General features: G+C 42.1%; 1 protein-coding gene across 1 annotated transcript; it reads right to left on the bottom strand.

Annotated features, from left to right (window-relative positions):
- Positions 1 to 19,817: 19,817 nt before the first annotated feature.
- UGCG (UDP-glucose ceramide glucosyltransferase) lies at positions 19,818 to 47,934 on the bottom strand. The gene is made up of 9 exons (XM_072360336.1): positions 47,696 to 47,934; positions 31,471 to 31,612; positions 28,153 to 28,255; positions 27,108 to 27,209; positions 26,640 to 26,752; positions 24,742 to 24,920; positions 24,254 to 24,340; positions 23,636 to 23,825; positions 19,818 to 22,306 (listed from the first exon to the last, which is right to left on the bottom strand). Exons 1-9 carry the CDS (start codon positions 47,791 to 47,793, stop codon positions 22,136 to 22,138), a joined length of 1,185 nt encoding a protein of 394 aa, XP_072216437.1. The 5' UTR covers positions 47,794 to 47,934; the 3' UTR covers positions 19,818 to 22,135.
- Between the last annotated feature and the right edge of the window lie 24,155 nt (positions 47,935 to 72,089).

Genomic DNA, 72,089 nt, shown 5'->3' with positions numbered 1-72,089 from the left:
AACAAGGAGGAAAACCTGTGATAGTGGCAGTGTTTTTCTGAACAACTCCCACGAGGTTTCTCAAAATGTCACACAATCCCTCCCTGAATCTAAAGCATGGCTCACTGCCGACACCTGAGAAGGATGAGGATGCAGAGTTACTGTTTACAGGACTTCAGAATAGCAAAGCTTATTACTGAGCTCTCCTCCTTCCTCTGACTCTCCCTCCTGCCATTTTTCTCAATCTGCCAGAACCTGCCAGGTGAAAACAACCACAATCTGATGCATTGGTCACAGAGAAACTGATCAACACTTTTCAGAGTCCCCCTCACTGCTGCTGCAGTCACCACGTGGAAAGAAAACATCCTCAGAGACTTGTCCTGGGGTTGATGGAAGCTGTTAAAAGTGTGAAAATCAGAAGCCAGGCTGGGATAGTTCTCCTGGCCCAACAAATCTCCATTAAAACCGGTGAGCAAACTACTTGCATTTTTCTTTCTTTTTCCTTTTTAGTTTTCACTACACTTGGAATCAAACATGGGCTGTACCGTCCTGGACACATTTTTCTTCTTGTCTCATTTCGGGCTCCTGGGTTTGAAGGAACAGCATTCCCACAAAAAGGATAAAGATCCCAGTGTTTGTTTTTCTAAATGGTGACTGCTGAGACCTACTGTATTCTTGGCACCACCTGATGCGTAAAGTCAACAGTAAAGTTCCTGTTGGCTGAAGTCCCTGTCTCAGAGACTGCTCTTTGCCCATTTACACATCCAGCCTGAGACCAGGAGGAGCCTATCTGTGATGGATCCAAAAGGCACCCTCAGGCTGGGAAGCATTCAGGCAGTGTTTGGAGGAAGGCAAATGGAGGCAATAGGGTGAGCCTTGATACCCCACTGTTGTGAGAGGAGGCCTAGGGCAGTGGGACTAGAAGATGTGGGGCTTTCATCCTGTTGAAGTGTTGATTTTTCAGGCTCTTTGGAAGGAAGGGCACCTTGCTGTCAAATGTCTGCAAAACACCTGCTGACAGGGCGGAGAGTTACAAGATAAACACACTGCACTACCAGTGGTGGCTTTGCAGGAGAATCATCTGTGTCCTAACAAAGATGTGGTAAAAGAGCAATGTCAATCAAGCAGGTAAGAAGGTCGCTGAGGGAGGAGGACAGATGGGAAATCTCCTTGCTTGGACAAAAATACCAGTGTCATTGCTTTTTCTTATCCCAGCTGCAAAATTATCCCTTTTTCTTGCAGGAAAAGTGGCAGAAATCTTGCAGGCGCAGAGGGAGCCCTCACACTAGCAGAGCAAAGAAGGGTCCAGTGTTTTCATGCTCCAAAACACAGACCTTGTAAGGACAGTTGTTGAAGTGCTGGTAGGGGGAGAAGGTGATGATGTGTGACAAGGCCTGCTGCCATCTATCTTAAATACACTGCAGATGTTCCCTGATGGGACTGCTGCATAATGTCCTGCAGTTGACAACCAAACTGAGCTCCAAGAGTGGAAAAGGAGGTGGCCTGTGACTTCAGCACTGAAGATCAGTAATTCTCTTTGACCTCTGCTGCCAGCAACAGCCCTGGTTTCTTAGTGCTGCTGGTTCTGGAGAGACCCACAAGCTGTCAGCCTGACTTTGGCAACCCAGTGGCTGGAACAAAGTGCAGTGTTTCTTGAGCTGCAGCCATGTCATGGTCTGATTATGGGTAGTGATATCCCTCTGCACAGCCAAGGCTGCTCATATCAGAGGCGCTGAGCCAGCATGGGCACTGGCTGTCTCCTCTGGTGAGAACAGTGCCCAGAAGTACACATAGAATACTGAGGCTGAGAAAAACAGCACAGCAAGGAGGAAGGGATGCTGTTAAACTGTCACAGTTCCTGTTTCCATGAGGCCAGTTGCTCTGAGTCAGGTAAGCCTTTCTGCAGGCACACTCCTGCACTATGACAGGAGTAATTGTGTGTCTGCTGGTTTACATCAGTTCCAGCAGAGGGGCCATGGCCATCCACAAAAGACTCTACTATAGCAGCAAATGAAAGACAGTTATACTGGAGCTGTACTTGCATCTGTTGCCCCAAGGGAACTCAAACTCTGCTCTCTGCAGTGTTTCAAACAGTTTCAATTTGCTTACAGGGTTACCAAAAACCCTGCTTTCAGCTCTCAGGTGTGTGCTTTCTGTCCTGGGCTGGGAACCCTGTGCATGGATTTTGAACTGTTTCTGCACTACAAGCACTTTTTTTCTGCATCCAGGTAAGAGGCTGAGAGCCATCACAAAGAGGAGTTCTGACAGATTTCTTTTTTTCCTGCTTGTAAACAGTGCTGTTATTACTAGAATAGAATAAGGCTTTTCCTTCATTCCTATTTTCAGTGTTTCCTGCTGCAATCCCCAGCAGAGGCAGGCAGAGCCTGTGCCACAGCTCTCCTCAGAGCGTGGCTTGGTCTGGAGGCCAGGTGGAACACACAGCCATGCAGTAGCTGTGTGCACGAATTTAGCTGATGGAAAAGGGAGATAATGCATTATTAGCTTGGCTGACAATGAAAGAACATTAAACAATGTTGTTCTTATCACAGCCTGAGAGCGCATATTCTGACATTTACAACAGCTGGGCTTGTGCTCAGCGATTTCCCATAAATGCTGGTAATTAACAACTTCCATTCTTGCAGTCAGTCTCAGAGGCAGCAGGGGGTCCACTCTGTGTTGATGGCCCGAGCGGGTCCACGGTCATGCTTCCCACGCTCTCTGCACAGCCATTCTTAGTAGTAAAAGTATTACCTTGGTGATGAAAGAGCTGTTAAATGGGGAACAAAGTGCAATAACAAAGCTCTAGTGTACCTCAAAGTAAAGATCTATCCTGCCTCCAAGATGCATCAAGCTAATGGGATAATGTGAAAAAGGAGATAAGCAGAATGAAGTATGCTTTGGTTGGTCCCAAAGAGGAAAAGAGAGAAAAAAAAATAATGGGATCTGGGTGCTGGAGATGCAGAAGAGGAGAATGAAATGTCCAGAGGACTGCAAGGTCCCACCCAGAGTGTCCCTGAGGACCTGGGAACCCTGGTTCTTGGTTTGGTCTGTGTGTCCTCTCCCAGCTAGCCAAAGCTGATGGCCTGTGTGTATTTTGAGAACAGCTCACAACCGCAGCATTTTCTGTTCTGGTGATGCAAGTTCATCTTTTGAACAGTTCAGATCTGCCTGGCGGCTGAGAAGAAGAAGAAGAGTTAGGGGAAAAAGTGCTATCTGATACAGGAGAAATTCTGTTCTTGTGGGCTGGGTGTCACAACTAGCAAGGGAAAATTCTGGTGGTTCCGTCTGCCGATGGTCTCCTGTTATCTTTATCAATAATTTATTCTCAAGAGCTTTCTAAGGGTTCCTTCCTTTTGCCTTAACAACTCTTCAGATGGCTTTTCTCCTTCCAGCTTCTGGAAGGAGTCCAGAGTCTGGATTCATGACCCAAAGTATGAATGGGAATCCTTATTCAGGAAACACAAAGGTTTTTTGTTTTTTGGTATTTCGAGTTTTTGTTTTGTTTTATTTTGTTTTTTGTACATTTTGACTTCTACTAAAAAGCCCTTCCTGTGTAGACTTCAGCAAACCTGTCTGTGAGGTATTTACTTCTGCTTGTCGCTTCCAGCACGGTTTGCTCTTATGACTTTGCTTATTGATTATACGCAGACAGTTCTGTCCCTTTGCACGGACACCACCACCCAGGAGGTGCCCATGCACCTGAGATGCAGAGACCCTCACCTTTCTCACCTTTCTCAGGCCATTGCTAGATAAATAAGTGCAGGTGACTGCATCTGCATGGGATGAGGATCTCCTTACTGACAGCTTTCAAGGAAACCATGTCCTTTGTTCCCAGGCTCCACCAGCCCCTGGCCAGGGGGGCAGATGCCGGCAGCTGGGCACATATGGGCAGTGAGTCCCTGTCACCAAAGCTGACAACACCTCTGGGGAACCAGTCTCTCTGATGGATGTGACCCCCTGGCTGATGCCTCATGTGATGTTCCATCTCCTGCTTCTGATTCCACCTGCACTCCCCTCTCACATGCATCGTGTGGTGCAGAGGACTCTCTTCCAGAAGGCCAGGGGCTCAGGGTCCTCAGCAAACCATGTCAGCACTCTCAGGTTTCCATTTATTGCTAGTCATTCATCACTTGTTGCAGTGCTATTAATATGGGGCCATGACAAAGTTCAAAAGTCCATGAGTGGTAATGGAAAGGCTGAGACTGCTTGGTGGAAATTAGTCTCAGACCTTCCATTGGGCACCAGATGGAAAAAAAATACTTGCGATTTTCCTCTGCATTGCAGCAATGCCTGAATAGGAGACAAATTGCAGATAAGGCCAAAAACCTTTCACCTCAGTGTACTGAACTTTGCCAGCTGCATGGCAGAGCCACAGGCATGGTAGCAATCTAAGGGAGAGACGAAGAGTAAAAGATTTCTCACTGTGGCAATACTTTCCTCTTCATGGGACTCCTGAATCAAACACACATCTAAACGGACACAATTTCCAGTATTGTACAGACCGTATACAACATGGACTTTGGCTACATTACCCAACATAATTATCTAATTGCATGGGTAAATCACATCCTACATCCAAAGAGGAAGGGAGCCATATGGGACTCAGGCAGAGGCTGCAGCACACTCAGAATGCTCTGGGAGATGTGATCTTGTCCTAACAGGTGAGCAGAGCCAGGCACACCCAGAGGAAGACATTGTTCTGGTCCTGCCCTCTCTACTACAAACAGGGAAGATGTTTTCAAAAGGATGTTGAAGGAACTGATGGCGCTGCCACAGAGAAACCCCTTTCCAACCAGGAGTTACAACTGCCTGACATCCCAAGTGCCTGCTGTGGGCGAGAGAGAGACAAGAATACCAAGACTTGTTGTGAGGCGAGTGATGGAGATGAGCCTCAGAGAGCACAATGGAGACAAATACCTCTGCCATGCCAAACGCAAAGCCTGTGCTGATGTGAGCGTCCCCAGAGCTGGAAAAGCCTCTGGTGGCAGTCACTGCCAAGGTCACATCAGAGAGTAAAGGAAGTAGCACCAGGAGTAAAAGCTTCCAGAGGGCAACTGCTGACATTGCTCAACCACATCAGAGCACAGGATCTGAAAGGTAGAGATAAGGTTTAATTAAATTACAAAGTGCACAAATCTCGGTGTTGTGCAATAATAATAAGGAAAGCCTGTGCAAATATAATACAACTATTCTGTCATCTCTCCTGTCGCAAGCACATGATGATTCATAGAGCCATCAAGGTTGGAAAAGACCTCATCAACACACACTTCGAGTTTTAAGGCCATCAGCCAATGGATCTGAAGCAGTGAATTTTTTTTTCCCTTTTTCCTTCTTTATGAACCAACTTTCCTCCTTTCAAATCTTCTCTGCCAACCTGTTCAACTCACTGTCCAGTTCTAATTCCCTCTGGAGGGTAACAGACCCAGCTACCATGTTTCCCTGCTACTAGAGGACAGGGCATCTTGAAACTCTAAAACAGAAAAAATAAAGGAAAGCAAAGTACTGCTGAGATATAAACTCAACAGAAACACCACTCAGTAATCCAGAGTATTGGTGGACTGAACCCTAGCATCATAGGTGTTGTGTGCAGCTAGGCTAAGTCCAGTAATAGGAAAGTGTTGGAGAGATGAAGTAAATAAATTCAGTTTCCATTATGCTCTCATTAGCAAGTGCTTATTTTCCATCCCTTGAGCTACCTCCCACCTCATTTCCACCTTGCACGCTGAAGAAAGGAGATGGCTGACTGTTCTTTCCCTTCTCTGGCCAAGACATAAGTAAACCCTCAATTCAGAGACTCCAGCTGAGAGGAGGATCATGGAATCACAGAACAGCTTGGGCTCGAAGGGACCTCAAACACTGTCTAATTCCAACCACCCTATCCAGTGCCTGATTTAGTGTTTGGGTGTGTTTGTGTGCTCCCTGAACTAAAATTCAGGTATATATGGGCATGTATAAAGATGTGTGTATGTATGACTACGTGTCAATGCATGCCTAAGGCCTGATGATTACCTTTCAAGGTATTTGCTGTGACCCATCAAGTGACAAGTGAAGCTGTTCTTCTAAGCCTGGAGCTTCAGGGGTTGCAAGCATTAGCCTTGCCAAGGCACCCAGTGCCATGCAGGCAACCTGCCAACATCACAAGGACATGATCCCAAGCCAGAACATGTGTCCTACCTGCTCCTTGCCCTGTTGACTGCCACCCACAAGCCTCACCAGCCTTGGCTCTGCTGTTCCTGCCCTCGGTGGCCTCTAGCCAGCATGATGAGACATGCAAGATATGGCTCAGCAGGAAGACTACAATGACTTCAATATGAGTTTCATTTATTTTTTTCCCTGGTGCAAGCCCGTCCAGCATGAATGTGAGCAGCTGTGAAATAACACAGTGAAAATGAGGTCATTTTGCATGCATAAAATGGTTGGTTTTGAGTAGTTACTAATACCATTTTCTCTACAAACTGTAGATATATATCTGACCCTTTCAGGGCAATGCAAGGCTCTCAGGGCAAGCGTTCCCTCTAACAAGTCAAATGAAAACTGTGTGAAAAATATTAGCAAATTAACAGACATCCAGTGAATTCTGGGACTATGCTCAGAGGCAAAATTGCAAATTGAGGATGTTCTGGCACTGAAAGATGGAATGTCTTCAGGCTTCTCTCTCTGAGAGTGTTGCACTGTCCACAGTCTTTTGTGTCCCACTTGGCCAGATCTCAGCAGCAGTGTGAAATTCCTTTGGAGGGAGGACCCTTGGGATTAATATCACAGAGGATCCAAGCCCTGCTGCTATTCCAGGTTGATGTAGATTAAGAAAAGATGTAACTTAAAAATCCCTTAACCATATCTATGCAAATCTTCCAGACTGCAATAGTGAAACAGATGTAAAGCTTCCTTGAATCCGACTCAAAATGAGCACAAACCTTGGTTTACATTGAATTCAGGGCATTCAGCTTCTTATCTCCTCCCAAGCAGTATTAGAGACATCAGGAATAGACAAGGTCTAAACCTGATGGCATGGGTCCTGCTCTCCTAAGAACTTCCATTATGTATCTCAGGAGGGCTGGGACAGGTGATCTAGGGACAACCAGCACCATTGCCTTGGCGGCCCTGTCCCACATCCTGGGGACATCGTCCCACATCCTGGGGATGTGGGAGGATGCAAGAGGAATAATAGATGCCAGTAAAGTGAATTGAGACCAAGCTGGTAAATACAAAATTGTCTATGCCTCAAAAGGTGTGTCCTGTGATATCCTACACAGGTGGCCTACACCTGCTGGGGCTATCACTGCCACTGCTCATCATGAAAGTAGCAAGTCATTCAGCTGCAGAAGCTTGTCAAGAGCTAGAGACTGCATTGTAGGAGAACCTGCAAAGCATGCAGATGGAAGAAAGCCCCTCCTCCACCTCTCATGCATCTGCTGTTGCAGTTTGCCCTGTGCTGACTGCTGGAAAGGCCTGGCCCAGAAGTAGGACTCCCAGAACCACAGCGTCATCACCTGTGCTGGACTTTCATGTTCATCAAACCCAAACATCAGCCTGATCTACTGAGTCCCAGCACTCAACCACTCCCCATGGTGCCCTGTCTACACCTCTCTTGGGGAATTTATCACTCCCTGGGCAGCCCATTCCAATGCTTGATGACCCTCCCCATGACAAAACTCTTCCTGATACCCAGTCTAAACCTCTCCTGGCACAATTTCCTCATGTTCTGTCATTTGCCACCTGAGACAAGACTTTGACAGCTCATCACTGCAATTTCCTTTCAGGTAGCTGCAGAGAGCAATAAGTCTACTCTCAGCCTCCCATCAATCAAACTATTTCTCTTGTGTAATAGATCACAGCTTCCTCCAACCCTCATAACTTCTGCATTTCAGATGCATTTCAGGATGTCAGGCAAGCAAATACAACACACATTTGCATTTGTTCTTCAGACTTTCTCCAGCTGCTATAGAAGAAAGACCAAGACATTGCCCCTGTCCCAGTGGTGGGACAAGTGCTTCCCAGGAGAAAAAATGCTGCTCTTTCCTGTCATCTTCTGCCCAGGATGAACCTCCTCACACAGGACTTGCCTTGCCAAGTAAAGGTGTCTCTTTGTTCTGTACTTTGACCAGCACCTGCAGCAGGGAGCAAAGCAGAGCCTCTGTGCACAAGGCTGTATTAAAAGCCATCAGTTTTCATCTTTCCGAATTCTTTCCTTCACACTCTGCAGGAGGATGGAGTGTATGAGTCAGAAATGTAGAGACTAAGCTGGATGGAGCCCCATGGCAGGCGGGGGCATGGGTGGAAGTCCAGCAGTGCCCACCCCTCACCTGACCTAGTGGACATGGTGTGGTAGAGCAGCTGTAGTCCCACAACAGGGGTAACACAGGGGCACATGAGCAGAGGTCTCACACTCCTGTGGTGTTGTGCAGAGCCTTACGGGGAATAAATCATCCCTGAGCTGCTCCCTCCCTTACCCTGTAACAGGAAGCACCTCTATGAGAATCAAGGAGAGTGGAAAGAGGAAGAGGAAAGGGAATCGAGAGAGGTGGAAATCAGTGCTCAGTGTTGTGTCCAAATAGATGCACCACAGCTGTGTGAGGTGCTCTAAGAAAAACAAGGTCAGCTTTCAGCATTTCTTTCCTCCCCTCTCTCCCGTTGTTTTCCACTAACAGCGATGCAAATTACTGCAGAGGACATCCTCCTGCACCTCCAGTACAGAGAATTTCTCTTTTTCAAGTAGATGGGAGGATAATTTGTATAGTTCCAGTCTTGTTGGGCAGCATCTCCAGGGTGAGGCTGCTCCTCAAGTCCGTGCAAGGAAGAAGTCTGTCTGAAACCTGTGCTAACCTCCTAGCTGACACTTTGCACAGGGTCTTGCAAATATTTGCCTGCACAATGTCACAGACTCCTACACACACATATGTGTTGGTGCGGATGCTTGCAAGCATTAAGAAGAGATTAAGCTCTTCATAGAGTCACATTTTACATGAATAGTGCCTTACCTGTTCTTAGAGTCCCTTACATTACACACCTTCACAGGCATTTATAGAAAACACAGTTTGAGCCTTACACAGATACTATACTCCCTCCTGAATATTCTGCTGCTAAGTCTTGTCTGAAATGTTCTTACAGTTCAGAATAAACACTATGACATGGGAAGGAAAGATGGCCCTTGTGGCCAAGAAGGCCAATGGCATTATGGGGTGCACTAAAAAGTGTGGCCAGCAGGTCGAGGGAGGTGATCCTCCCCCTCTACTCTGCCCTGGTGAGGCCTCATCTGGAATACTGTGTCCAGTTCTGGGCTCCCCAGTACAAAAAAGACAGGGATCTCTTGGAAAGAGTCCAGCAGAGGGACACAAAGATGGTGAAGGGCCTGGACCATCTCCCCTATGAAGAAAGGCTGAGTGAACTGGGTCTGTTTAACCTTGAGAAAAGAAGACTGAGAGGGGATCTGATCCAGGTCTATAAATATCTGAGGTGTGGGGGGCAAAGTGGTGAGGCCAGACTCTTTTCAGCAGTGTGTGGAGACAGGACAGGGGGAAATGGACAGAAACTGGAGCATAGGAAGTTCCACATGAATGTGCACAAGAACTTCTTTACAGTGAGGGTGACGGAGCACTGGAACAGGCTGCCCAGGGGGGCTGTGGAGTCTCCTTCTCTGGAGATATTCAGGACGCCGACCTGTGTGACCTGGTGTAGGGAACATGATTTGACAGGGGGGTTGAACTTGATGATCTCTGGAGGTCCCTTCCAACCCCCACGATTCTGTGATTCTGTGATAACATGAAAAGCCAGAGAGAAGCACTCCATGCTCTGAGCAGCTCTTGGAGAACTCAGCTGCTGATCTGGACCCTGCTAACCAGCACGAGAGACAGCAGTCAGTGTTCTGAAACACTGGTGAGCTGCTGATCTCCCCACAGATCGTGCTGGACATGCAAGGACCAGACCAGATGACAACCAGATGATGCTGCTTGCAATTGCCAGGAAGAGAAAACCACAGAGAGGCGGAGGCATTTCCCCTCTCAGAAACCAGCAAAACCCCAGCAGTGCTTCGGCACACAGAAAAATCAGTAACACTGCACTGACAGTGAGCACCCTCCATGCAGTGGCACCTGTGACCGTACACAGCCCAGCAGGGACCACAGTAAGCACTGGGCACAGACTTTCCTGACAGCAAACACTGCACAAAATCTACAGCATATTGTTCACTGGGGGGCTCACTGAGGAGATACGGGTTTGAGCCACAGCTTTCCTGAGGATGTTTTTCCTGAATGCTCCTCTACAGCACAAAGCTGTGTCATTCCCCAGGCTTGTGACAGGTCAGACATCAGTATGCGAGGATTTCCTTTGGGCTGCAGGCCAAAATGTTTTGATGGATCTGATTTCAGGTAGTTCCAGGATTCTGCAGCGTTTTGTGTCTTTTCTGTGTGTTAGTAGAAGACCTTGTGCAAGGCATTCCATGATTCCAAGATAGGGCCTGACCTCAGCTGGAGCCCAAACGTACCTCCAGGGCTAGTTAGCAGCCTATTTCCCCTTAGACACCCAACACCCAAGCCAGCAGGAGCAGCTAAATTCTAAACGCTGAGCATAACTATTTCTGTGGTGGAGGTGAGTAATACATGCACAGAAAGGCATCTGTGCAGGGGATGTGGGATGTTCACACATTTCCCCAAAACAGCAGCAACATCAGGTCTGCAAATGTGGGCAGGCACTGCAGCCTCGACCCCAGACCAGTCTGCTTGCACCATTAGTAGTATCCAGATGTGTGTTGGTGTTGCTCCTCCTGTCTAGGAGACCTTCAAGAGCAAAGGCAGCCGGTAGCTGCTAGAAACTGACACAGCCCTTTTCAACTTCAGATAGAAAACATTGCTTTCACCGTTACCTGGTGCCTGCCTTACAGGACACAAAACCACAGAACACCTCAAGCTGGCAGAGTCCCACAGGGACTGTTGAGATCAACTCCACACACGACCACCCAAGATTCAAACCCTGAGAGTATTACCTACGAGTCCTCACTGTGGCTGGCTGGCAGCTCAGCAGGCTACCTCACAGCCCAGTGCTTCTGTCTGTGGCCAAGCCCAGAGGACCCATCTGACCTTACTGCCACTGTTCTTGGTAGAGGGACAGCCCCAAAATCCCCTACTCACACCCTGGCAGCCACCATGGCTTAGACTTAGGAGGAGCACACCTGAGGTACACACACCGTGCCCTAGATCTGGGGAACAGAGAGTCATGGGAAGTGCCAGTCTTACTATAGGCATTGATGAGAAATCAGCAATTATAGGGAAAAGAAAGAAAGAAAGAAAGAAAGAAAGAAAGAAAGAAAGAAAGAAAGAAAGAAAGAAAGAAAGAAAGAAAGAAAGAAAGAAAGAAAGAAAGAAAGAAAGAAAGAAAGAAGGGAGGGAGGGAGGGAGGGAGGGAGGGAGGGAGGGAGGGAGGGAGGGAGGGAGGGAGGGAGGGAGGGAGGGAGGGAGGGAGGAAGGGAGGAAGGGAGGAAGGGAGGAAGGGAGGAAGGGAGGAAGGAAGGAAGGAAGGAAGGAAGGAAGGAAGGAAGGAAGGAAGGAAGGAAGGAAGGAAGGAAGGAAGGAAGGAAGGAAGGAAGGAAGGAAGGAAGGAAGGAAGGAAGGAAGGAAGGAAGGAAGGAAGGAAGGAAGGAAGGAAGGAAGGAAGGAAGGAAGGAAGGAAGGAAGGAAGGAAGGAAGGAAGGAAGGAAGGAAGGAAGGAAGGAAGGAAGGAAGGAAGGAAGGAAAGGGAAAGGGAAGGGAAAGAAAAAGGAAAGGAAAAGGAAAGGAAAGGAAGGGGAAAGGAAAAGGGAAAGGAAAGAGAGAGGAAAGGAAAAAGAAAAAAAGGTTAATTTACAGTAGCACTGCTAGTGACCATCAGTAAAACCATTCAAACAAGACACAGAGTGAGCACATCCTTTGCCTTCTGCATCGCTCTATCAGCCAGACAGCACACAGGGATGCAGGACACAGCTCAGTACCACATATGTTCCTCCTCTTTTTTGCCCAGGAATAAGCAAGGACAGTGAGGAGCCCAGCCCCAAAGCATGCAAGAGAGGGAGTGCGGCTCCTCCAGAGGAGGGCATCCCATCTCCCTCCCTCCCTGTGAACAGATCCAAGGCCAAAATCTCAGCGTGCTCATGTTCCTGCAGCATCTGGCACCCTGCAAAAAGAATAACACTTCGGAAGAATAGGGCTTCTGGCAAGCTGGACTGTAAACACTAGGCAGTAGGCAGGCAAGTGTGCAAATCACAGCCTTTTAAAATCTGTTTAAATAGCCATGTTATATATTTAGTAGAGTATAAAGGCAAGGTCTATTAACAGCACATTTTCTTTCGTCCCTAGTTACATGCAGAAACACACACACAAACAAGCATCTCCTACATGTAATTAAAATTGCATAAAATATATCCACTAAAAAATATTTAATATGAAAATCAACATATTTGGCTTCAAAGTAAGTGTATTACACATAAATACAATGGTGGTTTATGCTGCTTATCTGTCAGAGCACAGAGGTGAGAGAAGAGAGGGGACAGCTGTGGGAATGGGGGGCACTGGGCAAGGAGATATTCTTGATGCAGAGCAGTGTTTCAATTCCCTCACCCCAAAAAAACATGTCTTACCCAATGCACAATGAGCCCACTCAGAAGCTGTGCCCAGAGGGAGGCAACAGGGAGTGTGCCAAACCCACCAATTTTCTTCTCACACCTGTCTACAGGAGTGAGCTATGGATGCCTGCAGTCACAGCCAAGGAGTACAATCAGCAATCCATTTGCATCGTTTCCTTTTCAGCCCCAGAGGAATACAGTTTTCTTTTGGATCAGAGTAACAGAAAGATTTTTCTCATTCGTGCCAAAGAAAAAACATTTTGGATCTGCAATGTGAATGCTCTGAGAGGGGCCCAAAAGCTGCTCTATGGCTGCATGTACCTCTCTGCTCATTACCAGGGAGCACAGACATGGGGACCAGGTAGCCCTGCACAGCAAGTTGTTTGACTGTGTTGTTTGTCCGAGGTCTGGGTGCAAGCTGACAGCAGGCTGTGGGCAGCCTGGTAGTGCCTAGGGCATCCTCAGTGCCAGTTCTCAGCAACAGAAAGTGAAAGCCTTTAGAAATCTAACTCTGGTCAGACCCCCCAGTAGCAAATAGAAGCCAGAAACTGTGAAAGCCAGGATGGGTGCTCTTCTGCTTCTTCACATCTGGTGCTAAAACAAGAATTTGCATAGTCATTGACCTCTGTATCAGAAAACACTGCTACTCCTGCAGCTAGCTACGCCTACAGTGCATTAGTCAACAGGGAAAAGGCAGGAGCCTAAACATTCAGATGCTTCAAATAGCTGCTTGCCCAGTTCAGCAGACATAGGGCACAGAAGTTAAAGAGGCACAGCTGGGAGAGCAGCCCTGCACCCCTACTCTGTGTGAATGAAAACTGCAAAGTTTTAGAAGGAGCCAATAAGATAACGTGGTTTGAATCACTGAGATTTGCTAAGAGAACTCAAATGCATTCATTACACACAATTTTGTTGCTGTTTTATGTTTATTTGTTTGGCTTTTTGTTTGTTTGTTTTTAATGAGAGACCTCAAGCGTCACGCATTACACAGCCCTACCCGCTCCCCTTCCACAGGGTGCTGACACACGGCCAGGCCAAAGCAGATCTTATTCATGGACATAAATAGCTGCAGTGGGTGAAGAAAATACAGACACGTTCTTTTCCTTGGTACCCAAGGATAGGACAAGAGGTAGCAGGCACACCACAAAACACTTTTCCACTGTGAGGGTGACTAAGATTGGGCACAGGCTGCCCAGTGAGGCTGCAGAGCTTCTATGCTTGGAGATGCTCATAACCCAACAAGATGTGGTTCTGAGCAACCTACTTAGGGCACTGCTGGTTGCACAAATGCAGTGACAAGGCCTGCAGAGGTCCCTTCCAACTTCATCTGCTGTTTAAGTCTGAGACTGACATCCAACCCCGTTGCAGCAGCGTGCACATCTACCCGTGGATGGACAAAAGAGCAGGAGCACCCTTTGCTGCAGAGCTGCATGCAGCAGGTTGTTTTTCAGCTGCTGGCAGCAGCAGAGCTTGTCTTCCACAAAGGAATCTAATTCTCAGGGATATACACAGTGTCCTCAAGGCAGCACAGACCTTCTCTGATGGGAAGAAGAATTGCGTCACATGAAGTTTCCTTGGACTGGTGATTTATTGACCATGGGCTTCTGAATATCTGTGGAGTACTTCTGAAGAGCACACAGAACAGCCACACAAAGCAAGCCTGTCATAAAAATCCTTCAGACTACTCAGGAAAACAAGTGTAAGGATCCTTCAACTGAGCAAACAGAAGACTAAAAAAGATGGAATTGACTAAATCCAATCAAATCCAATGGATAGTGATGATCTTTTGTTACCTAAAAAAACACTCTATCAAGTAAATATGGAAAAAAAAAGTGCCAGGAACCTGACTCAGGCAATGGGCACCAAGGTCCAATGTCTGGCACAGCAGCACCACGGTGTGACTTTTCAAACAACCTATACACTTCTAGACAAAGGCTAAAAACAAAGGCTTTTCTTCTTTTTTTCCTCTCTATTGCTGCCTTGGCAGGAGCCAGAGCCCAGCAGGGGACTGCCAAGCATCAGATGTGTCAGACTGCACACATTGTGGTACACAGAGATAGCATTCACCAGCCAGGACTTGAGCAGGCCCTTCAATGTCCTCTGACACTCATCCACAGCTAACAGTGTTGAGAAGGTGGTCATTAATCCACTGATTACAGAGACACAATAGGAACAAAGCTGTCAGAGATGCAGACAGCACCAGAAAGGGCCGCAGCACAAAGCAGGTGAAAGCAGGGAAGCTCTGCTGCAGAGCAGTGTGATAACAGCTCTTAGGTTCCTTCAGATACCCCCATCTGGCAACAAAAAAAAAAAAAAACAAGTGAGGAAATGCATCCAACCTATTTGTGATGACACCATTATTCTTCCAGGGATCAAGAAGCTCAAAGCAATTCACAGCCACCCTGATGAGGGGAGGGAGTGAGACACTCCGGGTGTTAGATTGGCTGATTCCACAACTGCCTTTGGAGATGAAAGCTATGGGGTCCTGGAGGTGAAGGAAAGGGATTATTAAAATGGCCTCTTTCAGTCTGTAAGATAGGTTCCTTTAGGATGTAATCTGTGTTTGTGCTTGAGGAAACACCAGGAAATTCTTTTAAGACAGCGTAAAATGGTTTAACTTCATGGAGGAGCAAATTGGCTGCTGTGGTTCTGCCAACCAGCTTTCAGCATCCACACCACAGCTGCCTGAAGGGAAATTTCTCCTGGGGAAGCTGTGAGCTCTTCAAACAACACAGCGGGCACATGGCCAACAGGTACAGCTCTGCTGCAGGGCTTGGGCTGTGCAGCACAAAGTCTGCTTGGAGCAGCCATCATCTCACATGTGAGTGGAATCTTCCTTTATCTGGAACTCAGTTTTGTTATTTCACACATCAATAGCAAATGAACCTAGTGTTCAACAGCAAGTATGGCAGAAATGCACCGGTTTCTCTGTTAACTACAGGAAAGAGAGCTGGAAATGCCAAGTTTCACCTCTGGCACTCATTTCTGCAATGGTTTTAAGCAAAATGAAATAATCTCTCTGGCCATCACCTGCTGCATGAAAAAAGCAAAGCACAGAGATACCATGCAGTTGCATTCTAGCTGCCCAAGGGCCATCCCTAGAAAACTACCAGTGCCTGCTCACTGCTCTCAGGGAGCACTCTGCTGACATGCTGTGATGAGATTATTGTTTGTGTCAGGCTGCATGCAGACAAGACACTTTGTATTCAGAGGCAGTCATCCTCAACCACGTGCTACTCAGCTCTGCATGTCACTATTGCAGGAGGATGCCAGAAATAATGCTGGTGTCTTAAGCTTGTGCTTTTTTGGTACATGAATGTAAAAAGTCTTCCTGGTTCATACAGTCGGGATTAGGAAGGTCATTCTTACAGAGGACAACCCCGTAACATCTGCCCCCACCTGCTTCAGCCGAATGGGATCCCCTGCCACCCAGCAGGTCGGGTTAGAACAGGGCCCCATGGGACCTGGCCTCGAATGCTTCCAGGGATGGAGCACCCACAGTGCTGGGCAGCCTATACCAGGCCTCACCACCCTCCAAGTGAAGGATTTCTTTCTGACTTCTCACCTAAGCCTCTCTTAGTTTAAAACTGCCTCCCCCTTGTCCTGTTCACAACCCAGAGGAAAGAACCAGCAGCTCTGCTGTCTGGCTGCTCGGCAGCAGGGTAGGCAGCAGCCCTGCCAGCTCTAGGCCTCCAGCCATGTGACACAGCTGTAAGGCCGGTCTTGCTGAAAGCCCCGTGTAATTCAAGGGAGAAGTGGCTTAGCTGAGATGCCTCGAACATTTCAGAGGTCTCAGGCTCTAAACAAGAAACCTGAAACACATTCCCGACATCTCACTTCTCTGATATTCTTCCTCATTACACAACATGTTGGGAAATCACCCAGATCTGCCTATAGTCTGTCACTCACCATCATTAGTTAGAGAGGGAGGAAACTGCAGTCAATTTCATATTGCTTTTTCTCCTTCTCCCACGTTTGTGTTCTTTCTATAAACATCTTCAGAGACAGCATGGTTTTCCCAGGAGGGGAGAACATCAGCCAGCAAAACCGAACAGAAAGGAGGCAGGAGGCAAACTATGCGCCTGGCCTTGCTCAGAGTTTGGGGCACTGCCAGCAAAGAAAGTAGACTGGATTCTGCCTTAGCAGGGAGCCACCCAAAGGAAAGAAGAAAACATTGGTTAAAACTGAGAGTGAAAAGTCTACAAAAATAAAAAGGATGGCATTGTGCTGGAGCCAGTTTTAGAGATTAAATGGAATTGGATACCAGGCCCAGAGCTCAGGATTACTCAACTTTAACCCACTGACTTCTGAATTAGATAACATTTTACCTGTCTCACCTACCCACAGAATCAGGTTTTGTGTGTTTACACAACTTCAACATATTCAGTATATTATCTATATGTAAAGAAGCCACAGAAAGCCTTCATAGTTTCTCCGTATTTTCTCATTTTCACAGGGCTGGGGATCACTGCTTAATGTTACTGTGCTTTATATGGGAACTGTATGGGTCTGCTGCTGCCTCAGCACCTCCAACTGCATTTTGGGACAAGAGAAAGGAAGCAGACGTTGCTATAAGGAGCAAGTTACTGCTGTATATGAACAAACACTTCCAGGCAACAATCAAGCCTTAGAAAAGTAAAAGCTACTTACAGTAAAACGATGCAGGGGGAATGGAAGGCTCACAGAGCTCAAGACTCATTGAGCACACTGCAGTCCTGTCAGCAGACCCAAGTTTAACAGGCCCAGAGGATGTAAAACCCAAGTCAAGAACAATAACTCTCTTCATGTCAAAGCCTGGTGACGAGATTTCTTCTGACAGCTCCTGTTTCATGCTTCCAGTGAGCTCACTGGCTTTCCGCACAGCCACACGAGCAGAAGCCTGACCTCTCCTATTCACCCGCAAGTTGGCTGCATGCAGAAGTGGCACTAATTCCAGCTGGCACATGGGCTTGGCTAAGGCCCTTCCTTCCTGTCAGCAACAGGGGAGGGCTGGGACTGCGTGTAGAGGAAAGGCATAGAAACAAGCAGCAACCCATGGACTTCTGCAGCAGGCTGCCTGGTTTGCAGCCTTTCACTGACCCTCTGCAGTCACACCAATGTTTAGGCAAAAATACTCAGAGCTAAGAGCAAAATGATGAATGCGTCTCCCCAGAAGCACCAACCATACATAAGCAGCAGCCTGCTCTTGATCCCACGAGAACTTGAGAAATAAAGTATTATAAAAGCTGCGCTGGAGAAGACTAGAAATAGTCTTTTCTCCCATCTCTTGTCTCTCTGTTTACAAGGATAAGTAGATTTTAACTTCAGCACAAAGACCAGCATCACAAACATCTTTTCCATTGAACAGCCTACAATTAGATGAGCTGCTTTCTATATATGGACTGCAGAGCTTCAGCACAGCTACAAAAACACTGGAGCCCCTAATCTGCTTTTGGAAAAGAAACACATGGGAAGCAACACTGTGAGAGTTTATGGCTGAACACTGACAAACCCATATGATTCACGAGATAAGACTGGTTTGGATTTGAAGGCAGGTGGGAATTCTAAGAGCCAGCTGTCAGGAACAGCTACACAAACATTTGTAGCAAGGATTTGCAACGTAGCCACAACAGTAACTTTCCACATGAAACAAGTAACCAGAATTGTAACACACAGAGAAGCGGCTGACAGCCCTCAGCCCTGCTACTGCCTCGTTGGAAGGGTCCAACCTTGAGAAGCAGGCAAGCGGGCAGTGAAAGCAGAATATGGGAAACTAAACTAAAGGACTTTTCACGTTCTTCTCAGTTTTCTGCACTGATGGTTGGCAAGGGAAGTGTTTGTGCAGCATAAAAGAGCCCAACTTAGAAGTGCTCATGACCTCCAGGATATGCAAAAAAAATCAGTGGAGTTTAGATGAGGTTTTTTGTTAGTTCCTCCTTGAAAACACATCCCAGTTTGCTGATCTGAGTTACAGCAGTTACACAACACTAGGATCACACCTGCCTCCTACAAAGCCAACATGCATGTACAGCAAAAGAAGGAATGACCTTCCCAGGGAAAGCTGTTCACCCACCCAAAACATTTTCTGTTGTTAAGCAGTTCCATAAATGAGCTTAGTTTTTAATCAAGTGCTCAGCAAACACCCTTAAGCTCACATATTTACTCCGAATATACAATCTGTCACACTCTTCCATAAAAGTCTACAAAAACTTACGTTTCGACATTTTCAGACCCAAAAGCTGGGTTAAGTCTGAAACTGGTACCCTGTACATTTGACATCCTCTTCTCTAAGTGTCTTTATCTTTTGGCCAAGCCTAGAGAGCATTTATTTAAGCTCAAGTCACTCCACACCACTGTAAGTTTATTACAACACTTCATGCTCCTCAGGAGACCAGAGTAACCCAAGAATGCCTGGAGCTCAGACAGGCAGAGGATCAGAAAATAATCGCACAATGAGCAAGAGGCCTTTACGATGAAACAGCTTTCAGAAGCAGTGTACGAAAGCAGCTGGCCAGAAGCAGGCATCAACTGTTCCAGCTCACAATACAGGAAATGAAGTAGTGTTTGTATCACAAGACAGAAGAGCGGCAATGGAAGGAATTCAAGTGGGAAACATTTCGTTTGAAAGCACAGAGTAAATGCAAAGCATTATTTAACAGAGAGAAAAAAGACCAGAAGGACTCAGAAACAGGATTTAAGCAATGTGGTCTCTGGCTGCAGCTGTAATGAACACAAAATACATTCAGGAATATTTATGTTTCTGTAGGCAGTTTTCAAGTGATTGCCGTGGTGCTCATTTCAACCACTCCCCCCAGACTCCAGCAGCTCTGCTGCACACACAGACTCTTGCCAAGACTTCTGTTGGAGAAAGTATCAAGGAAGAGTTAAGAGAAAGACAAGCCAGATGACAGAGCAAGAATGCTTTTTTCAGTGGTAGTACCTCAAACGAAAGTGAAAACACTACTCAACTTCTGCAGATTTTAGAGGAAAGAAACCTATCTATAAAGTCTTAATGTAGGCTGATTCATTCCAACAGACAGGAATCTGATCAGGTGTGAATCTTCCACATGCTCAAGTTAGTATCTTAGAATAAGGAAAGCTCAAAATGTTTAGGCACACGTGAACTAGTTCACAACAGAATGCTCAGGTACAAAAACACTGAAGGCAGCACACTCATTTAGTGCAGTACAGATAATGCAGAAATCAAACCCAAAGCTGCCACAAGCACTTTAAATCAAAGGCAAACACTTCAAACAAGAAGCAAAAAACCGTATTCCAAACATTATATTCAAAATTTATTTTTAAATAAAGGAAAAACAATGACTTTAAATAAACATGGTATATTCTACATACATGTAGAACAACACAACTTTACATTAGCCATTTTTTAACTTCCTAAGTTCTGCTGTAGCATCTTCAGCATTTGACAGTATTGGTTTCAATTTCAATCAGCCAGACAATACCCCAAACAAAACTATTTGCTTAAGTGAAGCTTCAGCTTTCTTGACCAAAGATGGTTCTGCTAATACAAAAGCACCCAGTTAAACAATTATCCCCACTTAACATCTTGTAAATGAAGTCTTTTCAGCCTTTTTTTTTTTTTTTTTTGGTTTTCTGTTCCATTGCCTGCATAGAAATCAGCATAAAGCTAAGTCACAAGCTACGCTTCACTTCAGCAGTGCAATGAATGGCATTAAACTTCATGAAACAAAGATATAAACGTTGTCAGCAAATTCAATCATGTAAAAACTCTTAAAAACAATGTTTTCGTGGGTCACAACTAGACTAGTTTTCAGTGTGCAGCTCTCCTCAGGAAAAACTTTTTCCTGATTCACATGAAAAGAATGAAGCACGCAATCAAAAGCCTTTGTTCATACAGAAATGCCCATTAAAAAGTTCCATGTTATCATAAGGCAAAAGAAACATTAAGGTGGATGAAGCATTTTGGCCCAGAGTATGTTTTACATGTACATAGACATGACACTGGTGTGTAGCATATGACAGCAAAAGGATTGGCTCAGTAAGGTAAGTGTCCGTTTTTATAAATACATATCATTATTGCTAATATGCTACACGTAATTCAACTTTTAAAGCTGCTTTGTAGGCCTGAGCCTTGTAATCAGCAGCTCACATTCATGGTGACAATACTCTATTCCATCTGAAGTAAAGCAGTATAAATACAATTATGAATACAAAAGGCTTATGCAACATCCCTCTCTAGCTTTGCTGTCTTTTTGTCGTTGTTGTTTTTTGCTTGCTTTTTTTAATTAAAGATGTTCAAAGAAAACAAGTCCAGTTCACCACAAATTGGAAAGTCTCACAATAAGGTTGGAAACCAAGCTACAGGGATACAGGGACAGAATCAGAGAACATGGCATGCATTACAATCTAGTCCTTTTAGTCATACCACTGGAATATAAAAGTCCAATTTAAAGGCTAGACTAACAGTAGAAGGCAAAAAGCCAAGAGTAGACTTAGTTTGATGTTTAAATTAAGATTACAATTTTAGTAACAGCAAACTCACCCAGACCTTTAATATATTCACAATATTTACTGCAATTGAATACTTAATTTTGACTACTGTGGATACATATGTTCACTTTAAAAAGATATTAAATACCTGCATCATGAAATTACATTCTTAATATGTTGTTTTAAGAAAATAGCTTGTGTGAAATGTTTCTGAAATGTATTTCTGCTCCCTTCTGTCCTTTAGTGAGTCCCACACACACACACACACCCTACCACTCCCAGTCAAAGCACTCACACACACACACAGAAAAAGCCACAACACCCCATAAAAAGGATGGAAACAATGAAGGGGGCCAGCTAGGCTAGTTACAGCACAGTGCTTAACAAGGTTCAAGACAGAACCAGATTAGAGTTGGCCAAAAGATGCTCACAATACATGACAGACCAGTAATGCCTTTCAGCTCGTCCCATCAAACTCAGTCCACTTTTGGTTCATTGCAACAACTAAAGTATTTCATATATACATATAAACACAGGACTCCAGCTTTATTTTAGTTTGTTTTTGCTAAGCGTTTTTACTTTCCATTCATTTTGTTCTGCAGCAACTACAAGAGGTAGGCATAAAGCATTTAAGCTTCTTTCCCAAGGTCCTGTTACTAGCTCAATTTAGTGGGATATGATAGAAATCAAACGTACTTTTTCTGTGACTTTACTAGGTACAGCCTTGGGCAATCCAGCTGGACAATATCTATGTGACCACTGGCTTTGCTAGGCCAGCAGACCATGGAGTAAGAAGCCATTCATATCCAGAAGGATACTTTCTTTTAAAAAAAAAAAAAAGTTTACTGCAGAGTATTCATGTAGCAGATATGTATCAGAACCAATTCTCTCCATTTCTATTTGTACACAGGAGCAAAATACCATTTGGCCAAGACTACAGATGTATTTTCACAGATATGCAAGTGCCATGCAAAAAATAAATTAAAGAACAGATACCAAAACATACAAGTAATAAAACTACTGAAGGTAGATTTTCTTAAAAGTACTTTTATAAACAATTTATAATACTTTCGATCCCCCTTTCTCTTTTTGACAGTCACAGTTACGAAGCTGTGGCTATACATCAAGGATTTCTTCTGCAGTACCTCCACAACGTAACCTGTAGCGTCCTGTCCTCCAGCTAATAGTGGGGTCCCACAAAGCAGACAGGAAAATGTAAATTGTCATGGATTCTCTGATGAACCAAGCGACCGCATAATCAAGTTTAGAAAAACATAAAGCACCACCCTAGGAATACAAAAACAAATATTTAAGCATACTAACTATTCCAAATGAGTTTTGAAGTAATTTCTATTACAGATAAATCTATTCTAACGCTTAACATACACTTTGACATTATCAAAAGCATATCCTATTTTTTAGAAGCTAAGAAGTTTGTCCTCCTTCAAGATACGATTACCCATGTTAAACACGAGATATTTGGCAGAATGACCCAAAAGGTTCAAAAAGTGACCTGTATGCAATGCAAAAGACGGAGAGTCACAATTTCAATTTACAGTTCCTTTTGAAGCTTTGTAAAATTGTGTTGAAAGCAGGCAATAGGTTTATACCACAGACCCCAGAACAACAGCACCTAGAGAGTATGCCACTACACATTCTCAAGGGAGTGAAATTAGAAGAACCAAGCTTTTGGCTTATTGAATAGGAAAAAGATCTAAAAACATTTACAGACAGCCCTTCTGAATTGCCTGTTCCTTTGGGATTTACCAGCTATATACAGAGCTACAAACTGAAGAGGCTTCAGAAGAGGAAGAACAGGTTCAAAGTTCTTCTACTGCACCATGTACATATCATGCAGCAATTACAGCAATCAGAGAAATGACTGTCAAACTAGTGTTCTACTCAATCTGTAGAACTAGACTTTCCTTCTAGGAATTCTTAAAACTACAACAAGAATGTTTTTCAGCATGATGAGAATTCATTCATAGTTTGTATGCACAAATAACTGTGGATCAGATTTAGATGGAACACGGTCACAGTAGACATAGTAGCCTGAAGAACTACAGCATCAGAAAAGCAACTGTTTTTCTGATTTGTGCTATTTCAGTATTAAAAGTTTTACTGAAAACTCCCTTCTTTCAGTGATAAGGAAGTCTCATTTTATTTTTAAAATTAGACTATATCCAGTATCAAAATACAGAAGAAATATGTTTAAGTGTACATAAAACGTACATATAAGCTTCATGATACAAAAGACAGAAGAAAATTAAAGATTAAAAGCTAACTAAAATTCCAGAGCTGCTGTTCTTCTACTTTTTAATAAAGCCCAGAGTTCTGGACATGCCTAAAAGCAGAGAAGACCAGAAACACAAATGCAAAAATGTGAAAGGGAGACAGAAGTCAACTTGCAGAGGTTAGTTAGAGGTAAGTACACAAAGAAAATAAGATCACAACTAAGCACACCTTTCATGTTACTCTAAGTAAAGTTAGCAGGTGGGCAGAGGTAACAGGATTTGACCTAGCACTTCCTTGATGATATCAAGAGAAGTATCTTGTCATTATAATCACATTTATCAATTTGTTCTTTCATAATCTCTGAGAAGAAAGGTGACATACCTGAACACCTCTTAGTTGAATGTAGTCAAATATAAACCAGGCCAAGCAGTGACACATAAAAAATACCATTATATCCCATCTGAACACATGGTGAGCTGCCCAACCAATAACCAGACTGGCAACGAAGCACTCTGAGATTGGCTCACATATTATTGTGGCAGGTAACATATTAATTCGCAGTTTGGCCCATCTAGGAAAAAAACAATACAGTTCAGACTACTTGTAATTTCTTACAACCTCTTCCCCAAACTCACCAGGTGATGAGCCATCATTCATGTTTAATTTACACTTCCAAAATAAACATGGGAAAAAAAAAAAAAAAAGTCAGCCTTTTAAAAGCACTATGTAAAGCACTGAAAAGGTAACCAGTTTATTTTTTGTTGCTGTTGGGTTTTTTCTTCTTAGGTTTTTAGTCTTAAAAAAAACAAACCAAACTACTCATGCATGTGTCTTGCTTTCCTGGAAAGTCAGCAACTTTAGTCATGCAACGAAACTATAGCATTCCTCACATCATCATCAAATTAGTTTGGGAAAAGGATTCACTCCATTTTCAGATTAACCACAACAGAAGCAGGTGGCATCAGTGGAAAGGAGAGGAAGCAAGAATTAAAGTTTTACCTGATCATTCTGGATTGAAACTGAGAAATTGAATATGAACCAGAGTTTTGCATTGCAACTTGTGTGGCCATTGCGAATTTCCACCCTCTGAAAAATAAATGTGTATTATGAAAAACGTGCAAATAAGAAACACAAAGAACAGTTAAAGAACAAACATTTTAAGAATTCTATTAAACTTCGATATTTTCTTTAGTATATATGCCGTATTATTACAATGCATAAGAGCAAAAAAATTAAATATGTTTCTATCAAATCTCTTGCTTGGAGGACAGTAAATGTCTTAAACAATTAAATTTCTCTGAAACATTTTTTCTAAAGCAGCTGATGTGGACTTGAGCATATCTCTCCAAGAGCTGACAGAACAAAGCATATGCCATAACTTGGTACATACACATGACGTTGACCTGACTGCCTACACATACAGCATGTAACACATTAAAACAGTTACAAACTGTATTTCAAACAAAATCCTGCTTCAGTGATCTTACCGGTCAGCTATAGCTTTGGCCATAAAATAATCTTCAGCAATATACTGTGCAAAAGCTATCAATCCCCCTGCTTGGTCCAAGACATCCTTCCTCATCAAGCATGACATTCCTGTTACACACTTAAAGCCAGTTAAATTGGCTGAAATATATGACCTTGGATGTGAAGTTCCAAAATAAACCTGAAAAAACAAGATAATGCTTTTAAGCTCTACACGTAGCTAGGCCATTACTACTGACAATTCTCTCCTTTGTACATATATGAAGGAAAAAGAATTCTAAACATAGCCAGTAATGATCTGATATTTGGAAAGTCCTTCACTGTCCAAGTAAGAAGTCTAACTTAACACTAAACCTGAGAAATACAATAGACGTGGACTCTTTTTCTATGGATTTAAGACACAGCTTAAATTTTTATATTGAACTGCCATATTTTGTTCAATACTGAATTTCTAATTTAGGCTGTTCTCAGGTAACACATACTAAAACTCAAACTACTAATCACTCAAATAATATATTATTCACTTACAGCTAACAGACAGTGTCTCATTCCTCTTGCAGCTTCATAGAAGCTTACTACACAGCAGTACAGAAGCACAGAATTTTTGTTTAATGCAATGACAAGATGAAATAGCCAAATAGACACTTCAGACTAAAAAAGCTGCATTTTTAAAAGATCCAGTATAAAGTCAGCAGTTTCCTACAAAAAGATAGCTGAGGCTGAGTTCTAGCATCTTAGTGCTATTCATCCTATTGACGGTCTCACTAACACATCAGCTTATTCAACAAAGGCATGGCGACCTTGTGGTACACTGGAACTAGAAGCAAACAGCTCTTCCAGGAGCACAGAAGCAGCAATTAGAATGCTACTTGCAAGTAGCAATAATAAGAGTTGTGCATTACAGCTTCTTGCTCTCTTCTTTTAAAAAAAAATCAATTTAGACTTTCTGCTCCAAAAAAAAAAAAAATTCACTCAGGATACCCTCACTTTACTGAATTTCTCCACACATTTTTCTCTCATATTCTATTATTAGAATAGGACCAAAATGCCTTATCTATGGAGCTATTAAATTATTTGCCTCAATACACAAGGAACAGACAAAACTCAGCTTCCTCATTCTACTGAGAAGAACATACTGAGAATGGAGTGGGAAGAATAGGATAGATAACATTAAGTAATAAGAAGATGGTGGACAAGAATCAACTCTTCACCTTCTCTTTCTCAACAAACATTAGGAGACAAATAGCCCTATGGAAGAGCAAGGTTCAGGGTTAGGAAGGCAGTGGTGCTTGTAACATAGTTCTATGGAACTTCCTGATACAGTCAGATAAGATGGTGGAGATTTACACTGATTCAGTTAAAAAAAAAAAAAAAAAGAAAAAATGAAGTAAAAGCTCATGTAAGAAAAGACTACTTCTTGAACAGGGTGCATCTCAGCTGAAAATACTGGAAAGCTAATAGAGTATTAAGGGAAAACAGAACATATACCTTGCTCAGGTCCTGTTCCCAAAGGTTCTGCTTATAACCTCTGGAAATAAGACACTACTGTGAGTAGGACTTTTCTCTAACTCACAGTCATTTTTGTTTTAAAGTTAAAGGTTAAAGTTTAGTTAAAGAGAGTTCATAGACTTTTTACTAGTTATTAAAGCCCCAGTATTTATTAAAATAAAATCCTATATTTTCATACTGTGCTCTGTATAGCAAACAAGATTTGAATCAATGTCTGGAGCATTAATTTACAAGCTATTCTAGACAGTCCAAAGCATAACTGCTGCTAAAAGTAAATGAAACCTCCCTTCACTCAGAAGCAGAAGAGGCACTACACAACTTTTAGTCAGCAGTGTATTAACTACATGTATGCACATATATATATATACATATGCACACACACTGCACTGACCTGTTCCAGGGTGGCAGCAAATCCCTGTCTGTCAGCAACATAGGGAAGACCATGGACCAATCCTACTTTCTCAGTCATTTGGTTGGCCATATCTGTCAGAGTGTCTGGTGTAACTAAGCAAGAAAAGAGAAAATGACAGTTCATTACGCAATCCCATCATTAGCAGAAGGCTACTATAAAACAATATTGTGACTTTAATGTTATTATCAAGAGCAGGTACAGCTTAGTGCATGCCACTCTGGGGCAAGGAACTGTCAGTAATAACTTAATCATTATTACTATTTCATGATCAGCAAATAAAATAAGAACAGTATTTTCAAAAATAAGATCAACATCCTTAGAGGTTTATAATTTTTATTCTGTGAAAAGACTTCTTCATTTCTATTTCTGCTCTCAGTTAAAATAATCTTCTACAACTGCTAACCTACATGGAGAAGGGCAATAAGACACATTACAGTACACACCTACCTCTGATTCCACTATCACAAATCCATATTAGATCATATTTGGCAACTTCATATCCAGGCATTAGGTTGTTAATCTTGGGGTTGATGCCAACCTTCTTACCACCTTTAAGGAAAAGAAAAAAAAAAAAAAAGAAGCAAGCATCATACTCAAAATGCATGGGGACTTTTTTGTGGTTTTTGTTCATTTAATTTTTGAAGTTTGGGGGGGAGGGGTTTTTTGTTTTGTTATTTTTGTTTTTAGCTGGAAAAACAGTATGTGTTTACCTTTCAATTCTAAAGGTCCATGAAAAGGAAATCCTTATGAAAAGGATTTAAATTTTACACATTCTTTCATTTCTGTGTTTTGTATTTTACCACAAATAGGGAGAGAATTAAAAAGCAAAATCATTCAATTGCTTCCTCAAAAAGGCAGGTTAGTAACTGAGGGTAGAATTACAAATCTTTTTACTACATTCTATAAAGTAAATACTGTCTACTGCTTTTTCTTAAGAGTCCTGGTTATGATTGTTACACTCTAGGATAACCTTAGCAAAAGGGGAAGAGGAGCAGAATACAGCAATACAACTTTTTGCTCCTAACAGATAGGATTATGTTTATTTCATGTCATCTAGTCCTGATTATCTTTTCCTACCCCTTTCCTCCTTCAATACAAACAAGTTGTAATAAATAGACTTACAGTCTCTAAGTTAATGAAAACAGATCATTTTAACACCTCAAACTCAAATACAGCTAGAACTTCCTGCATATTTAGTATAGCACAGAGACAAGATTCAAACTGTTGAATTCCAGACTTAGTAGAAAAAGGGCTGGGGTGCATAAGTTGAATAATTATTTTTCCTATGGTTTGTTGTTCTTGTTTGCTTTTAAAATGAGGTCACAAATCATGAATACAAACTTACTTCTATACTCTGCTGAAACACAGGATTAACTCACAGATCCCAAACTGGTAGAACAAGACAACTGTGTGTTTCAGAACACTATTAAAGAGCTGAAAGCCCAATAAGTTTTTATAAGTTGAAGTTCCACTCTGGAGACACACTGCTTACCTATAAACAACCTAGCATCAACATTTGGGTATTTGCCAAGGAGCTTTTTGCATACATCAATAGCTGGATCATCGTGATCTTGTACACAGAGCAGTACTTCATACTAGCAGGAAAGAAAAAGAAAAACATGCATACATTTAATACCAATACAGCCTGGGGAATAAAGCTTCATAGCATACCAAACTGAACAAAATGAAAATCACTGCTATAGAATTAAAAATAAAAGGGGACTGTTTTACAGCTAAATAACACCTCCTGCACCAGCAAGTACTTGCAAAAAAGAAACCAATTCCACACCACTGTAAACTATTGTAGCAAGGAATGTTCATTTTCCTGCTTTGGGGGTGTCTTCTACTAGGCACAAAATAGAACATTAAGGCACAAAAAAGCTAAAGTTTCTGCTCCTGTTTCCATTCCACCCTAACCCTAACATTTCTTCCATTTTTGTTCACATATGAATCTGAAGTTCATAATCTATAAAATTATAGTATATTAAACATTAAAGAAAGGTGCTACAAGCTGCAAAAGTGTTCACTTCCATGACAGAACATAACCCACAGTACTTTTAAGATTACAGATCTCACCTTTCAGTCAAAATGTATCAGCTTCCAAAGTACTGGGTGCCAGAACTACGCTGGAATTTGGTCATTACCAACAGTCTGTAATACTCTGAATACTCATGGTAAAACAAACAACAGACTTATAAATGAAACTGACACAAGCCAGATTCTTCTCATCTCTTTAACAGAACTCCAGATCATGTTAACAGAAACTACTGCACACCTGACTGCAGCTTCCATTTCTTCACTTTGTGGATACATAATGCAGAACACAGAAGGATGACTGCCCTTTGAAACCAATAAGGGTACACTTCATCGTACAATAAAGCTAAGCACAGGAACATACATCATAAGGTACAAATTCCCCCTCTACAGAATAAGGGTTAGAAAACCTAGGAAGAAGCAAGAAACCGTACCTGTTTCAGCAGTCAACCTGCATATCTACTAAATGAGCTAAAAACACTGAGTGAATTTAACAGCATTTTAAGAATCACATATAAGCTAATGTCTTCAGACTGTTTTTCAAGTTTTGAAAGAGGCATTTGCTTCTTCATTAGTAATGGACTCCCCTAAATACTTCTTTCTTGACATAGCCTTCTCTCCCTGATCAAACTGTGAAGTGTCACAAGTCAATTGCACACCAGTTCTAAGAATACAATTCAGAAAATGTAAATTCCTGATCAAAATACCTCAAAGTCATCCATACAGGCAAAAAGTTAAACAGCCAGCTTCATTAGAAATGATTCTGCTTAATCCCATTAGATACAGGAATTAAAAGTAAAAATCTGCAGTTAGTGAGCCAAACAGTTACTCCATTCTCCATCACACTGCAGCAGCACCTAGCTGAACTTCATTTTCCAGAAACTGCACAAGAAAAAATTATTCTTAATTTCAAAAGCTGTCTGCCTATAAGTTCAATGATGATCACCTCCAGTGTTCTTTATGAGGAACAAGAAATACCATCCAGTACTGTATGAAATAAGTTGAATAAACACATTATTTCAAGGGGAGAGAAAAGGCACCATGATCGAAACCCAGCAAGTGCAAGTTGATTCGGAATACTGCGGAAACTTAATAACCTCTAAATTGTACTTCTAGGAATTCCTCTAACACTACAGACTACAAAACAAAAGCAGCTATGTCTCTAAGTCTAAGCATAAAGCTAATTAACCCGAAAAGCAGTGTTTGATTCCAATCATTTTTACTAGCTAAGAGGATGGAATTTAAGTAGTAAAAAAAATAAATAAAAAATCTCTTAGGCAGAAAGATCTTTCAACTACTACAGAATCAACCCTTACATCATGAATATAATGGAAACTAACAACTGAAGAGATTAGTGCTTTTTTGCTGATCCATATGTGAAACTATTTATTGCTAGTAATTCATAAAATTAATCTTCAATCCACAGTTGTAGAAAAATCTCTATATCCAACCTGAAAAAATTCAATGAGCAATAACAGAAAGCTTTGACACGACAACTCTTCAGCAGAAAAATTCTAATTCAAGGTAAATAGCCTTTGTATGCAAAAATGAACTGAAGAACAACAATGTAGATGAATAATGCAGAGGAAATACAAAGGCACTTATCTGTACAAATATTAGAATCAGGTTAATGTAAATGTAATAAATGGGGAAATTTCTGACAAAATTTCAAAACGTACAGTGGATAAAAACAATTGTATTTGTAGTCAAATATTGAAATGGCCATTATAATTATAAAACAGCTTGAGATATTGTTGCCTGTAACTTTTTTTTTTTTTGCTATACTTAATGTTTATCGTAATTTCTGGGGAGTCAGAATGATTCAAATCGGCATGCCCCAAGTTTTGAGAGGCCTCAAACACTACTACAGAAGAACAATCCAATTTCTAATCAACTTCAGGGGTTTTGGTTGGGTTTGTTTTTTAAACCCTATCTGACAGAGCTTTGAACTTACTCCTAAGTAGAATACACAAAGGAAACCAGAGTTCACACATGCTTTTGTCCTTTTACAAAGGAAGCAGCAGTGTCCGAAGCAACTCTGAGAAGAACTGAATAAAAAAAGATTTTATATCAAGAGTTTGAACTCAAAATATACATGGTAGGAATAGCCTGCATTCCACCCACAGCACCATACACCACAAAGCAAATGACGCAACAAGTCTTTCCCCTTTAAGGTCCTTAACACAAGGACAGCATCTGACACTTATCACTTACCTTATCATGCATATTACAAAGCCAAGCAGTATTCAAGAACAAATCTAAGTTTTTCTTAACTATTTGCTTTCCAGATACAATTAAGTGGCTTGGAGACAGTACTCCACCAGTTGCTGATAGGTAGGACTATGTCATCATTGAACAACATTTTGCTAGAGGCTGTCAGTAAGAACCACCAGTAGGCTTCAGGCTATCTATTTTCACAAAAATCTGTTGCAGAAAAATACCTAATTATGAAGGGTGTCTCAAAAGGCAGTGGTCTTTTAAAGGTTGTAATGCTATAAACAAGAAAGTACTGGAGTAATGATTAAACAAATCTTAGTGAAATCTAGAATACATTTTGTCTTCAAGTCTTGGTCATGTTCCCTTATAAGCAGTTTTTTTGTTTTTGTTTTTAGGAGGAATAAATATTGTCTGGAATATACAGAACATGTAATCATGCATTTGCTGTGGAAGGAATTCCACATTATTCAATATACAACCCAAGTTGAATAACTCTAGCACAAACTACTGATAGGACTGTTAGAGGAAGAAGAGAAAAGGCTGTAAATAGTATACATACTTTGGGATAATCCAGTTCAAAGAAGGTTTCTAAGTTGTTGATCAGATTAGGATCCACACCTTTCAACGGCTTTAAGAGTGAAACACCAGGAAGCTTGCTATATGGCTGTTTATCTGTGGCTTTCTTATTTAGGTGGAGGCGCCTGCAAAAAGAAATAACAGATCACTGTATATGAAAAAAATATGCTAGAGAACTTTGTTTAAAAACAGCTAAAACTAAGAAATACAAAATTTAAAATTGTGTTCAAAATTGTTGTTTTGGTTGTAGGATCAACAGCTGTTTTAAGATCTGCTGACAGCATGTCAGAAAATGAATACTACTAGACAGGATAAATTCAAATCAGTATTATTCAGCTTCTGAAATACTTCAGATAAAATTCCAAACATGGTCAATTTCAAACAATAGAAGTATCACTTTCCTCAGTCTACATAGGCTGTTAAAAATCGTTATTATAACAGGATAATCAGAAAACAACTTCCTGTAAACAATAAAATCGTGAGGTTATTTTTCCCCACATCAAAACATGCAAAACTTAAAGCAAGCTGAAAGCACACAGGGAAAAACACAGATTGGTAAAAATCAACAGTTAAACATCTTTGAGGAAGAGACAAAGATCAACTGAGAACATACCTTAGAAAGTAAAGTTAATAATCTAGTTACTCTGCTAAGAGATTCCAGTAGATCTCTACAGTAGATCTGCTCCCCCCCCCCTCCCCCCCCCCCAAGAACACTTCTTTAAATGAGGTTTGCAGCTGGACACCAGAAGCACAGCACTATTTACAGCAGCATAACCATAAGACAGAAGGACAAAGATGATGTTCTTGTGCTGTCATCAAAACCAAGCCACTGCAGAGGTAAACTAAAATAATCCTGACAAAATGAATGGAAAAGGAGAAGTCAGACCAAAGTGAAGAAAATGTTCAGTAGTTCTGAGAGCCACCATAATGATCTCCTTGCCAATTTGGACATCAAAACAGCAGGACACAAGGGTGTTAAGGGAGAACCAATTACACTACTCTGAACAGTGGGGGAGAAAAAAGGTAGATAATGCAAATACATAATCATTTTTAAATGGGCTGGAGCAGTGCCCGTAAGATTTATATATTGAGAAAATCCTTGAAAAACAGGAAAGAAAAAGTACATGGAAAGAGATAAGATCTAGGGGAAAAAAAAAAAAACAACAGGTGACGATGGGCAGCAGGACTGTGACAGATAACAAGCAGCACATGATAAAACTGCAGAATCTCGCTAGGCATTGCGTTACAAGTCATGCTGACATATAGGATTAGGCAGGTGATTGAATTACATAGGGAAGAGCCTTCACATAGTGTGAGGGACACCTTACAAAAACTTGCAAATGAGGCACGTAGCATTATCAGGATCACTATGGTAAGACTGACTCTAGCATAGTACCTATCCTGGGAGCTACATGTATTGTGACACTAAGGTAAGGCTTAGTTGAACTAAGTTAGACTCCACGGAGCAAGAGAAAACTTAACAGTAAGCCATACCATTTTACATTGATAAAGGCTATTTGCAGATTGGTGTAACCTGAGCAAGAATAAAAGAATAACAGATGAAAATCTATCTTCACCAGAGAAACAGAGCAACCATTGTGAGAAATAAGTTGCAATATCAGGGCTAACATTTAACAGGGAATTCAAAATACCAGGCTAAGTTAACATTAATCTTTTTAACATATATATCCTAAATGAAGTCACACGCTATAGAACATGCAGGGTCTACATTGTAAATGTAAGATGAAATAGCAGACAATGAAGCAATCTTTTTGAATCTGAACTTGTACTTATGGTGGTTCAGTTCTCTCAGATGGCTGTTGTGATCATCGTGGCTTTCATCACCACTGAGCACACAAGACAGTTAAAAATTATGAAGGTATATGAGCATTCAAGGTTCATACAACGCATGTAGCATCATGTATTATTTTGCATTGAACTTAATCCAGACTATTCAGATGTTCTCGCTTAATGGATTTTTTTTTTCCCTATTCCTGCCTAATGTAGTAAACTGCAAGAAAGCACCACTACATCAAGGAAACAATAAAAACTATTTAAAGTGCAATTTAAATGCACCTGCAGCAGGTCCTGTGTGTGTGAAGGAACAGTAGCCAAGTTATCTACAAACATCTTCACACTGACATGTGTTAAGTGCATCAGTCTGCAGTCATTAGGTGACAAAGCTTTGAAGTTCTATCTAAGCAGCCTGGTGCTGGGAATAAGTTGTGAAAGGAGAGCAGAAGGATGCATAATGGAGCCATGAACTGTGTTTCAGCTATCTTGTAATGTCTAAGAAGCATCTGCAAAAACTTACTTACAATCTGTATGTCTTCTCTCATAAGTATATGTATTTCAAAAGGCAAAAATTCAGCCCAATGAGTTATCACTGCCCAGTGTTGCTACATGATAAACCCTTGGCAATCTGTATCAAATTAGCCTACTAAATCTCGCCTCCCATGCCATTCAGGTGGAATGAGTATTCCAAAAAACAGGAAAAAAAACTTGGTTAAGTAGACTGATGGGTCACTATGGTTATTAAAAGTAGTTGAAAAACAAAACATTCACTGATTTTAACCTTTCTTCAGCAGCTACTTTACTTAAATAATTTTCCTTAATAGCTGCAAGAATATGGTTCTTCACCACAAGTTTGCAAGATACTTATATATTACAAAACAGCACTAACAAGACCTGGAAGGGACTGAAGACATCCCCTGGTGGCTGTAGTTGCACAGGCAGTTGAGGTGCCCTAGCAGCATGGAAAGAGACTCTTTTCTCTGTCTGTAATTTTGAATTCCTACACGTCTTCCAGACAGTTTCCTTGGTCAACTGAATCATCTCACAGAGATTAGTGGGGTTCAGGATCTGCTACAGAATAATGCATCTTTGCTCAAAAGAGATGAAAAGATGGTCCTGCTTCTTTTGCCAGCAGAAAGGGAAAGAAGGTGAGATCATCAGACTGTCATTATTTTTTACAAATGCCTTGCACTAAAACATCTTCAGAAGCAGGTATCTCTATACACAGATGAAAATTTGTAACATTCAAATCAGTGTAATAAATACAATTGAAAGAAAGATCAGAGAAATCCAGAGAAAGCAATATTGGTAACTCTCAAATTCACAGAAGGGTTAGCAACCCTCACTTTACAAAGACAGTTAAATAATAAAATCTAACCATGTTAATCTTAGTGTATACAGACATTTCCACACTAATAACAAAAATGTTCCAGCACCTTACAGCAGCAAATTTGAAAGCATATAATCATTTTACAATTCAGCAGCCTAAATCATGTATTTTATAAATACAGGGCATGCAGAATTTTATTATTTACAAATAGAAGTCAAATTTCATTTATTCTTGTCACTGATTCAAGACAACTTTTGTCTTGGGAGCCACGGGGCACATTTTCCCTGCCAGTGAAGGTGGGTGGGAAGGGTCTGCTTGAGCAGCCTCTGCCACAGCACTGGTCTGCAACAGCAGAAGGAACAGCATCCATAGGAGTGGTAGCACAGACTGATGAGAAGGTGTTGAAGTGACATATCTAAACTTCAGTAATCAAGTACTAATTATACCACTTTACACAGATTTATGAACACAACATTCTACTGCATACTTAGAGGCCTACTACAGTACCCCTTTTAGGGACAGAATCACAGAATGACCTGGGTTGGAAGGGACCTCAAGGATCATGAAGCTCTAACCCCCCTGCCTGGCAGGGCCACCAAACTTCCATGTTTACTAGATCAGGTTGCCCAGGGCCCCATCCAACCTGGCCTTAAACACCTCCAGGGACGGGGCATCCACAACATCCCTGGACCTCCTCAATTTCAGATGAATTTGAAGACTGCTAAACAGACTAGCCACAGGTCTCCAAGCAAGTGCCTAGAATTATGCTCTAAGCCAGAATTAAACACCTGAATCCTTTTTCAGCCTTTTTTGCCCAAAGTACAGTTTCATAATACAGCTGAATCATTTCAAGTGTAGGCTGCTACTTAAAGGCACTCCTTTTTTTTCCCCTCCATTTCTGGGATGTGCTGTGTTTCTTGCAGCGGTGCTGCCATTTGTCTGATCCCACTATGACCTAGTCAAGACACTTAATCCACCCCAATGTTATTTCATCTGTAGCATCAGCATTTTGTCAATTTAACTTAGCAAGTATATTTGCTGAAAGGATGAGCAAGATGATCCCATTGCACCATTAACAGCAAAGATCCCTTAGTGCTCCCTCCTTAACCTCCGTGCTTCTGTCAACACCGGCCAAACAAGACACTGTGACAGTACAGATGCCCATACAATCCTGCTGTAAGCTGTTTTGACTCACTTAAACAGAAAACTAATCCTGAAGTGGGAGGAAAAAAGCCAGATTGCCAAATTAATGTTGAAGGCACTTCAGGAAGGATGCAATAAGCTCCAAAGCTTGAGAAAGGAGGCTGCTGAGATTAGGAAAAAAGGACGAACTCATACTCCTTCCTTCTCTGACTTCAGCAGGATTCCAGAGCGCCGAGCTGCCCATGGGAAAGCAGCATGAGCACATTCACTACAGGTCAGAGGAGGATCCATGCCAGCACAAAGCAGACCTGGGAGAACAGCCACTTCCTCTGGAAGCGTGCACAAGGATGAGGTCATGCTGCAGTTGGTTAGTGCTCCCTCATTTACCAGCTGCGGGTAAAAGGCATTCCAGTGACATTCTACACAGATTTCTTCCTGCGCTATGCACAGCACACCAATTAAAGGGTAAAGGCCCTCAGTATATAGCACACTGATATCGTGATGAGGAAGTGCACCAAAGGGAAATGAATTAGAATACTTAAAACAAGAGTCAAATGATTTCCATACACACAAAAGAAGCAGAAGGACTTAAAAAAAAAAAAAAAAAAAAAAAAGAAATCTACTGAGGTAAAACCTGGGCTGAGATAATTTCGAGTTCCCAAAAGGTAAATATTCTCTGAAAACAAACATTAATCTGCACTTCCAGTTGCGGGAAGCAGTAGTTCAGTTAGCAAAGACAAATACAACTGCACAAGGCAGAACAAAAATCTTAGTGCAATTTAACTTTAAGCCTTCAAACACAGAAAAGGCATGTTCTGAACACTGTCACAAAAGTCACATTACATTCAGCATAGGAAATCCATAACAAGTCTTCTCAGAGGTGGATTTTGTGTTGGTGGCTTTGATTTTTAAACTCCGTGTTTGAAAAAAAGATGAACACCTTATCTTCCAGAAAGAAATACGAGCAAACATTTCAGGTATCAACCTCAAACATCTAGCAAACCACCCCTTTCTCAAAATCTAGAAATTCTTCTCCCATTCCCCTTATCCCCACACACACAAGATAAAAGGGAAACAGACTCAACTCCCATACAATAGACTGCAGTTAAACCTGAAATAATGGGAATCCTTTTATAGCTCAAATCCTAGGTAGTCAGCATACACAGAGCGTACACTTGCATGTACTTAACAAAAACACAGCACTGTGTCTACATCACAGCTGTTACTGGAACACAGTAAGCACTGAAATGAACATGGAGCTTTCCCTTGTAGACTGTCTGCAGGCTGCCATCAAAACAGCAATTCTTACACTGTTTCTATTCTCCCACACCCCTCAGCCCACTGCTGGTAATAAAGCACTCAGGGCCACAAGATAAATTGGATCAGCCTGCTGATCAAACAGAACTATTCCACAGAAAGTCTGAGTCTGAGTCACTATGTAGCCACATGCTCACTGAAGGCAGATTAGGAATGTTTATAAAGGTGTAGGAGTAGGTGATTTAGGTTATCCCTTTGAGCAGCAAATTAAGAGCCAGCAGAACATAGAAATAGAAACACTTTTTGATGCAGGCTCCTTGCAACGAGTGTTATGCAATTTCAGAACTGCATACAAAGTGATCTGTGTTTTGTTTCTGAGAACATCTCCAGAGGATGGCAACAACTCCAGGCCTGGTAAAGCAACCACAGCAATCAGTTATTACAGCAGAATCCAAACCTACAAAGCTAAGGATGAAATCTTCTAATACAAAGCTTTAGAAGACCTACACTTATTCAGTTTGCTTTTCTGAATTACTTTGCAATTCTGTAGGGAGAAAACAACTCATTACTACTTATTTCATAAGGCACCAGTTTAAATGAAAACATCATTTGCTAAATATTAGATAATGTGCTTCCTGCAGACCCAAGCTGCTCCTACTGCTCCCACCGCACAGACAGATCCCTACACACAATCTTTCACAGTTCCTTTACCCTAAAAACTTCTAAAGCAGTTATCAGCAAGGAAAAAAAAAAAAAAAAGCACTGATGACTCAAAACCTACATGAATAAATAATATATATTTATATATATAAATGTGTATATATATATATATATATACAAAAGGATTGGCATTATATATGTATATATATATATATAATATATTGGCATTATATATTATATTATTTTTCCTTTGTTTTCACAGATGAGGTAAGGAAAAAGCTACACACCTTGTCTGGAGCACAGAATTGTCAGCAAGGCAGTGACACTGCTCTCACTGCTAGTGTCTTATGAGACCTTGAAGAATTTCCAATTAAAGAACATCAGGAAACAAGCAGAAGAAAGCAACTATAAAAACCTTCCAAAGAAAATACTAAACTAACTTTCATACTCAACACAATATTAAAGGTCTCAGAAGAGTTTTCTTTCTTTCCAGCAGATGCAAAACAGAAAATTTGTTTTTGTTTCATCTCCTCTACAAAAATAATAAATCAAAAACTGCAAAAATACAGACAACATTGGAGACACAGAATCTCAATAGAAACATTTATTTTCCTCCACTGCTATACAACCTATGTAAAAGCACTGCAAGCCTACTGTTTTTATGCAACATCCACATTTCACCTCACCTTAATTTAAAACTGTTCAAAAGGTAGTATGAGTATCTTAATTTTTAAAACTGCAACCTGAAAATCCAGCCCATGCCTCCATGGATGGAGACAGGAAGAATTTCTCACTTACAAGATGCTGCTGCTATTACCATTTGACAGTTCACAAGGAATACCCTCATGAGCCTGAAAGCTTTTTACTTCACCTACAGCCTTATTCTTGCAAAGCATGCAAGAAAACCATATGCTGCTGAAGGCTTAAAAATAAAGTACGCCAGCAGAAAGTGCTTGGGACATCTCCTCTAACAGCTCTGTACATTGTCTCAGCATCTTGGATGTTTTACATCAAGTAAGGTATATGTGTAGTCAGAGAAATATGTCTTCTGCTTTAAAATACAGCATAGCATGCTATCATTATTAAACCATAAGCAACAATCACCTCAGAACTCATTACTATACAGACACAATGAACTTGTATCTCAGAACAAGCACTTAAAGGATACTCACAACCGCCATAAGAACAAAAGTTTACATTCACTTGAACAGGTCCCTCTCTGTGGATTATAGTGCTGACAACACTGAGACAAACATAATCAAGGGGTTAGAAAAAAAGAGAACCAACAAAACAGACTTTGGTTTTCAAAGAGGTATTTCTGAAGAGGGGAATGACTACTGGTCTAGAACAGAGGCAAAAGCAACTACCAACATAAACGGGCAACACAGCTGAGCTGTTTTAATAAGATCAATCCACTAGAATCACACGAAGTTGTCAAACTGCTTCAAGAAATACAACAATTCCAAAGCAACAAGTCACAGGCAGTACTTCCAGTCTTAGCCTTTCACATAGTACAATACTTCACTTTGGTTATCTTTATCTACAATTGTATTTTATCCTACCTGCCCAGAAGACAGTTTAACATTCATTTGATGTGTGCTAGAACCTCCCTGTGACCCAAGGTATGAATTAACCAGGGCCAAATTTGAGAAGGTATAACCTAGTCTAGACCTTTTATCAACTATTCTAACATACTTAAGAAAATGCAAACTATTCAGCTAGCAAGAATTAAAGGTTTCTATCGTTAAACACAAAATAATCTCTTTTAAGCCATAGCCTTTTGTAAAATGCAAGACTAATTAGGTACATCAAAACAAAAGAACATCTTTCAACTAAAAGGAATTAAAACCCAGTGAATTAGACTACTTATACTTCAGCAGTTCCCAGGGAAGGATGATATGAGGACTAAAGAGTGCATTAGTAAACCAGTAAAACTAGTCACATACTTGCATGCCACACATGAGTTCTGACAAAGTCCACAAATTCATTACTAGAGTCACGTAGCACTGTCTACCACCCTCTAGCTAAACACTTCCACTCATCCGGAGTAATCAGAAGTTTACATCAGTATTTAGTTTACATAAAGCCTCAGCTTCTTTCAGCTTCATTGAAATCTTCAAACATTACACAAGCAGACAAACAAAGCATATTCTTCCTCATTTCACTTCTCAGCTTCCCTCTGCAGCTAGCATTTAAGACTGAATGCCTCTTCACTTGAAGACCTCCACTGCTTCCAGTAACAAAAATCTATTTCACCTCAAGAAGAGCTTCCTCCAGTGTAGTCCTATGCTTTACATGCTCCAAATCTTGTAGTCTTCCATCTTTCCACACAAACTATTTACCAGGCAGACACGGTTTGTTCCTACAGCCTTCTCACGTTCAATGCACCATCTCCCATTCTCTCTCAAGACAATGCATCCAACCTGAGAATGATATCCTCGATTTTTTACCTTCAGATCTACCCTAAATTATCTTTATTCTGGGCTTCTACTGAATCACACATGTTAAAAGCCTGCAATATCACACTTTCCCCTCAATGTTTGCCATCTGTACCTTATCCTCCTGGCTCACAACAACAAAAAAAACCAAACACCACAAAACCAGCCTTTCCATTGCCTACAACACTAAAATTTTTCTCTCACATTATTACTACTCAGATTTCTGGTTTTGTGCCGTTTTGCTTTCCCTCAGGTGTTAATCTTCCAACACAAAAACTAATTCAAATACAGTCTTACTACACATAACTCAAAAATCAACTCCTAACTTCTCCAGATCTGCCTTCCCTTGAAGATTATCTAAAATTAAGTCTTGTGACCAGAGCATCAGGCAAGTTTCAAGTTGTTTTGTTTGTTTTTTTTTTTAAAAAAAAGCAACTTGCACAACTTGCATCCTCCACACTACCTATCTCAACCAGTCACCAAATAGAATTACAGGCTGTCACTGTTCACAGAACTACAGAACAACTGAGGCTGGAAGGTGCTTCCAGACAACCCTCTAGCTTAAAGTAGGATCAGCATCCAAGCCTGGTTCTTCTGACTCCAAGAATGGAGCCTTATCATCTCTTCTTGTAGCCTCTTCCACAGTGAAGCCATCCTCACCAGGAAAGGCTTCAGAACTTCAACTGAAGTTCTTGAATTTGCACATATTGCTTCTCATCTTGTCACTGGGTACTGCCAAAGAGAATCCAGTCCTTTCTTTACTCTCACTCCACCCAGGTCAGGTATTTACACATACTGATAAGATTCCCCCCGAGATTAATCCAGGTTGTACAGTCCCAGCTCTTTCAGCCTTTCCTTGTTCACCACATTCTGCACAGCCTTGGCACTATCCTTCTGGCTCTCAGCCAGACTTGCTCCACCATGTCTCATACCAAGTAGCCCAAAACTGCACGTTGCACACCACACACAGTCTCACTGGTATTGAGTAGGGGGGGGTGGAGGATCACATCACCTAACTGGTCAGAAATGCAGCCCACAGTGCTGTTGGCTTTCTTTGCTACCACAGATACATCACTGCTCAGGGTCAACTTGGTGCCCACCAGCACCTCCAGCTCCTTTTCTACAAATTCGCTTTCCCAATGTTCAGCCCTCAGCCACTGCAGATGTGTGGAGCTATCCCTTGCCATTTTCTCCAGCTGAGCTTCATGAGATTCCTGTCAGCCCACTTCTCCCACCTGTCCAGCTCCCTCTATATGGCAGCCACTCCTCCCACTTCTGTATCATCAACAAATTAGATGTCACTTCCCACTATTCAGGCCATTAATAAACCATTGCCCCAGATGACTTTTTTGATCTCAGTTCTGAAGACTTTTAGTTGTTTCCATGCTTAATCACAAGAACAAGCTATTGTTCTCTCTAACCATGCACTGAGCATAGAGCCATCGGCACTAAGTTAGCCCTGCTTTCAGTAGAAATAGAGTTGGAATAGAGCCTTCAAATAGCATTTCCAGCCTAAAATGCTAGTTTCCTACTCTATGCTGAAAAACTGACCCTCAACTTTACACCCAAGTTGTTACACACTTGTGTGCGCCCATACTTCTTGATTCTACTGTTCCTCCCTAGTAATTGTACTTGACTTGCTACCTTTGCTTTGTTCCACTTTCTCTCTGCCACAATGCTGCCGCTCACTCACTCAGAAAAAGCAATCTAACAATTTATAAGGATGTGGTACTTGCAGCCAACATCTGAAGGACTCTGCATAAAGTAGGGTCTGCCATCAATGCAGAGATAGAGGAGATGGTGGTGCTGAGAGAACAGAAAGACAGGAGTGTTACCAAAATCAAAGAAAAGCTTCAGGTAACTTTGCAAACTGGGATGCTGGAGAGGAACTAAGTCAAAAATGGACATTTTTTGCTTCTTTAAACCCTCTACAGATTTTTGTGAAAGATTCCTAACAGAGGTCACGAGCTTACTCTATTCGCTGTTCCACAAAGATGAGGTTACAGATGACAACCTAATGTTAAATATAACATTTTACATCAAGTTTGTCATCAGCTACGCAACAGGAAAAACCATTCACCTGCATGGAAAATTTCAGCTTAGATGGTACAAGTTCAGTAAAGATTCAACTGAGGAATGAAGAAAAACAAACTCAAGAACAGACAGAGCATTCTGCATGTGCTAGAAGTCTTTCAGTCTTTTCCTGGAGAAGCTCCAGTGCAACCACATTTCTCAGTTCTCTGCTTTAATTTGATTATCATCAGGAGGGAAGGAAGGATGCCTCTAACTTCAGAAAAAGGTACTTAAATCATCTCTGTGAAAGTTCATCTACATGTTAGTTCACTGATGCCCCAGAATACTTGATAGCCCAGACATGGACCCATGGACCCATGGTAGCTGGCTCCAAAGCACTCACACACCTAAGATAGCAAAGTAAGTAACTCCTCACAGATACTAACAGATACTTTGCTACTAACAGATACTTCGCTCAGTTTACTGCCAGAAGGCAGCAGTGCAAAAACGAGACAGCCCAAACAAAGAAACAGCTACAGCAACAAGCAAAAAAGACAGAAGAACGAGACTAAAGACAAGCAGAGCTATCACAGAAAAGTAGGGTAAGACTGGACACAAGCCATGGACCAAGCAGCAAGGGACAACCTAACAGAAAGCACTGAGACAGTAAAACAGGGACAAATAATAATAATAATAATGTTTTCTTCAGAAGGAAAGGTGAGAACTGTTATATAGTAATGTATTATTAACCCGAAGAACTCAAAAAAGCAGGTGTCAAACAGAGCTACATTGGGTATAATGGTCTCTGTTTAGAACCACCTTTTAGAAAGCTTTTCAAAGTTGCTTAATTTCTTCAGTAAACTTGAGTTTTCTGAATCTTTGCAAACTGAACTTCACATTTGCATGCTTATGCATTACTCTAAGGGTATTATTTACGTTTTCACTTACATGTAGGAGCTTTCTTGCTTTGGTATGTTTCTGGAAGTCTTGGGTTACGCTCAGCAGACGGAGCATAATGTGCCTAATTACATCTAGATGCAGCATGATTAAATAATTAATTTTTCATTGACTACTGTTTAGTGTCCATGCACTTAAATTATTTTTAAAAGCTAAAAATAGCAATATGGTCATCAATTCCACAGTATGATGCTACCCTTCCCATTTACACCTGAGGAATGAGGACAGTGAGCAGCATCAGTAACAACTGGCCATGGTTCCCTTAAGAAAAAAGGCAAAAAAACCTCTGCAATTAGAACTGTTATGGGCAACAGGTACAAAAACAACAGAGACTAAAAAGTGGAACACGACTCCATGAGCCTTATTTTGTGGACCAGGAAAACACAGCAGGAAGTTGCAAGCATGTTAAGAAACTCAACAAGCATTTCTTAGGAACTCTAACACTGGCAAAATTCAAGGCAGTCCAGAGACGCCAGGCAGAACAACTTCCTAAATTTATGACATCCTATCCTCTGTCCTCAGACGTAGAATGTATTTATTATGTGGCATATGAGCTGAAATAATCAATTTGAGTTTCCAGAGAAGTATAAAACAAAGACTTTCTTTCATTTTCAGACTAAAGTCAGAAGACATAGTAGGAAACAGATCCAATTACACTTAAGTAAGGCTTTTTCTAGCTTCTGTGGTCTTTGTTTGCCAGCTTCATTTTAGGAAGGGACATACAGTGTTCAGAAAACACCTATCATTATTAATCCAGAACAATCTGTTTTCAAATACTGTTAATGCAGCAAACCCTCTGCCATAGAATTTGGAAGTCAGTTATTCAGAAACACAATGTGTTAGAGTGCCATTAGCTGAGAAAGCAGCTTCAGTTGTTTACTTTCTTCCCCTGATTTAAGAAGGCATCTGTTCCATTCTGTGCATATCTTCAGAGTAGAAGTTATTTAAGAATCATTAGTTCAACATTAGTTTAACAGAATGCTAAAATATCAAAACTTACTCCTTAGTCTCCTGACTAACACTGTAAATCCTTTCCTTATTTGCACATGATTCACACTGCCTTCCATTTTATTTTTGTTCTGAAAGTCCATTTTAGTTGTCCATACAACCACACAACGTCAGATGGTTTGGGAATTAGTATACCCAGCAACATCCAACACTAAACTCCTGCTGGATCAGTCAATGTTCAAATTCAATTCAAGCAGCTACATGCACACAAGGGTCCTTGTTCAGGGACCTGTGTTAGGTATAATGGAAAGCAACACAAACAGGTCAGATCCCACTGCCTTATTACACAGAGTAAATGTATGCAAACTGCCCTTTACTTAATTACCAGCAATAAAAACATGCCATTAGGCCTATGTTAATTTCTTCTACTTCACTCAGTATTACACAGAGAGCAACAAACTCATACTGGTTTCAAATCATGTACTTCAGACAATTTGTAGAACACCATCTGACTTAGCAGTATGACTATCTGAATTTCCTTGCTTAACCCACCTGTTCATTCTGAAGGAAAGTGAAATTCACCAAACCCACTGCATTCTTCATAGATCAAAAACAATCAACAGTGTGTAAATGTGGTAGGGGAGAAAAGCGTCAAGAAGCAGATTAAGCTTTATCAAATGCTATACAGGAGAACGGACAGCAGACAGTTTCTCATCTGGCATTTCCCAACCTTAGATATCCAAAGCCTACATCTTTTTAAAGCAATTATAATACAAATCAACACAACTGAAGTGCTCCTTAACCTTGTCAATTGCTGTCAGTCCTTCAAAACAAGTTTACTTTCTCAAACATGTATAATCCTATCTATCTACTTAATTCACACGCATTCTCACTATTATTATTTTAAAATCAAACACTTAACGTTTCAAAGAGAACCACACAATGAGGATTATGTAGGCCATGGAAGATTTGTGGAAATGTTTTAACATTGTTTTATTCCAACAGCACAGTTCAGTCCCCACAACTCACCAGTTAAGTGCTGATAGATGCAGCAGGCTGAGAACAGTCTTTAGTCCAATCACTTACACAAACATCAAACCAACATTATCAAACAAGGTGAAAAATCGAAGGACTAATTAGTTTTACCTTTCTTCTTTGCTGTCTGCAGCTGGCGTAGTGTAAGTACTTTTCAGTATGTGGGAGACATGGTAGAATTCTACTTCCAGGTTACATCCTTTCACTGAGATTAAAAGGAGTTTCCACATGTCAAAAAGGCCTCCTGACACCTCAGTGACCTTGGGAAGGGTGCAGCATACGGAACAAACATCCAAGACACAACAGAGGGGCAGTAGTAACATTACCTAACCACCACCACCTTCAGGCCACAGCACTACTCATGATCACTTTTTGGAGTCCTTGCCCTGTAAACACCTACCAGCAGCTGTATCCATCCTAGCAGCTCCACCATCCCAGCACCAAAACAGGCACCACAAAGATACCTCCCCTGAGATGTCTGCTGTAGGTGCCCAGCACTTCTCCAATTTCACCACAAGCAAAGGACAGCTGAGTGGTAGCACTCTGGGGAGCAGCAGTCCTGTTTCTACATACCTATCCAATAACTGCTGCAGCTCTTCCATGCAGCCTGTGCAACACGGCACAGCTTGCAGCTTGGTCACTTCGGTGCTACTATCTGCTCAGCCCTGATTAAGGGCCACCCTTCCATGCCAAACACTAAAACTCCATGCTACTGACCCACCTCATGGGCAGAGATGGTCAGCTCCCATCTCCACATCTTCTGAGCTGGTCTCAGGAACTCTGTTGCAGGCACATTCTTCTCCAGGGGTGTCACCAACTGGAGTGAGCCTGCCTCCATTCTTACTGATCGTCTGTCCCAATGGCAAGTTTCCAGCTTGTTATCATGCTGCTGCCGTATAAGCAAACCACAGGCACACCACAAACTCACAGTAACAAAACCTACAGCTCTATTCATGTGTCACAGCCACTTCATTTACAGCAGTTCTAGGCTACACCAGGCCTGGCTGCTGCCTGCCTTAACCAGCAGCTACTGGATGAGGCAACAGTCCCGACTCCAGCAATTCTACTTACTTTAAATTATTGTCAGTTAACAGGAAAGTGCTGATTTGGATATTGAGGTAAGGCAGAAAGCAACCAAACTTTCAGGGCAGTACCTTTTGTTCCCCTTCCCCATGTCCTGCTTCAGACAGATGAAGATCAGCCCCAACCTCCTCATTTCCCTGCGTCCTACACTCAGCTTCCCCAACCCACTCCATGAGGTGACGCAGGACATCAGTGCATATAATGGTTTTCTGCCCCGCCTTACTTATATTTGGAGCTCTTCAACTGTTCCTCTGGCAGGTGCACCTGCTTTGGTGTGACTCACCCACAGGCTGCAAACCCTTTGAATTGCACAGGCTCAGGGTGTCCGCACCCAACCAGGGCTGGCCGCAGCTCCCCAACACACACCCTCAGTCCATCCAGAGGTGTCCCTGCACTGCTCCACACCCTCTGCTCTGGACCTGGGATGTACCATGAGCTGCAGATAACACCTCCTTCCCTCCAGCCCCCGTCTGCTCTCTCATGTCTCTTCTACTGTTTATCCTCTCACCTGCCTTCTCCCATGTCACCATTTGGGTCTCCTGTCCCTCACAGCTGCCACTACTCTTTCTTAAATATTTATGAGCAGCAGCACCACCACATGCGCTTACCAAGGAAGCTGAAGTTCTGGCACACAAGGGGCTGTTTGCCTGAGAGCTGCCCAGAGCCAGCTGTGCCTATGGTATCTTACAGCCTCTTCCCAGGGCAGCCCTGCAACACGCTGGTACTGAAACATGGCTATTCATGCCTAGCACAACCCATATGCTAGTTTTCAAGAAAGAATTCAGTCACCTGAGTAAATATAAGAGCCAGATGCAACCCAACCACAATGCAAAACAATGATCAGACCTTTCAAGGGATTCTTCATGGGGGAAAAAAGAGCAAAACAATCAAAACCAAGGGCTGTAGGGGTAAATTTAGCAAGTGTGAAGGCAATAGGAGCTCTGCCTTCAGCAAGGGCAGGCACTTATCACAGGTACCTATCACATGCGTGGAACAGCAAGAAAGGAAGTCAAACAGAAATCCGGGTATCTTCTAACACCTATGGTGGGGCAACAGTGGCCTTTTATTGACGAGAAAGTAAAACCAAGGCCTACCAGAGAAAGGAGCACGTTTCAGACCTTTCCCACATATCCGGACAGCCCCTCTGCGGGCGAACACAGAAACCTGCTTTGTGTGTCCGCCATTGGAGAGCGAACACCCCTCAGCACAAGGTAAGGCGCTCCAGCAGCCGGTGCCCAAGGCAGCCCTGGACACACACACACACACACGCACACTGGTTTTTCGGTTTTTTTTCTTTTTTTTTTGACTAGCGTCGTCACTGCGTATTAAATCATCCCTTCATCCAGTAACCTCCCCTAAAGAACAGCGGTCCGCATAGCGCTGCGCTAACCGGGCTGCTTCGCACCGCGCCGGCAGCACCGCGGCAACGCACAGCGGAGCGCCGCCTCCCACAGCGCAGCGCCGCTCGCCCCGGCCCTCCCCACACAGCCGCATCCCGCAGGTGCACGGCGGCGCCCACGGAGCCCCGAGCCCCGCAACCACGCGCTTACGTGTAGATGATGGACATGAAGTGCATGAGCCAGAGCACGACGAAAAGGATCAGACCGAAGATGGCGAGTCCCTCCAGAGCCAGCGCCAGCACCGCCATCCTCAAGGCGCGGCGGCTACGGAGCCGCGGAGAGAGCGGGGAGGAACGAAGGAACGCGTCACCTCGAGCCGGCGGCGAGCGTGGCTGCCGCACTACGGAGAGCGGCCCGGCCCGGCCTGCCCCCCCCTTTCTGCCAGGCGCGGGCCCCGCCTGCCGCGGGGCGGAGGGTGGTTGGGGCCGTTACGCGCCGCCCCGCGCCTGCGCGACCTTGGGGGCGTCCCCGGCCGTGATTTGCCGCCGCGCCCGGCTGCGCTGTGCCGGGAGGGTCGGGGTGTGGCGGGCGGGGCTGGGGGCTGCGGGCTGCGGGCGGCTCGTGCCCTGTCAGACGCCGCCGGCTGAGGAGGGTCGCGCGAGGTGCCCGTGCCTTCGTGCTTACGTTCGCCTTCCGCAGGCTGCGTCCTTATCTCGCGTGTAACTGAAGGTGGTTATCGGTCTTTCATTTTGCTCTTTGTTCCTGCGGTGAGAATCACGTTTATATCGATTTAAGGTCACCTCTAGGGGTGTTTTTGAGCTGTGAATTGACTCTGAGCACTACATTTTGACGCCGTCACTAGAGAATGCACCAGTGTGTGCGAATTGTGAGGCTTATGAGCCAACACATGTAATACACCCTCGTCTGATTAGATCGCGATTGCCTTCCAAGGCAGAAGTGACCTATTTGCAAATCAGCATCTTGCATCAACATACGCCAGTACAGTAAATGGAACACTAAGGGCCAGTCTTCGAGAGTAGAGCAAAAAGTCACAGTCTCTTAACCTTTTTCTGGCTCTGGACCGCGGAGCTGAAGCACCAAAGCTTGTTCTTCACAAGGTTTTCGCCTGGGAGACTGTTGGCCAGCTGCTTATTTTGCAATAGCTGTTAGGGTCAGTGCCTCCATGCAAACAAGCTGCAGCTTCTTCTGTAAACAGTAGCATGTGTTTAAGAATTGCCTGAGTATAAATAAGATGAATAGAAGTTGTTTGCCCTCATAGCAGCTCCTGTGCTTTGGCTAAGCGTACTGGTGAGTGTGCTGTCCTCACACAGTTTCTGCAGGAAAATACCCAGCTGGTGCAAGTAACTTTGGGCTTTATCTTTCTGCCGTCCCCGCTGGCAGCTTTCCATCCTGCTCTCTTTCTTGTACAGGGAGAAGTTTAAATGTGCAGCAACATCCCCTAGAAGGCTGTGGCATCTGACTCTGAAATTGATGTCTGGTTAAGTATGTCAATCTCCAGAAGCCCTTCACATGGTTCTTTGGGATAAGGCCTTCGGTCTGAACAACTTCTCTAGCCAGAGCTACAACGCGGATTTGTTGAGCAGGAACATTAAGGTTATGGTTTTCTGGAACACAGGGCTGTCTGGAGCTGTGGCAATATACCAGCTCCTGCTCTGCCCTCTGTTAGCACAAACTGTGACAGTTTGCAAAGAGCATCATTCTTCATCTAGTGCTGATCTGCCTCCTCCTCAGCAGTGGCTCATCATGCCTCAGAGGAGAGGCATGATGTACCCTCCAGTTCTAATCAAATGCCTTGACTTATGCTAACGTGCTCTCTGTTCTAATTAAAAACAAAACAAAAACAAAAAAAAAGCAAAAAAAGCATCCTGTGTGCTACAGAACTACTGCTCCTGGTTCATTCATGTGTCAGTTGGTCAAGTGTTGAAGAATGCACTGAACAGTGTTTGAGTGTAACTTTATTTCAGACTGAAAAAGAGTAATCCAACGGAAATCTCCTTCCTAAGCATCCCCTGAATGGCTGTGGAGTGTGTAGATATGAGACCCGTTGCTCCAACTGCAAATGGTTAAATACAAGCACTCATACGCAATTCTGTACTGATAACAAAGAAGGTAAGTGTGTAGGTCACTTTCAGAAGAACCGTGGTGTGTGAAGCTGTGGTGTTGTTGTTCTGAGAAGACTGCAGAGGCAAATAAATCCCACAAAACTTTCTCTTCTTGTTGTCCCTCTGTAAGCTTTTACCCATACATGTGCTTTTAGATTCCTCATAAACCATCAGAATTGCTATTGAAAAACGTAGTATCTATAAGGTTTGGATACAAATACAATAAGTAATTTACTTGCCCATCTTCAGACGGTGTAACAGGTTTTTCACCTCAAATCCAGATAATACAGTACATAAAATCTGCTGAAATGTCATTTCACACCTTGTGTGTGCCTTTGTTAGTATTTCCAGGTGTATACTTTCCAACTGGATGTACTGTAACTGTTTCTGTTAACAATGATATTGCTGCAATCCTGGGCAAATAAAAGGCAAGAACAAGTTACTGGTGAACATATGGATGAAAGACAAGGATGGAAGTCTGCCCTGAGCTTAACAACTTGCTCCACTCATGCATCTGCACTCTCAAACTGCTCTATAAAATACTTTACTGTAAAGGTAATATACTCTAGTAGGAATCATTCATCTTTGAAGTTCTGATTCTCAATAATATGAACGCTGAAAAGTCCACCTTCAAAGCCAAGGAGAATCCTGGATAGGTCTTAGTAGCCCTTCATCAAAATAACTTATTTCTCTCTTTTCTTTCAGTAAATTGCAAGAAACGGGCTTATTACTGCTAAGCAGTCACAGGCACATTACTGCTAAGCTGTTACAAAAAAGATGTTCCATCTAGTGGCTGTCTCTTATTTAAATCTCCTTCATGTATATTTAGGGGGGAAAAAAAAGTATGTAGTCTTTAGCTGAGTTCAGTAAAGGAATTTACTCAATTGCTCTCTGTCTAAACGAGCTAAGAATTTTATTCTTACAGCACTTGAAAATTTGAGGATAAATCTGAGCTAGGAGAGCTGTGGGGGCCTCACTTATCATAGCAGCTTGCCAGTACCCTCTTATTCAGCACTAACGAGTTATCTAATCAGCATATGTGAAGTGGCCACTGAGGTTTGACAAGTGTAGTTCTATAATGCTTCCTGTCTGGTAGACTGCCTCAGCAAATTAAACTCCAGAACAATTAGACACTGAAGCTCTTAAAAATGCCCAACAATGGAAAAAGTTTAACCTAGATCTTGCAGCCAGCCCTTATGGTACAAATCTGTTGGGAATGAGGCTTTGTTACTTTGACTTTCAGAAATCTTTCTGTAGGAGAATATGAAGGAACTAAAAAACATAGGAACATCTCAGTACTGTGAGGTGTATGCAAGCGTTTTAGTTACACAGGACTTTTCTCAGGAAGTCATCCTTGTCTGTGCTGACCTGTAAGCCTTTTTGCTGGTGTTGCTGTTGAAAAGAGTCATGTCTATGCAGTCAGCATTAAGTTATGGAAAACCTGAAGAAAGGATGCTCATGGTTTACCTTTCCATTTAGGAAAAATGAGTCGATAATTTCAGAAAATCATGCTATAGTTGAGTTTGGAAGGGACCAATCTCCTCATGCAGTATCAACCAGAGCAGCTTGCCCAGGACCCTCTTCTACTGGGTTCAGGTACTTCCAAAGATGGAGACCCCACAACCTTTCTGGGAAACTTGCTCTGATTTGACCACCTTCACTATTAACAATGTTTTTCATACAGTTAAATAATTGTAGGAGGTTTAAGGGTTTTTTGTATCTCATTTTGTGCTCACACTCTCATCCTGTCACAGGACACCACTGAAAAGTATCTATTTCCATTTTCTTTACTCCCCTTGACCAGATAAATGTACACAACAGCAAGGTTCCCCTGACCCTTCTCCAGGTAGAACATTCACAGCTCTTCAGCTTCATCTTGTATGCCAGAGGGTCTGGTCTGTCTGTCATATTTGTGGCTGTAAAGTACACTCCCTCCACTATTCCCCTGTCTCTCCTTGAACAGTAGTGGAGTTACTAACATAGACCTTATTAATCTTCCTTCCTAGGTGCAGGATTTTGCATAGTCCTTTATTGAACCTCACGTGGCTCCTGCTGAACAGTTTCTCCAGCCTGTTTTAAGGCTGTTTTACTCCCATCATGCGTGCCAGACAATCATGTACTTTGTGTCATCTGGGAATCTAGAGAGAGAACATCCTCTCATTAATGAAGATATCAAACACTGTTGGTTCCAGCAATGATCCTGATGCATTCCACAAGTCTTAAGGCCAGGCCATTCAGCCAAATTTCTTTCTCACCACACCCTTATCTACCCCATATTTTTCCAGTTTAATCTTTAAGGATACTATGGGAGACAGTGTAGAAAACCATGCTCAAACTTAGATTCCCGCTAACCAGATCTCACGCTTAATTCACCATTCAGCAGACTATAAAAGACCATCAGGCTGGCTAAGCAGGGTTCCCCCTGCATAAATCCATGCTGAATATGTATCCTTTTTCACTGCCTTTCCCAGATTCTGGTTTGAAGTTCTTATTTGTCACTCTGGAGGCTCAGTACCTTGCTCTTAGTACCTTGCCTTGTAGTGCCTTTTTCTTCTGCCTTGCCAAGGGTTCTCATCTTCTTTGTCTGAATCTCTGTATTCCAATGTATTCCATCCCTGTTTTCTCCCTCTACTATGTTCTACCACATATCACTTCTGTTTGTTCTCCAAGGCCTGCCCCTACCATGTTTGCTTCATCTTGTCCTGTTAGGTATTCCAGAATTTCTCCTAATTTCCAGTTATCACTGAGCAAGTACAATGCGTAGGATTTGATGTAACAGTTCTTTTATTTTCTGTTTCCATCTGCCCTTTTCCCTTTCCCTTCTCCTGCCTTCCTTCATTTTCTAATTCTGACATATTCAGGAGGAGGATAATCTCTCTGAGGTAAAAAGTATTTTCCAAAGTACAAACGGACACAGAATTGTAGCATCTAGAAAGCAGCTCTTAGTTTTGTTTAAAAAAAGAAATGTAATGTCCCTGTAAACAAATTCCTCCTCCTGAGGAATATCACACTATCCTCTCCTCCTGGAAAACAGAACCATCTGGCTGCAGTAATTCAATCATTTCTCAGCTTCAGGCTAGGGAGGATGGCCAAGGCTATCCTTGTGTGGCGATCAAAAAGGAAAGAAATAGATAATGATGAGGGGTAAAAGTGTCTGATAGCAAGAGCTTCTCTATCGGTGCTATCTCTCACATCAAAAATCTTTTCCCAGCAAATGTATGTGAATTCCACAAGAAAAAAGAAGAGTATCATATATCATTATATCTAAGCTGGATGAGAAGGTTATAAGTCCTTACAACATGCTGCTCTGTTTAGATGACATTTTAAAATTTGCCTTTTTGCACGAATGTCTTCAAGAGACTTTGGGGTTTTTTTTCTTCGTTATGTATTTATTTATTGTTAATTGTCCAGCCAGACACAGACATTCTTTCTCTTCGACTTTCCACTCTTAACTAGAATTCATATTTTTATTCATGGTGCTGATCTGATCATTGAGATGACCTCATGATGATCTCATGTTATGTACAGACAATTCAGTTTTATAAAGGAAAGGAGAAGAATCTCCTGAATGTCTGCTGAAAGCAGTTGAGGACATTGAGGCAGATTTAAATGTATGCTCGTGTGTGAAAGCAAGGTCTTAAAAGGAGGGATGAGAATGACTGAGACAGATGACTTGACAAATAGTAGCTTAAAAAAAAAGTAATGTTGATTTTTGTTTTTACTTCTTCTAATTGCTCAGTTAGGTTTTGTACATGCAGATGCACGTCTTAAAGACCTTACTTGTTTATTTTTACTAATAATGCCAAATGTCTACAGTCATTGCATCATTATTATCATTATTATTATTCATGAAGAGAATTTACAGGATAGTCTGGAGGGAAAGTTATTGTTTTTTTCAGCGCTAAAGCTCTTAGAGGATAACTCTTCAACTGGCTTTTTCTAACTGCTTTTTTAAAGTAATGTCTATTTTTTTCCCTGAAGGACACAAACACACTCCTCTGTGGCTGCCAGCTGCTGCTGGCTGCAATAGATGGGAGTCCTCCACACGGTGAGTTTCAGACCTGGGTCTCTGGCACCTTTACAATGCTCACCTGGATCACAGAGATCACCCATTACAAACCTGTTCAAGACTTCACACTATTTATAGGCTCTGATTTTGCACAGAAGAGATCATCCAGATAGAAATAAAGACAGCAAACAACAGATGCGCTGACTTGGAGCACCTGAGTTGCCAGGTACCTGGGGATATCTCTGTGCTCCTTTGTGTTTCTGGTGTGGTTATTTAATTACCACTCTCACTGTGAAGAGGCAGCTAAGTGTTTCAGAAGATTAACATACATGGAGTCTATAGGCATGCAGACCGAAACCAGGGGTTTCAGTTTCTCACAGCAGTTAAGCAATGATATCAGAGTTCCTGTTTCTAAAAATGTGGTTCCATCACATTTTTCAGGTTCTCTGTAAACTTCATTGCAAACACCTTGCATAATGTGAATTTCTCTTTAAAAACAGTAGGAAATGTTGATGGTAAATTGTGTATATACACTATATGTACATACACTATCTATCTGTACTTATATTTACATATATAAAGTTTCAGTTACTGTTTAAGCTCATTACAAACCCCCCACAGTTTAATGCTCTTTTACATTTCTTTGCACGGGAATATTCTTGTAATTGAGCACACAGCAGGTGTCTGAGAAGGCTGAGCTTCTATGTATTATAAAGGAGGCAGCTCTGAGAAAAATCTGAGAATCACTGCTTTTTTTCCTCAAATTAGGGATGTTATAAAATTCTAACTACATTTTCCTTTCTCTAAGCTTTTCACCTCCTTATTGCAAATACTAAGTTCTGAGGTGTGTGAACCACATGCATATTTGAGACTGGCAGAACAGCTGTGGGATTGCCAGAGCTCTTGGCATCAGCATCTTTTCCCACAGTGACCTATGCCTTGACTCAGGGGCTATCTCCCATTTCACTTCTTGACGGTAACCCAGAGTGTGACCAATTCGTAATGATTTTGTTTGTGCACAGGCAGGAATTAACTTCATGGTTATGAAGGAATGGCAGAATGGTGTCTGAAGTTGTGTCCATTAAATGGAATATAGACTCACATGCTTCTGAGATCAGCTGTGTGTAACAGCAATCAGTGTATTTTATCAAGTATGCTTCCATTCCTCAGAGTCAGGAACAGAAACAGAAGCAACTGTTTTCTGTTGTGTCAGCTTTGTGGTATCAACACAGACCAACATAGAACTGCTACAGTCTCCATCAAAATTTGTCCCTTTCTTCAGGAGCGTAATCTGTTTCATATACTGAAAGAAGTGAAAAAAAAACCAGATGGTTCTGTAATTTCTCTCACTTTCTTTTAACTTTGAGACTCCAGCTCACAGTGTGAAAGTAGGAGACAGAAGGTTAGCGCGTGATTTCGTCCTTCTGCTAGTCTGCCTGTGCCAGAAAGTCCTGTGGCAGACAGAACTGTGCTCCTGAGTGGGTCTTCCCTTCAGTGAGCCTGGAGACGTCATGGAAGTGTTGCATGGTGTCTGCAAGTCGTTGCTGCGATGCCATTTGCCTAAGGACAAGAAGTTGAGTCCTTCATCAGTAAATCATAACAGGACTGATTACCAGAAGTACAGGGGACAGGGTTGTTCCACATACTCATCATCATGAGTCATTGTTGTATTGTGTCATGTATTCCAGCCCTGTGGTATAAGGTTAAGGTGTGACAGCTAATTTTGATAAGCAGGAAGCAAGTGTCTACAAATCACTGCTACCTCCAGAAGGAGCTATTAGAAGATCTTATCTTCGCGTCCATTTCGTAGTGACTTGCCCTGGTGTTTGTTACAGTTAAGGACTCCTTTCATGCCCATAGTTGCACTAAGCATGGGTACAAAGTGCTGTGTTTCTAGGCATCACTGCATGGGTACAAAGTGCTGTGTTCCATTTCTAGGCATCACTGCTGTGGGGACTTGAACATCTGTAGAAACTGGTAGACATTTTGTCTTCAGTTAGCTCCATTGCAGTTGATAAAAAAACAAAACCTAAAACAAAAAATGCTTACATTTAAAAAACCTCATCTTTGTCCTTTCTTTTTTCTTCCCTTCTGCAGCAAAAAGAGATATTACTCGGGCAGTAAATATTTCTGTGTGTGAGAGAGTGTGCAAGCATTTGACAGAGCTAAGTGGGCAAGGCTGCTTGGCATCCTCAAGACTCTGGTTCTCTTGCACGTGTGTTTGTTTGTGTATTCAGCACAGCGTTGCCTTGCTTTTCAATGGGGCGTGACATATTCTGTTTCCCAATGCCACGAGGCTCACCTAGGAGGCTTATATGATACGAACAGGTGTGGCCTCAAAAGAAACTGCAAATATTTCCAACAGGAACTTATTCACCAGTGAAGTATTTTCACGGTTACCTTCTTGTAAGAGCAGAGCTGCAAAACAAAGTCTCACTGGTCAATAAAGATATGGGTAGTATAAAGTAATTAATTTTCTCAGAGACCAAAAAAGAAGACTTTGCTGGCTGGTTTGGATGTTCACATGGCACCTTAGTCTTTGGTGAGAGGCCATCCAAAGGAACACGGAATGGGCAACAGACTCTTCAGAGACAGATGGCACAGCACACAGGGTCTGAGCACATCCCCTGAGTATCATTAATCAGGGGTGAGAGCATGGGCCACAGGGTTGTCTGTGCAGGGTCTGGCACTGAGGTACACACCCACAAACCTAATGGAACCCTGCCTGTAGTAGAGATATGTTCAACCACACCAGACTAAATCTGGCCAAATACTTCAGAAAACAGGTGTTAAACAAAAGTCCTTATGACATGCCCAAGGTTTCACTGAGATTTTCATTATTTATCCTAGAAATCTAAGAAATTTTAGAAAACTCTCATCGTAACTTCTTGTGCAAACAAACAAACAAAAAACAACCAAAAACAAACAAACAAAAAAAAAACCACAAACATATTCTGCTCTCTCAAGTCTCTCTAAAGCATCTGAACAACACAGTGTTGCACACTTGATCATTGTGAATTCATTTATGTCTGTCATCTTTTCCCACTTCACCTGTATATATGTAATCAGACCTTTGCTCAGCAGATAATTACTTCCCTAAATACAAAGAACACTGTGGCCTTCTAGGTATATGCTATTCCTCATTTTAAACTGCATTTCTGAGGGCTAGAAAAATCATTCTCTGGGATATCATTTCAAAATAATACAATTTACAAATGCATAATGCGGACTAGCCATGTTATATTCAAAACATTCTAGGTTCTTTATTATAATATATATTACAATTATCAGTACAGAGATCATACTTAAGAATGTTTAAGCACAGAACAAGGAGCAGTGATTGAAGAGTTATTTGACCTTCGGTGGCCCTCAGCACCTGTCTCTCCTTAGTAACCATGCTTTCCAACCACTATCTAGTTGTCAGTACTGAATTATGGAGACCCACGTATTCAGCTACTGACAGCAGACAGAACCTTGTGCTCTCGTTACTCACTGTAGCTTGTTTCAGACATTTCCAGCAGACCAACTGCTTTGTGTTGCACTTCTGTTCAAGAGCATGCACTAGTTAACTTTTCTATGTGACACAATAATTTTCCATTTCAGTCCAACCTGCAGGCCCATGTCTTTTAAATAAAGCCAGGCTTAGTAATACAGACTACAGTTAAATGAAGTGCACCTGAAGACACACTGACAAGTACAGCATTTGGTATTTTCTGCTGTTGTGTGAGCCAGGTAATAAGACCATGGTAGCTATAAGCTCTCCAAGTACTTAGCCTGAAGGAGTAACTGAAGTCCAAAAGGTCTGCTGGTATATTCCTTCATGCTACAGGTCTGCTTAGGACATCCATAGCACAGATACCTTGTCCCTACTTCCGCGATATCCCCAGCCTGGGTATACAGCTGTATAAAGTCTCTGAAGAGCTTCATGTCCCAGAGTGGACAAAGAAGAATACAGGGATGACATCCAGATATGCAGAGGTGGGATCGGAAAAGCCAAGGCACAGATGGGATTGTACATGTCAAGGGATGTGGGGGGGGGAAAAAAAAAGCAAGAGGGGATTCTATAGATGCAGTGGTCAGAGGAGACAGGCAAAGGAGAGTGCGTCCCCTCTGATAAACAAGAAAGGAGATTCAGACTTCAGCAGACATGGAGAAGGATGAGGTATTCACTGAGTTCTTTGGCTCGGACTTCACTGGCATTCAGGCCTCCCTTGTGTCTCATCCTTGAACATCTAGATGGGGTTCAGGGAAGCAAAATCCCTCCCACTCTATGAGCAGAGCAAGTCCAAGACTGCCTCATATGAAAAATGATGGTTGTCAGGTGAAGTCCTTAGTGACTGGAGAAGGGAAACATCACACCCATTTTCAAAAAAGGGAGAAAGGAAGAGTTGGGAACTGCAGGCTGGTGAGCCTCACCTCTGTGCCTGGGAAGAGATGTTAAGACGTATATGCAACATAAGGCAGTGGTCCAAGACAGCAAACACGGCTCCACCAAGGGCAGATCTTGTCTCACCTTCTGTTGTGGAATGATGGTGCTGGTGGAGAAAGGATGGGTAACTCATGTTGTCTATGACATGAGCTATGACATGGTCCCACACGACATCCTCTTCTCTATGTTGGAGAGAGATGAATTCAAGGGCTGAACTATTCAGTGGATAAAGAATTGGTTGGATGGTCACAGCCAGAGGGCTGTGGGCAACAACTCTATGTTCAGATGAAGGCCAGTGACGAGTAGTGTTCCACAGGGGTCCATCTCGATACTGGTGATATTTGATACCATTAGCAACTACACAGACAGTGGAATTGAGTGAAACCCCTGCAAGTTTGCTAATAATACCAAGCTAAGTGATGCAGTTGACACAGCAGAAAGAAAGGACACCATCTATGGAGACCTGGAAGGCTCAAAAAGAGAGACTTCAGGAATATGATGAGGTTCAACAACACCAAGTGCAAGATTGCTGCATGTGAGTCAGGACAGTCCCAGATATATATACAGGCTGGGGGAATAAATCATTGAGAGCAGCCCTGCTAAGAAGGATCTGGGAGTCCTGGTGGACGAAAATCGGACATATGCCAGCAGTGTGCACTAGCAGCCTGGAAGACAAATTGTATCCTGGGCTGCAGGCACGTATGGAATGCTGTGTCCTAGTCTGGGGTGTCCAGCACAAGAAAGACATAGAGTTGTTGGGGCAGATCCAGAGAAGGTTCATAAAGATTATCAAAGTTCTAAAGCACTGCTTCAGTGAAGAAAGGTTAAAGGAGTTGGGCTTGTTCAGCTTGGAAAAGATAAGTTTCTCAGGAGACCTCACTGCAGCCTCCCAGAACTTGAAGGGAGCATCTAAAGAGGAGGGAGACTGATTTTTTTTTCATGGTCAGATAGCAACAGGACAAAGGGGAATAGCTTTAAACTAAAAGGGGGGATATTTAGGTTTAGTGTTAAGAAAACATCGGTGAGATTCTGGCACAGCTGCCCAGAGAAGCTGTGGGTGCCCCATCCCTGGAAGTGCTCCAGGCCTGGTTGGACGGACCTTGTTCTAAGCTGACCTGCTGGGTGGCAAACAGCACATAAGCAGGAGGTTGGAACTGGATGGTCTTTAAGGTCCTTTCCAACTCAGCTATACTGTGGTTCTATGATTCTGTTGTTAGAAATAGGAGATCTTCGGGCTTTTTATTTTTGTTATCACTTTTGTCTTGTATCTGACACCAAGAAACAAAGAACCTATCCCACATAGATGAGAACAGTAAAAAAAAAATAGAAGGTGTGTGTGGGGGGGGGGGGGGGGAGGGGAGGAAAGGTGAAGAAATGAAAGGATGGTAAAGAATGAAAATGAAAATAAAAGATTAGAATTTTTAAAATAGACATTTTTGTTTCTACATGACTACCTTGAACAAGCAACAGAGAAAGACAGCAAGTCAGGGAGCTGTAGGTCCTCATGAACCTCGACAGTCACCAGAGTATGTTGTAAGGACACATTTAACATAAATAAATAATTAAGTGGCAAGGTTGTCTGGAAATTTTCTGTATGACCTTGAGGCACGTTTTCATTTTCTCAAAGCCTGCATGTGGTATCTGAGTGTGTCATGCTTGCAATAAGCAGTGTGTGCAGCTTACCAAACAGAAAAGTTCCGACCGCTGATATTCATGGTGTGTTTCTCACCGAAATGAAAGTCTGGCTGGTCTGGAACAGCAATGTGCAGGAATGTTTGGCCCACAGACTTACATCTTTCAGCTGACACATAATGAAGTGCAGCACCAGGGGCCATTATTGGCCTAAGAGATTTACAGAAAATATTTGTGGTGTATGTCTGTGTATCTGCAGTGACTGTGATTACAGAGCACTCAGTGCCAACCATGCCATCAGCATTACTCCATTACCTTCCTCTTCTGTCCACATAGGTTGCTCAGAAAGTAATCCTATACATTCCCACTGAAAATGTAAATGATACAAAGAACACAATAACAGTACTTGATAGAGTAACAAAACACTGTTTTTCAGCACTATCACCACCATTAATTCTGCATTTTTGCCAGCAATGAACAAGAGCTTACATACGGTACTCATAGCAATCTGCACTGAAGGTCACCCATTGTTTCACTGCTGCTACACAGGCATTGTTGCTAGGAAAATATTGCCCATGCAGTCCAGCATTCACTGTGCTCACATCCACTGCTTGTTTTCCACAAACATTCAGCAAGCATCACTGAAATGTCAACAGGTGCCATTTTTTTCCGCAGAGGAATCCAAAGACACACTTTTGCTCCAGATGTACTTCCACGTCAGATACCATTCTGTCAGAGTGCCCCTCTGCTGCCATCTGTCACACAGCAACAGCATGTAATGGGGTATTGGTTCAAGTTCTACTGCAATACCACCACCATCCCCCTCTGATGTCATGGGCCAGCATCTTAAAATAGAAGGCATTACGTTCAGAGTAGCTTTCACATGCAATGGGTTTCTGACAAACACTCTTGAAACAAGATCAAATTAATGCAGCATATTTTACAGCCAGTTAGACCCATAGGTCTTAGAAAAAAAAGCTGATTTGCAACACTGTCAGAGAACATGAACTCAATTGGTGTGAAATTTAGAGTTTTAGTTTTAATTTAAGCAACACCAGTTTTAATTTAAGCAGTACTCAAACACATCAATCTCAAATATTCAGACAGTAACACCATAGATTTTGGTTTCAAGCAGATTAAACTTTCAGGCTCTGGTAGTTGGGAGAACGAGCAGGAGGAATGCTGTTCACTAACAGTTTAACTCAGTGCATGGGAAAACTGCATGACAACTCTTTGGCTGATGGACATGAGAAAACATTGACAGGAGATGCCCTGACCTACACTTTGAATCCTGTAGAGTTCTATGACTAGTTGGCATTATTAGATCCTGACTTTAGAAAGTGAAAACGTTCCTGCATGGACATAAAAACCCAATCTCAAGACCAACATACATTCCATGCAGTACTTTAAACTGATGTGTCTGAGTGTAGTGAATGCTGTAGTTTGTTATGCAGCAATTCAAGTATCATAGGATATGACTGCAATAAGGCAGCTTCTTACAATGCATCTCTGCATTTTGTACTCTTTTTATCTTGCCCAGTGCTCTGTGATGCCTTACTACGTTTTGTATTTTGATGAGTCCAGCTCAGTTTTAACTGTGACAATAAGATCTATCTGTAGCTCTTCGCTTGTTTAAAGGTGTATGAATATATAGATGCATGTTTCATTAATTACGCAGTTGAAGCAACTACATCCCATTTCTTGTTAGCAAGTGTATTTCTACTTAAAGCCCTGCTTGTAGGAGTTTATAAATATTGCTGCAGTTGCTGACAGAACTGTATCAACCACAGTACCTCATAACCACCGCCTTATGAAAGTGCTCCCAAGTACCAAGGTCTGTTCAAGAGGGCCAAGGGGAAATACTGCCCAAAGTCACATTAAGCAGTATTAACACATGCATTGCCTTCTTTCATCCCTTTTATTAACCCTTGCTCATCTGTGCATGTCTTATAGTGACCTTGACTCCACTGGACGAGCCACGAGTTGACTCTTCTACAGTGCTGGAAATCCTGACAGAAGTGTCTTAGCATCATTCTTATGTGCCTGGCTTATTCTGTCCAGAAGTCATTACTGCAGAATGTGCACACAGGCAACAAGTCTGTGTTTTTTTCTGTTCTCTCCTTTTTATGTGAATGTTAACACCAGAATGAGTTGTTCCCTCCCTGAATATTTAAAAGGCATTATTTTTCAACATGTAAAACAATTAGGAATAATAATCTGTTCTCATGACACTTCACTGGGGCAAGTAGGTGCAATTAGCACCCTTTTACTGGAAGGATAATTAAGATACAAAGTTTAATGGGCTGCTTAAGGCAGTAATAAGGTCTTACTTTTGTTTGTTTACAGTTTTTTGAACGATCTGAAAAACTGTGTTAGGAGAGAGGAATCTCAGAAGCACTGATGTGATTTATGGAGCTGCAGATGACCACATTGACCCTAACCTAAATTACTTCTTTCAAGTTGGACAGTTAGATCAGCAGGACGATCCAGCTGTTTCTCTCCAGGCTAACATCCTCCTCTATGAGAGTGCTGTTCTACTGAAACATTCAAGCCACTATTTACTTGACACTAGTTTGAAAACAAGCTGCTGGTGTCACAGCAAAGTCTTCAGTCAAGTAATCAACCTGATAAGTCCGCCTTTCATCATTCCATACACCTCGGCAATGGACTTTGTAAGCCACCTGACACCTACTGAGGGACAGAAGCATTTCCATAGGGAATCAGCTCGGAGTAGCAATTGCAACCTTACTTTTCTCAGAGAAGTTTATGAGACGAGTCTCCATCAACCAATCACCCGAGGCTGAAAGAAATCTCAGGAGCTTCTGCTCTTCTACTTTCACCTTGACATAGTATGAGCAATAATGTAGAGCAGTATCACAAAGCCTTATCTTACAGCCTGTTGGCAAAAGAAAGCCAGCATGTCAAGCTGGGTGTAGTGGTCACTCCATGTGCTAGCCAAAGTACCAGACTACCTCAGACAGTTGTTCCCAAGTTCTCCGAGGTGCTAACATGTAGGAGATACTAGATGGAATATTTTCTAAGTCTATCAAAGCCGATACCAAGCAGGAAAGACAAACCAAATAATCACCTCAAACTCAGCTGCTGGAAAGCTAGTATCCCAAACACCCTTTTTCATTATTTCTTTCAAAGCTTGTAGAATTTATCCAGGAACTTTAAGAGAACAAAGATTAAGAGAACAAACTCAGTGTGTGTAGTGGTTTCCAGTTTTCATGTTATAATTAATGCTTCACAAAAAATTCCAGGGTACAACTGTGGCCTTAATATACTGTGCCAAGCTAGCAGAATGTCTTTAAGAGCAATTTCTCTTCTGTAATTTTGATAGAAGTATTCAGTCAATGGAGCTCTTCTCTCAATTTATGGATTAATTTTTAATTAATAGGATACATTTCAAGTCACATTTGTCCACGTCTGCTGTCAAGTCATAGTATGTTGCCTTTTCTTTTTCAAAGGTTCCTTCATCCTGCAGGGCTGAACCTCCCGCCAGCAGACGGAGCCTCAAGGAAGCTCAGCCCCGGCCAATATTTTCTCCAGGCAAAAATGTGCTCATGATGCGAAAGTTGACATTAGAACTGGTAACAAAGGAGCAGGAGCTCCTGTAATATGCAGGGGAATCACCCTGGAACTCAGGGGTCTAACAAATACAGTTACAAAGCAGAAGATAAGCTGTATTCAGGTGTTGCATTCTCTCCAAGCTCTGGATAGTTTTCTGCTTCTCAGTCTCATATGTGCTATCTGTATTGCAGACACTTTACCCAGAGCAGTAAATTTTGCTTTTAGTACAGTGGTTTTAATGATGCATGGAGCTGCAAGTGTGCTATGTGCTTTCATGTGAATTTTGCCCTGTGCAGAATAATGGGGCCAATACACTAAAAACTTGTAACTCATTTCCTGTAGCATGCATATTTTTATGTCAGTTTCTTCCATCCTGTTTCCTAGCAAAGCCTTCTTTGTTCTGTCTCCACCAGGCTGCAAGAGCAGCTAGCAGCTGCTCTTTTAAACAGCTTAGCTGAAGTTTCTGCACCTTTCTTTGCTCAGCAGAGCCAGTGGTTCCCATGGAAACCCCAGGCAAAATAGTGTGGAGCCCCCAGGAGCACTGCTGCAGCCCCAGCACCATGTTGGCTCTGCAGTCCTGTTGTAAATGTGCTGGGGACACCCATGCTGGACAGTTAGAGACCGAGCAAACAATGGCAGGCTGGGGATAAAGCTGCACGTGGACCTACACATTCCTGTCTAGTCTGGCGGAACCACTTAAGGCTGGCTGCTATGGTATGGCTTTTTCCTTATTATCCTGTGTGTTCTTGTAATTCTAGGAACAAGGATATTTTCCTCATTTCCATAGCAACTGCCATTAGTGAAATGGAGCTGTTCAGTTCAGTCTTTATTGCTGCTGATTCCAGCCAAATAGCTTCTTTTGTAGCTAACAGACATGGGGAAGTCTCCAGTTTCCAGTCCCTATTACTGTGCTTCTCATGTGCTATGGAGACTGTTTAATGAGACCTCTTCCTTCTAGCTATGATATTATTTTGTCAAATTTCCAAAGGAAATAAATAAATAAATAAATAAATAAATAATTGAACGTGTCCAGTTTTTAATGTAAACAGCCTTTGAGAATAGCAATTCTCGTTTTTGCTACTGCAAAGGCATTGGCACCATCTAATCCATCTGTGCCCCAGGAGCAAACTCACGCTTCAGGTTCTTCAGCTCTGTCCCCTTCCCTGATTGATTTACAGCGTACCCATCTTCATGCTTGTCACAAAAGCTGGATCTTAGTCAGATAGCTTAGTGTGTTCCTCAGTGGTGTGAGTTCATAGATGCTGGGTTTCCATTTCATAATAAGAACAGGTAAACCTGGAGCACAGCACCTCTGGAGCACGTGAGGATGATGGCACCAGGATTTGCGCTGCCTTGGTCATGTATGGGTTTTGCCAGGATTTATCATGGATTCCCCCTGCATTCACAGTGCAGTCCCTGTGACAATGGCATCATCTGACAATACAAGGCGTGCCGTCCTTAATCCCAGTCCCTTGAGCAAAATTTGCACTGTTCAGAGGTTTATCTGCAGGTTAATCTGGTAAGAACGATTGACACTGTAACATGAACAGTGAAACTCTAACCAGTGGGCTGAACAGCATAACTGGGAATGATAGACAGAAACAATCCAGAATGCCCCCACAAACACATGGGAAGAAAGCTGAAAGAAGACCAGGTGTCACCATTCTTGTTTGCTATTGTTTACGTTGTGGGTAACGCATAGGAACTCCAGGCATGGACAGGGATTCCACAGTGATCAGTGCTGCACTGACAAGGACATAAATTCAGCCTTTGTTGTTTGTAGTCCTTCTCTATGACTTTCAAAACATCGAGACTTCAGGAAGATAGCCAAGCCCAGGAATTTGTTCCAAGCACACATCCTTTACCAGACACTTATCTTGATTCTTAATGGGTGCAGGAATCTGCCTTCCCTGTGAAAATGAGGTGACGCCTTCATCGCAGCCGGGAGCCAGGTTGAAAATTAATGTCTCTGTGAGTATTAAATTATTTCAACCCGAATAACAAAACAGAGAGAGGGAGAGAGAGAGAACTGTGATCTGAATTCCTTTTTATTTGAATGCCAGATTTTATCTGCTAATATTCTCCAACAACAAATAGGCCTTCAACTAAAGCAAAAGCTGAGACTGTGGTGTAAGCATTGGACTACAGACCCTGAGACTTGGCGTCAACCACTACATGTGACATGAGTCACAGATAGCAGTGACTGTAGGATCTGCTGTGCTAGGTACTGCACATACTGCATTGAGCAATAGTCCCATCCTTAAGGAGCTCAGCATTTAGTGGTGAAAGACCAGCTGGAAAGGGTAATAACTATATTACAGCTACCTATTTTTATGAATGACAAAACTTAGTTTAAACCCAAATATATGTATCATAAACTAAGACCCAGATTCATATTATCTACATCTCATCACACGCAAGCCAAGTATCTACTCTAAGTGAGCCAGTCAGTAATGGAATAATGGTAAATGGAGTAAGGAAGGGACACATCTACATAAGGGCATACCATTCGAGTGAAATAAATGTGAATAATCACTCTTTCAAGGAGTAATTGGCAAGAGTAATTCAAAATAGACACTACCTCCATGATAACCAGGAAGGATGGTATGACACACTCTATGACTTTCCTGAGGTCACACAGGAAATTAACTCTGGTACAACCCAGAGTTCTCAGCTTAATACCTGTGCACTGCATGCCTGTCTTCATTCGTGTCCTGGTCTTAGTGCTTCACCAAAAGAAAGCTGAAGTTGCAGATGTGAACTAAGAAGAATACAGCATCTGATATAATGCGTTCATAGTCTTCACAATAGTTTAGTCTGTAAAAAGTTTCGGGGGATTTGTTTCCATCTGGAGTATAGGAAGCATCACTAAATATCTACCTGCTGTGAAATGCAATTTAAAGAAGGACTGGTATGCAAGCAAGAAACCCAAGATGCACAGAGGAACTTTGAACAGCTTTTTAAATTAGGGATTAGAACTTGTTATTGTTCCTCTCTACTACTGTCATCATTCCATGCTCACTAAAATATTTCTATCTGATGCCGAGTCTGTCATTTCTGGCAACCGTTCTTCACCCTCTGACAGTAAGAGTTCACCTGCAGTTGTTGGACATAGTGTAGATCAGCGCCAGGCTGGTGTTTGATTTAGCCCATAGCCAAAGCTGTGTCATTCTCCTCTTCCTGTGAACACAGGAGTTGCTGGTATCAGGGGCATGGGGAATGACATTCAGATCATGCACATTAACCTCTGGTGATGATTTTACAGTGCAAACAGAAAAGATACGGTTGCTGTTCACTGTCTCAGGTTCTCTGACAGAAGGATTACTAATGAGGTGATCCTACCATTCCTGGAGGCTTTCATGTCTTCAGTTGGTGGCCACTGCCAGCCTGCCACAAACCCCTGTTTCCCATGGTCCTAAGCAGAGCACAGAGGGCTTCTCCATCCTCATATGTGGGACAAACTAATGGATTCTGATATAGGTGCAGATTTTCCACGCTACCGATACTGAAATTTATTAGTCATGAGGAGCTAATATCATGACCTAACTCATCTATCATCGGCTTCCCCAGGATGAGAGGTGATACTGAAAGTCAGCATCACCTGCAAGGAGTGCAGATAATCACTACTTATTTACTGGGCATGGAGGTGCACTGGACAGAGCTCTGTGGCTGTGCAGACAGATGTGTGAGACACTTCCAAATCTGACAGCAGATCACACAGCTTGCCTGATTCCAAGGGTGGCCAGAGAGTTTCCCATATTTCTGCCATGCAAAGGAGTCTTGTTTAAAAGCTTAACACAGAGTAAATGCAGAAGTTGCATAGGTATTTCAAACAGCATTTCAAACTATGTTTTCCTGCAATCTCCCTGCCAGAAGATAGGAAAGAATATGGGAAAGCTGATGAAGAGATGCTCAGTGCGCTGCACCACTGGAGTGGTCAGCTTTCTAAATAGCACAAAACCAGTGAAGAGTATTCTTACCGGCAGGAAATGTCATTTTTTATCAGCACAACCCGGCAGATGTGTCATACACTGCTTTCAATAATCCCAGATGAGCTCTAAGAGCTCCCGTGGGTGTGATCTTCATCCAGGCCCTTCCACATCTATGGAGCAGCATGCTCTGATGAATCTTTCTTGCACAATTATTCTTCAGGCAATAAAGAGCATCTTTATAATAATAATAATAGGCTGAGTATCAGTGACAGGGCGCCCTGTATCTTTCACTGTTCATGAACCCTCACCCTGTTTTTTTCTTCCAAACTGTACGCAGGTTTTCTGTCACTGGTGTCTGGGCTAGAAGACAACACGTTCGAAATTATCTTTTCTGCATTGCTTTCAGTGACTACTCTTAAGCACATATTTTCTGCTACCTTTTAAAAGGCCTGAGAAATCCTTTTTATTTCTGCAGTTTCCTGAGTTGTCCAAGCCCATGCACACACTTTTGCAAGACCTGGTATCTCTCTGCACCCAACTTCTGCAGCTGAGTATGACTTAAAGGTAGACTACACATAAACTGTTCAAGTACTGACCTTCTTTTTCCTTTGAGTGTTGCTGCATCTTGGCCAGCCTTCCCTGATCAGATCTGTAACTGTTTTCAGAACTAGAATTTCTCCAGATGTACACATTTATGTTGTTAAACCAACCAGATACACAAAGGCTGCTCCAAAAGTAATGTCTACTATTTTATGATGTCAACCCATATTAGAGGGGGATGGTGATGGTCTGGCAGTAGAGGTTGAACCTTCCAACCAATATCCCATCACACACAGTTGCCACATGACAGATGGCAGCAGAGGGGTAGCTGGGCAGAATGGTGTCTGACATGGATGTGTGGATGAAGCAAAGGTGTGTCACTGCATTCCTCCATGCAGAAAAATGGCACCCATTGATATTCATTGACACTTGCTGAATGTTTATGGAGACCGAGCAGAGGATGTGAGCACAGTGAATGTTGGACTGCATAGGCAACAATTTCTGAGCAATAATACCTTCACAGCAGCTGTGAATCTGTGAGTTTTGTTGACTTAAAGACTGACATACTACTATCTTTGGAGTCTTCTTGCAGCTGTTCATCCAGTCTGTTATTATAAGGAGCATAAAAACCAGACCTTTGGGCAGGGACCACATTAGCCTACGAATACTTAATTGTAAAGGGTACTCTTAACACTTAATTGTAGGAAGAGATGTGAAATATTTGCTGAAGCCTGGTAGAGTACAAATGCAGGGACAATTTTGATCAGCGAGTTGCTAACTCTGAAAAAAAAATCACCAAAATCAGTAGAAAATTAAGTAGAAAAATAAGAAAGGTTTGGCTCCTGCATGCTCATTCTGAGCTCAGGGAACATGGTTGACACTCATCCCTTCCCTGCTTAGACGTCCAAGCTGTGACAAGATTGTAAACTATCCTGCTCTCCCATACTGTACTACCTTCACCTAAGACACTATGCAAATGTCAACAGACCAGACACGCCACGCTTTTCATTTGTCATCTTCAGAAATCAAGATGAACAAGGCTGATCAGTTTGAACAGATCTGCATTACTTTCAGATTCTAGTTTACTTTATGATTACCTGAGTTTTGTTCCTGTTAAAATCACTGATGCTTGTTTACAAGAGACAGCATAAAACTGCAGAAAGTTAGGGTTTTTTTGGACAATTTCAAAGCTGAAATTTCCCAAATACACTATGCTGCAGATTGTTTAAACTTTGCATTTGAGAGGTGAAAGTGTGCATCTAAAAGCATCTGCATGTATATTGCCTCCCTTTATCTGAGAAGTAACAAATTGGGTCACAAAAATAATGGACTGGCTTAAAAATGCTGAGATTCTTCTCTTTTTCTTTTCCTTTTGTTATTAAAACAGATAAGTATCTGGCTGTTTTAGTCTTATTTTGAACTCTTGACCATACATGAGTGTAGTTCACAAATTCAGGCTCCTCTCTGTCATGTAGAAAATCACACTTATGGAAGAATGTCTGAAGAAAAAAACATGATGCTGGGAGGAAAAAGATGGGAAGAAATCCTCAAATTTCTCCTCATTCACTGCTGATTATTGTTCATTGCAATGTGTTTTCTGCACAAAATCAGCTTGGTGACTTACAGTTTGGATTCAGTTTCATCTTTCTGTGTTATATGCCTGATAATACAAGACAGTTGCACCAGATTTCAACTTCTTGTGAAATCTAATTACCCGGGCTTCTGTTCAGAGAAGCTCGTTAGTGTAAAGCCAGTTCTTTGGATAGCAGTGAAACTGCCTTTATGCTTACAGCTACCTATATTGTTTAAATTGAGTCGCTGTTTATCTTTTTCTTTCTATTTCCACAAGGAAATGGCCAATTAAATAAAGAAGTGCAGAAAGCTTCACATTTTGCTGGAGGTTGTACTTGTTTATGGCACATTTTCTCAATCACTACCAGTGAAGGACAAAAGAAGAGTCATATAATACATACATCAATGATTGGTCACCTTAAAAGAGGATTTTCTAAAGTACAGATATATTCTAAAATATCTCTAAAACATCTAAAATAAAAAATAGTTCAAATTGATCTCATGTTGAAATCAGGGGAAGTTCAACAATAGTAAACGTGAGCATTTTTACATTCTGTTATCCAAAAGCCTTTAAAAATCCATTCTGCATCAGATCTCTGGTGTTATTTGCCCTTGCCTATCTGCACGGGATACTACATGAATTGTATCGTGAAGAAATGGCAGCTTTAAAACTGAATTTCTGTTTCGTTTTAGCCTATGAAAGATAGACTTCCAGTCAATGCAAACGTATTAGTTTCATGTGGGCAGGCAAAGCCGGTTCACAAAGTGGTGCAAAAAGTCATCTTGCGGAAACTCTTACTCAAGTCAGACCGGAGTGGCAAAGCTTAAACTGAAGATCTCCTGTTTTGTGTCTGGAGACAGCTTTAAGGGAAGCCACTCTGTTGATATCATGTAATACATTCCTACACTTTCCTCTGAACTTTCTGCTGCTGGACATTTTAGAAAGTGTGGTTACCTTCGTCTCATTATGGCAACTTCTATATAAAAATGATGCTTCTTCCCCTACTGGGACATTCCTATACTTGAGAAGTAATTGGTGGACACTGAGTCTGCATAAAATAAAAAGCATTTACTCCCCACAGGATGAGGAAGTCGTGCTCCTGAAAGTGAAGCAAAGCAGATAGACAAAAACATATCTAACACATGCTGTAATCCATAAATCTGGACTCCTCATCTGCCCAGCATTCCACACTTCTATGTTATCACGTACTTTGCTACAATGGGAGACATAATACGGTTTTTATGCTGAAGCCAGTTTTCCTAATTGCAGTTACTGAGTTTGTTGAACATAAAGCATGAACAGAGGTGGGAAATTATGCCAGATCTGTAATGTGGGGCTGCTCAACATACCCACCGGGGCAGGAGGCTGCAGGCAAGGATGGAGTGCTAAAAACCATGATCTCTTAGCTCTGTCATTAAAAGACTCATTACAATGACATCTTCTCTTTGTCCACAATAAAATTACACACCCTGGGGATAAGGTCAATGGCTCCATGTTCAGGTGGAGGTTGGTTATGAGTGGAGGCCTTGGCACAGCTGCCCAGAGAAGCTGTGGGTGCCCCATCCCTGCAGGCGCTGAAGGCCAAGTTGGATGAGCCCCATTCTAAGCTGACCTGCTGGGCAGCACCGCTCCCATGGCAGGAGCTCAGGGCTGGGTGAGCTTCAGGATCCTTTCCAAACCATCCATTCTATGATTCTTTGATTTTGTGACATTACATCTAACTAGCTATTGCACTGTGAGGGTTTGTGAATGAAAAACATTATATGTTATGCGATCATGCGTGCACTTCGTGGGGCAGGGTGGTTAAAACCATTTGGTTGAGAATACTCTGGAGGAGCATGTGAGGTCATGAGAGAAGGAGATTAATTGGGCCTTTCCTCTCAGTTTGTTTTAACAGATTCAGTTTATACTTGTTGGACTGTGGCATGTTTGTACAAAACCAGTGTGTTTGCCAAGAACTCTTTTATGTAGAGAATAAAAGTGATTCCTGGAACATCAAAAACTGTCAGTCACAAGAATGACTACATACCACGGAGTTGAAAACAACTGTTTATTTTAACTATTCCTCTTTTCCTCAACCTTGAACAGATTAAAGAAGAATGTAGAAAATAAATTTTTAGGAAAAGGAAGAAATAGACACAGAGCCCTTGTACTTGAGATGCACCATGATGCTTTAGGCAGCACCCACAGCATGGAAACTGAAGGCACCAAACACACCCTGGCCTAGAGTCCACCTTTGGCTGCAGCATCACATCCTAACCTGGTGGCACTGCTTGGTACTAGGATCACTGCGCACAGCTGCCCAGCATCGCTGGCAGTGAGCAAGGCTTAATGCTTGAGGCATCAGCAGGGGATTCACTCAGAACCACGAGACAGGCTTAAAAGTTCTACCATGGAATAAACACTCTGGTTTCTTCATAAACCCAGTAGGTTTCAAAGCTCAGCCTGCACTTAAGACTCTTCTTAGGCTGATATCATCAAAGCTAGAAATGTCTAAATAGAAACCATGATTCTTCTTTAAACATTTGAGAATAGAATTAGAGGCCATGAGAAGTAAAAAATATATATATTTCCTGTGATCTAAAATGCTGCTTGTAGCATTTGTAGAAATCCAAACTGACCAAAGATGCAGTTTCACAGCCTTTTTTCTTACCATCATTGTCTTTAAATGTTCCATAATTGTTTAATTCCAGTAATCCTCACTGCTGTCCACTGCTCCTGCATTTGGTGGCAGCACAGCTTCTTGGAGATAAGCTATAAAATGCTTTCTTTTTTATTTTTTGTCTTAAAAAT

This window comes from Excalfactoria chinensis, chromosome Z (genome assembly GCF_039878825.1).
Source record: "Excalfactoria chinensis isolate bCotChi1 chromosome Z, bCotChi1.hap2, whole genome shotgun sequence".
Classification (NCBI taxonomy): Eukaryota; Metazoa; Chordata; class Aves; order Galliformes; family Phasianidae; genus Excalfactoria; species Excalfactoria chinensis.
This window is presented reverse-complemented; position numbering and strand designations above follow the sequence as displayed.

Coding starts and splice junctions, on each gene's coding strand:
- UGCG (XM_072360336.1), bottom strand. CDS start 47,793: ATGGCGGTGCTGGCGCTGGCTCTGGAGGGACTCGCCATCTTCGGTCTG. Junction 24,341..24,741: donor GCCAAAGCTATAGCTGACCG/GTAAGATCACTG, acceptor TTTATTTTTCAG/AGGGTGGAAATTCGCAATGG. Junction 22,307..23,635: donor TTCAACTAAGAGGTGTTCAG/GTATGTCACCTT, acceptor TTGTATTCCTAG/GGTGGTGCTTTATGTTTTTC.